We start from the raw sequence: 72,089 nt of genomic DNA, 5'->3' as shown, positions 1-72,089 counted from the left end.
TCATTTGTGCTTCATTTAGTAGATCATCCCTACTCACAGCTGTAATTGTTTCTTTAACCAATTGTGCTACATCTCCTCTCCATCCTGCCTGAAAACTCTATGTCCATGATGTTTAGCTGCCATTTTTGCCCCCCTTTATGCCAAGTTTCAGTTACAGTGGTGATATCATGTTGTCCTGCATCTATCTGTGCCCTCAGCTCATCAGCTGTATTTGCTATACTCCTTGTATTTACATATATAGCTTTTAACATTGCCATATTCCTGTGCTGTACACTTTTTAACCTGTGCTTCTCCTGTCTTTCAGAGTCACTAACTCTCTCATCTCCCATTTCCTGCTCTGAATTTGCCCTCAGGTTCCCATCCCCCTGCCAATCTAGTTTAAACCTCCTCCCGCCGCCCCCCCCCCCCCCCCCCCCCCCCCGCCCCCTGCACCCCCCCAATCCCCTGCCACTGCACTGGCAAATCTACCTGCGAGGATATTCATCCCAGTCATGTTCAGGTGCTTGTACAGGTCCCTCCTTCCCCAGAAACAGTCCCAATACCTTAGAAATCTGATGCCCTCCCTTCTACATCGTCTTTCCAGCCACTTGTTTAATCCCTCTATTCTCCTATTTCTATACTCGCTTGCACACAGGACTGAAAGTAATCCTGAGATTACTGCTTTACACGTCCTGCTTTTCAATCTCCTTCCTAGTTCCCTGAAACTTGCTTTCAGGACCTCATCTCCTTTTCTACCTAAGTCATTGGTACCAACGTGGACCACGACCTCTGGCTGATCACACTCTCCCAGAAGAATGTCCTGCAGCTGATCCATGACATCTTTGACCCTGGCACCAGGGAGGCAACCTACCATCCTGGAGTCACATCTATAGCCACAGAAACACCTGTCTATTCCCCTAGATAACGAATCCCCTCGCTACTGCTCTTCCCTTCTTCTTTCTCCCCTCCTGTACAGCTGAGCTGCTTGTGATGCCACAAACCTGGCTCTGACCACCACTCTGAAGTTGCCATCCACATAGTTCTTAGCCTCACAGATGCGCCAATGTGACTCCAGCCACTGCTCAAGCTCTGAAACTGGTGACACTTAAGGTTTTGCAGCTGGTGACACTTCCTGTACATGTAGTCTTCTAGGATGCCGGTAGTGTACACGACTTCCCACATATTACAGGAGACATATTCCACATGAGTGGGCTGTTCTGTCATTGCTTTAGTTTACTTCCTTTATATTAAATTTATTTTACTTTGGTTTACCTATACTACTTCATTTTACCTGGCCTTGTCTATTACATGTGTTTCTTACTGAAATCTAAGTAGATCCTTCTTTTAAGAAGAATGTGTTTTACAAATTTTCAGTAACTTGAAGACCAGGGTGGCAGCAGTTTCTCACCAACCAATGAACTTGTGTTCCTCCTGTGATGGCTCTCTTGGATGTTTTCAAAACTCAGCCCTCCTGTGCAACTTTTCCTAAAAAAGAATGTGATAAAAATTCCACAGCACGTTTTGACTGATTTGCGAAAATCTGATGCCCAGATTGCATAATCACAGTCATTATAAAATAGCAACTAGTATGTATGAAAGAAGGTTGAGACCCTTAATATTAGAAATATTAAGCACAACCTACAGGAGAAATCAAGTATTTATAATGAATTTTCAATAAAACATGCTCCATATGTACTGAATTTTAAAAATTTGTTCCTGGGATATGGGTGTCCCTAGCAAGGTCAGCATTTATTGCCCATCCCTAATTTCCCTTGAGAAGGTAACGGTGAGCCTCTTTCTTGAACCGCTGCGGTCTATGTGATGTGGGTACATTCGCAGTGCTGTTAGGGATAGAGTTCCAGGATTTTGACACAGCAATAGTGAAGGAATGGTGATATAGTTTCAAGTCAGAATGGTGTGTGATTGGATCAAGACATGCAGGTGGTGGTGTTCCCATGCATCTGCTGCCCTTGTTCTCCTAGATGGTAGATGTTGTGGGTTTGGAAGGTGTTGCTGAAGAAGCCTTGGCGAGTTGCTGCTGTGCATCTTGTAAATGGTACACACTGCTGTCACGATGGTGGAGAGTGCGAATGTTTACGGTGCTGGATGTGGATGTGAACAAGCAGGCTGCTTTGCCCTGAATGGCATTGAGCTTCTTGGATAATGTTGGAGTTGCCCTCACCAGGCACAATTCTCCTGTGGGCTTGGAAGAACCTGACCTCTGTACTCTTGCACCTTCCGAAATGCATACATGACCCTGTGTGGCTTTGCCCAGGTCTTTTGTCTTTTCACACAGGGGCTAGGTTCACAGTGCATTATGAGAGGCTCAATGGAGTTCATGAGGAATGTGGATGTGGAGGAGGGCTGGTCAGAAGGCCTGCTAAGTTCGCCAACACAGCAGCCTAGCTCCGAACATTTAAAGGCCTCATAAACCACCCTCACCCTGTCATCCATCTTCCATGCCACTCCATGCCCTCTCAGATCCTCTATGCCACCCCATAACATCTCAATAATGTCATGTATCCTCCATAGCCACTCAACCAGCATGCGCTATGTACAGTCCTCAGGTGCCTTGCAATAGCAATGGGAATTATTTAAAAACTATTAGAAAAAAATAAATATCGAACCCTCTCACAAAACCCTGAATTAAAACCCATTATCATTGATGCTAGAAATAAAAGCTTACTCGTGTAAAAAAATAAATCATTTAAGTGTCTATTGTGTCTTTTTTGTTTGTTTAAAAACCTATTGAATGTATATTTTGTTATTACAGCTTCTTAACTGTCAATCATTCTTGGGTCATATGCCACCTGTTGACCTGAAGCTATTCAAGATATTGAAATCCAGCCAAGCATTGAAAATAGTTCAATAACTCATAACAAAAGTTCCCAGCTTCCTTACGCATTGCCTGATACCGACCGAACAGAATGGTGTTCCATTTCCATTTCAAAGCATGGTGCCCGTCAATCAATGCATAGGAGCAGAGAATTTTTTCAACTATTAAAGCAGCTTTTTTTTAAAGAAGTCAGAGCTAACAGTTGATTTTAAATCATAGAACAAAACATGACAACGGGGACTGACAGGGCACTTTAAAAATATATTTATAATGTATTATGGCACTTGCTTCAATGGAAAAAATATGGTAATGCTCAACGACACTTACACAATGGTGGTCAATGTAAGGATCAACTTAACTTTGCAGGACAGATCCCTATGATGAATCATTGCATTAAAAACACATTAACATTACAATGCCACATCTAATAGTGACATTGAAGGTGTCAAAATATTTTACACTTAACTTTCAGAATGTTTCCAACTCCTGCTTCACTCCCCAAGGGCAAATTCTCAATCTGATCTCTGGACTTTACAACTCCCCTACCAAATCCTCTCCCACCCTACTAGATCAGGCTTTCCCGCATGGCAGCCTGTTTCTCAATCTAGTTAACCGTCAGCCAGGAAATAAATATGTTTTCATTATATTGAGGTACAACCATTAAATTAAGCTGAAGCTTTGGATTACCCATTTGTCCTGAACTACACCCCGCAATTACCCCACCAAGGAAACATGAGGGCTGTACAAATTCTGTATCCTTGGAACCGATACCATTTCTCCTTCCTAACCATTGTCTCAGGCTGAATTGGGCTGTTTGCAATCTCTGTGGCCGTTCAACCCTCAGCTGACCTTCTAATTTCATATAAATCTCCACTACAAAGTCCATCTATATCCACCTTCTTAACATCACTCCATTCCAATCCGATTTCAGGCCAACACTCACCAACACATTTGGCACCTTCAAACTTGATTATTCCAGTGCTTTCCTGGATAAAATTCATTAACTTCAACTCATCCAAAACTCTGCATCCTGCATTCCATCCCACATCATTATACTAATTATACTTGTTCTTCCAGTGTCTCAAATTTAAATTCTCATTTAAATCCTCCATCCTTATTTCTTTTAACTTCTTTAACTTTACAATTCTATCTTCCCACCACCCCTCATGCTTCCATTCCAGTCCAGCATCCTACTCTGCCTTCACCCATTAATGGAGTGTTCATCTGCCCAGGCAAGCCTTTCCAGGATTCATCTCTGAACCTAACAACTTTCTCTCCTACTTAAAATTCTCTGTAAGATTCACGTCTTTGACCAAGCATTTGTTCATTCCTTCTAAGGCTTGGTGAGACATCAAGGCGCTATTGTTATGAATGCCTTATAAGATGCTTATGTTTAAACCATCTCCTTTAGTTCAAGATAAAATGAAGAGGGGCATGTGCCTTCCTCCTAATTCTGCCTGGAGACAAGCCCATGTGACTTTTGCCTGGAGACAAACCTCATTTTACCTAATTGTTATGGAGACTTAATAAGTTTTAATTTGGGTTTCTAAATCAGATGCAAGGCTTAACACCTGAACACAAAGGAAAAGGCGGAGGCCCTACTGTTGCAGACTCAGACTCTCAGAGTCAGACCGACCAAAGGATTTAGAAGTAGCCGCTCCTCTGCCAAACAGAAGAAAAGGGCTGCTTTTGTGAACGGCTGTTACGGACGGAACCCATGTTCAAGACAAGGAGTGTGAAAAGTTAGAGACCATAATGAAACTGGAAGATTCACCTGGAGGAAGCAGGGAGAAGGGATCCTGTTAGTGCCAGAAGGGTTGGACTTTAAACATATGACTACACATCTACAGAGAATGCAGTATAATGTATAAATGCAGGATGGGGTTTTTCATTGTGTTAAGAAGTTAAAGGGGGATACCTTTTCTGTAGTTTAGGGTATTAGGTGCCTACTACGTAAGTTTCATTTCAGTTGATTTTAGTTAGTTGTTACAGTGGAGGTCTTGAAATGTGAAATCTTGTCATGCAATTCTTTGCGTAGGTCACTGGGAATTCATATCTTTTTTCAAAAAGCTATCAGCCTCTAGGAGGATCCTAACACTGTATAAATGTAAGTTATTTCTGTTAAGATAATGCACTACATAATTCAGCAATGTCAATGTTGCCGGATGCATTTTTAACAGTGAATCTGGATGTCACATGTAATACATAAAATAACAGCTAAAATATAATAAAAAAACAAAAACAGAATTACCTGGAAAAACTCAGCAGGTCTGGCAGCATCGGCGGAGAAGAAAAGAGTTGAAGTTTCGAGTCCTCATGACCCTTCGACAGTTCTGTCGAAGGGTCATGAGGACTCGAAACGTCAACTCTTTTCTTCTCCGCCGATGCTGCCAGACCTGCTGAGTTTTTCCAGGTAATTCTGTTTTTGTTTTGGATTTCCAGCATCCGCAGTTTTTTTGTTTTTAGCTAAAATATAATCCTCTTCTGACCACTTCCTTGCAAAAATTGTACAATACAAACATAAAGCTTTAAAAATGCTGTTCAAATTAACTATATAGGCTCTTTTATTAAAAAATTGTGTTACAAAAACCTTGAATGTACTATTTCCATTGGTTGCATGTGTCATTCATGGCAACAAATGGCACCTAATATTAAATCTTGTTCATCCTGCACAGATGTAAGCAGTATATCCATTCACAGTGAGTTCTAAATCTTTAATTAGAGAGTATCAAGACTCTTGCAAATGTCTTTGTGAAATAAAAATACAGTTTAAAAATGCAACAAACAGTCTATATATTCATCACAACTTTGACCACACATTTGGGTAAATAAGTTATCATCTTAAAGGCATTTAATGGATGAAAATTTGTGATGCAAAATTGATTTGGGAAATATCTATGACACTAAGTCTGCCATTCTGATTCTATGAATGCAGTAAGAAAAAATTCTATATATCTTCTGAGGTAATCTTTTCCTATATTCCTATAAATGCTTCTAAGTAGATCATCTTGGCAAATAAAACCTTTTTCTAATGCATAAAACCATTTTCCTAATCCTTCGTAACAGTTAGAAAATAAGATTTCTCCTCACTCTTTATTTAACAGCAATCAGCAACAGAACACAGTGATTTCAAAGCATAGCTTCATGTGGTTATTAAAATGCCATAGGGACAATTCAACCCACAAAACCAACTGCCATCTTTGTACAGTCCACATACTGCTGTGAGCTTAAATTTTACTTTAATTCTCAAGCTGCTTTTTTATCATTATGCTTAGATATATATATATATATATATAAAAACCCAGGATTTTATATTCTCCACACTTAGATTGGTATTGAATAAGTACTGTTTTTATTCCTTGCTCAGATTGTTTAGCACCTTTGCATTTTATTGCAAAATGTATCAATGCACCATGCACAAATTACAATTACCAGAAGAGGGGATTATACTGATACACAATCCAGCAAAGCTAGTTGCATTATCAGTCTCTCAAGTATGAAAAGCATCATAGTGAAGTACAGGCGTAATCCATAGAATAGTGAAAGCCAGCTTCTATCAATGTCCCTCTTAACATTCACAAAAATCTTTATATCACAGTACCAATACTGCTCATTTTCCTGTATTTTTAAATGAACAATGTGGCCCAATACAAGATAGATTGCCCATTTGTATCTATACATATGGGACAACATTGTATTTCTGGTACGGATAAAATAATGCAATGTTTCTAATGATACAGCAATATATTTAAAAATTATTTGAATGGTAATTCATGTAGATCTGAAAAATTGACCATGTCCTCCAGAGGGCAAGTGATACAGTACTCTGAAGTGCAATATGCAGTGTTTCAGAGCTGAAAGGTCATTATTTCAAATCACTTTCCTGAAACAAAATCTAGAAAATTTGACAATGATGTCATTAATGCCCTATTAACAATAGTTTTGAACGACAAATATTGTTCCCTTCTTAGGACTGAATTCTAAAACTCAAAGCTCTTGAAAGGAGGCAAGAGATAGAGGACCTTGTAGGAGGTATAAAAGATACTAAGCAGAATAGAAAGGGTCAGTCATAACTGGACGATATTGGGAAGTATAAACTAGTTAAAAAACTGCAGAACAATATAAGAAAACACTCCTTCACATAAAGAATGATTAACACTTATTATTGATTCAACGGGCAATTTATGGAGAAAAGATTGTGGCATCATTCAACATATTATAGTTGGGAAATGGAATAAAGGTTTCTATAGAAGGATGACCTCCTACACATATGTATATATCAGCGTGACTGACCTCGAAAGCATTTCCAGTATTTCCTCAATATATTTCAGGCACTCTCTTCAACAAAGCAATGTATTGCTTTGATTATTTAAAACACCATTTTTATTTCACTAAAACTGAATTAAGATTTATTTTCAAGTTTTTGAAAGCTAGCATTAGCGGTGACAGATATTTATTATCTTTTTGTAGACACAACTAATATGTTCAATTAAAATAAACTGTAAACGACCAGCAAGGGGTTTTAGTCTGCTTACTACTCCCTCTAATTTAGAACGAAACTATAGTGTTTTAACTGTCATATAGCCAATAGGTGCTTAAACCACATTTATGGAGCAGATCGGATTTAGGAAAAGACTGCCAAAGCAAACTGATGGATCATGTCACAGCTAGTGTAAGAACTGCACTGGTCTGAATATATTAGGCAGTCCTCGTGTCCCTGAGGGGACCTCAATGTTGTGTTTGCCTTTGTGGCATTCTGGATTGCTGACCTGAGGCCTGACCCAATGATGCGAAGCTGTGTGCCAGTTTGGCTACATCATTACACCATTAACCTGAGAGGTGAAATTAGTGCATCTAATGCACAGAATTATTGTGTATGTGTTAAGCCAGTCCTCACGCATTTTACTGTAAGTGGTGGTTAAGTTTGTTCCCAAATTTTCCTTCTTTCTTACACATGGGAGCTTCAACTGACCAAACCCAATAATGCCATAGAAATGATAGGATAGCTCTTGTGCATCCGTGCCCACCCATCATTCCCTATGCAGCTACCCAAATCATTTTGTGTGTAAAACTACTGTATAAAGATGTAAAACTATGCAAGATCTCTTAAAAGCCATGTGAAGAATATATGCTTCAACTACACAAATAGGTAGGCCAGGGTACAATCATTACCTTTGTGTATAGTTACTTTTTGCTTGTTTGGCTTTATAGTGGTTCGTTTCATAAGATTTATTTTTTTAAAAATTGGGTCTCTGAACAATGTTTTGAACATCAAATCATTAAATGCAGCTGAAGGTGGTGACATCTTTAAGAAAGCATGCAGTCATTTTATAAAGTTGTTTTAAAGTTAAACCTTGAAGTTTCATTGAAATCATTAGAAAAGTGACATTATTTCATAATACCTTTAACTCCTGCAGAGATTTTAAATGGTCTCTGCTTCCATTTCAGATGTTGAAATTATAGATCTTTATGGCATACAAGACGTTTATAAACATTATAGTCTGAAAACACAACCTACACTTTGTGTCTTAATTATTTTCTGAGATAATAGTGTCGTCACATTTCAGGTTTTTGATGATTTAAACTTATATATTAACTAAAATTTGTCTATGTTAAGATATTGCTCTTAAATTAATCACATTCCCACAACAAACAGCTTCTGGGAATGCAGAGTAGATTCAGACAAGGCATCTGTCCATAGTTATACTTTTTGAATAAAACATCAGCTTGACACAGTGCGTATTTGTTAAAAAGATTTCAGTGTCCGGGAATGACTTTCTTCAAAGGAGCTTAACAAGATACCTGTCTGGAGACAAGAGATAGGAAAGTTTAACTGGCAGCTTCACTAACCTATTGCTGAACAGTGAGAAGCTGCCTTTCACTTACAGACCAGATTACTGAGGTCACCAGGGAGGAGGGAGGAAGAGAAAAATGAATTTTGAAAGTTTAGTATCACTTAGTTTTAGATAAATTTCTAGTCAGCAAAGTATATTTAGCCCATCCATCGGGAGATAGGGGATTGCGTGCTCTGTTATGAAGAATGTTTAAAAGTAATTAAATGCATGGTTTTCATTGTTCACTTCGCTCAAAGATGTGTAAAATAAATTATCTGGTTGGTTTGTAATTGGTATCATTTCATTAGTTTGTATCAGCACGATCTTCAGGAGGATAGAAATAATCTAGTGTCATGTGTGAAATCACAATATTGAATTCACATAAAGGGGCTTTAGTGTTATGGTCTGCCGAGTCATACATCAGGTGACTAAATATTGAGCAATAATGGTAAACTTCTTAGTGATGGGAATGCAGGGTGTTTCTGGAGTAGTGACTCTTGCCACTGAGGCAGAAGGTTGTGGTTTCAAGTCCCACTCCAACACAATGATCAAAGTTGACACTTCAGTGCAGCATTGTTTGCTCAAAATTCTGTGTTTGTGTATCACATACATGTGCAACTCAACAGAAGAAATGCAAGACATACCCTTTCAAAAATTGGGATTTGTGTTAATGAACTTGCAAGATGTTTCCTCTATTCACAAGACACGAGGGTTCAGCAAACTCAACCAAAATATTTGTTACGTATTCACATTCACCAGCACTAAGAAAAATTACAAGTCTGTATTGGTGAAATAATCCTGCTTAAGCTAATTGTCATTAAAAATCCTAGTCAATAAAAAATAATTTTGCTTTTTTCAACTATTCAGGAAATTGTCCTAAATTTAGACAATTTCCCTTCTCCAATTTCACTGCTCATTTTCACCTTGGCACAGAGCTCTTCCTATGATACAGTTCCACAACGCCTTATTCAAATGGTTTGTTATTCACTTGAATCTTGATAGAGAGCCCACAGAGTATTCAGCCCTACTACTGGTACATAATAGCAGAATTTGATGCTTTCCTCATAAGTGCCACACTTGCACATTTCCAGAAGGGGACACTAGATGGTGGTAGGGAGTGTGAATCCAAACTATGAGCTAGAGTTGCCTCACATTATGTTGCATCATTTACTGAGCATGGCTTGTGACGCCAGCTGCTTCCTGCATGGGACACATGGTTTGAGGGCAGAGGGGCACACACACGTCAGATAGCTTGATCCCACACTATCCTGACATCACAGCCAAACTGGCTGATGGGATGCTAGAATTCAAAACTTATTTTATGGAGGGTCAGCCACAAATTTGTGCATCACTCACCAAAGGTCAGGTAGCAGCTGTAAGATAGAACTTGTACCTGTACAAATTAAAGGACCACTCCACAAGTTGCAGCTGAGGTGGTTTCCAGTAACTTTTCCTTACACATAGTTGATGGTAGCTGTCTATTGGGATCCTGGAGTTTTATGCCACTTTAGGACAGTCGCTAAGGATGACAGATGACTATCCTGATGAAGGGTCACCAACCTGAAATGTTAACTGCTTCTTTCCACAGATGCTGCTCGATTTGCTGAGTATTTGCAGCTTTTTCTGTTTTTAATTATGACAGATGACTACCTGATGCAGGGATGGGCAGTTCTATAATTATCCCCTGGTCTGGAACAGCATCAGGGAATTGAATGGAGCAGGTAGTGAGGGCAAGCTCTATGGGTGGGGTTGGGGTTGGTATGCAGGAGGGAGACATCCCAGATTCAGTGTAGCTGGGGGAATGTCACACAATGGATTGTGGGGTTCTGCTTCAACTTGAAATACCCCATCCTGCTGTGGAACAGCCAATTATCACCCTCATCCATTTCATATTCCATAATCATAACATACCCTTGCCCAACATTCAGCAATCAAGCTACCGTAAAAATCTTCACAAAACATGGTCATGCAATATCACATCCAATTATGTAAACAGCAATGTAATTTTCACTTATGTATTCCCTGAGGGCCTGACTTGTCCTTACCTGTCCTAACATTCCTATGGTATTATCTACATGGCTACAGGATTGCTGGTGGAAGGCTGCCAACTTTCACTGCAGGAGCCTGCAGCACGTCCCCAAGCAGCTCTGGGCCTTGAGGGTCTGGTTTCAGTCTGCACCACCTGACCATGAGACACACCGTAAGAAATCAAGGGCAGGGCTGGTGTTGCAGTTTCACTCCCGCCATTGCCATCATCCTGAGATAGGGCAGCAGGCATGCTGTCCGTGGGGCCAAGTAATCTGCTGGAGCAGAGATTGCTGGAATACAGAGCGCCTGCATGCTTAAGTGCCAACATTCGCACCTATGATGGCAGCAGTCTGTACTTGTGTGGTAGCAACCATGGATCTCATGACCTCAGTCTGAGCTTTCAATGCAGCACTGATGCGTCATGAGTATTTGCCTGTGCAGCAGTGGAAGCTGAGACAGCAGCCACCATCATGGGTCAGTGTGGCAATATTGTCATGCAGTTGGCCATCATTTCCACACTGGAAAGCATAGGTTTTAGGCTCTGCAGGATGCTCTCTACCACATTGTAGCTGGACTCCTCCATGCCCCTAGACAGTGATAGGTGGCATTTAACCCATCTACCTATGCCTCAAAAATCAGTGTTTCATCATCAGCATCCTGTTGTATGCCGCTCCATCAAAATCCTCATCTGAGGTCCCTGCAGTTGAACCTGTATATGACCTTACCCTCAGGGAAGCTGGATCCAAGTTACCTTTCCCTGGCCTGACTGCAGTGTACTTATGCTCAGTGAATTACCATGTGCTAATCCCATTTCTCTAATACCCTCTAGGCTCCTCACAGTGCCATTATCTGAGTTAGTGGCTACTAGTGTATGGTCAAGTTACAGTCATCCTCATCACCTTCATGGGGTTGGTCTTCCTCTTGCCTCTGCTCTGCAGAACATCCTATTGAATGTTGGAATTAATGCTTTTAATGTTATCAATGGCAAACTGAGCCTGGCGCACACAATATCTATGAAAACAAATATCCAAAATTATAAGCTGTCCAACCTAAATCCAGGTAATAACGATGGTTTGGCACGGCGGAATGCCCCATCGACTCTTGATGGTGAGAAGGTGAGATTGTCTAGGTGGCAGCTCTGGTATCTGAAATCATACAAGCAGAAGGGGAGGGTTGGGATGAGGGAGGTGGATAGGAGCAGTAGGGAGGAAAGCAGTTGTATGGTGACATCATCTTCAGCTTTCACTTGAAGGGGGAGTTGAAAAGGCTATAAAGCTGTCACTTGCCATCTTCTTAGCTAGCCACTGCTGCTCCAGATTGTGTGGGCTGCATTGCCGCTGGCCTTATGATGTGTAGCAGAAACCCCTTCAGAGGCCTCTACGCCAGTGGAAGCCTCTACATTTCCCCATGTTCTGCCCCTCTCCATTTTTATGGGTAATTTTCTCCTGCAAGATGTTGCATTGCAAAATGTTTGGTTATGTGCCTGCTGTCATTGAATAGCTGGAAGTACAAGTTGGCAGGAAGATGTACATGTGATACCAGCATTGGTGGATGTGTATATAAGGTCACGTGTGAACATTTGGCATGAGCCCAGAGTGCCAGGGAGTGCTGCTGAGTGCATGATGGGGGTTTGGTGCATAGAGCTAAAAGGTTGCTAGTGTGGTGAGCCTGTGATGTACTGATAGAATGCACAGCCATGCATGTGAGCTTACTGCAATTTTCTGAGCAGTACTGCCTCGTTCATGGCACCTGACTATCAGCATTATCCTCACAGGCGATGTGCTCCCATTCCCTCCTCTGGCTGTGCGCCTTGAGGGCTTCCTTCCACCCCGTGGAAACACTACATTGCCTCCTGGATGCTGTGGTAGCGACTAGAGGCTCCAGCATGGCATTACTGAACTCAGGTGCCTCTCCTGTGCCTGATGTGTTATCTTGAAATGTTCAGAAATGATGTTGAGTCAGCATGACTTCAGGTGTAAAGTGTTCCTTGAATCAGAATGAGCCTTTAAGAAAAGCAGACTGCCTGGAGCACATGATCAGCAAACACCTGTATGATAGATTTGAGATCAGCTGAAGGAGCAAAGCAGCAGCGAGGCCTACACCACAATCATAGAAATGAGGTGGGTACACTAAATTGCTTAATACGTATTTTGATTTTAATGGTAGCAGGTAGGTCATGAATTGCATCCCCTGCACCTAAAAAACAAGGCATGTGAATTCCTAGCTCCATGCCCTTTCCCTAACACAGGGGCACTAAGGCTAACTGGAAGCTCAAACCATTGGTTTGTCTGAAATTAGGTCATTTAGTAGACAAACCTGGAACCTGTTGGTCTGGTTATCCCACAATGAGTTTGGAGTCATTCAAAAGGCTAAGATATAAATTTTTATCAATGGCATACTCAAAACCAAAAGTATTCATGTCTATTATATGACCTGAACAAGAAACATTATTTTCAAAATGTAGAGAACTTAAGTTATTGATAAAAATTAATATGACACAATGCAACCATTGCAGATAGAAGAGCTGCAAACTGAAGCACTTTCTACTTGAGTTCTTAAGCTGTGCAAGAACACAAAGTTGGAACTCTAAGAACAAATGAAAACCAATATTTTATGCAAGAGATCTTTAAAAAATAGCGAGGTCACTTGTTATATTTTTAGCAATAGCACACAAAATGAAAGCATTATTCTTAATACCACAAATACCTCAATCTACATAGAAGAACTAGACCAGTGAATAATTGTGTGGCTTTGTCTGAAAACAAATAGCATACAGACAGGAACACAAATAAAGAATACAAACAAAGCAAAAAGAAAGTCAATAAACAAGATTTGCTGCATTTAGTTGAAGGCTACACAATTAAAAGAACAATAGTAATGTTCTGCTCAGTTGTTACAGATCTGCAAAATTCCCAGTACACACAATCAGAACCGTTTGATCCAAATTTCGATTCTTCCAGCTTTGTGCCCGTTATTGCAGTTGTTCCTTCAATGTTTACTTTCAACAATTATTCAAAGTCAAAAAATTGTGCTTGAACTGCAAGTCACATCTATATTGGACTTTTTTAAAAAATATATAAAAAATGACCATACGACTAGGTTTTTAAATCTTGACTTAAAATAATCCCTGATGAGTGCCCTTGATGGCCTACTGGGTTAATACACCACCTGAAATGGTATGTAGCACGAGGTACGAGGTACAAGATTCAATCCCCAGTATGTGCTGAGTTGACTGATTTCGTTGGGGCAATAATAAAAGTTCTATAGCTGGTTTTAAAGTTCAGGGAGGATTCCCATGCCTGATCACTACTCAGAGGTGGCTGCTAAAAGCGTTAATAGCCTGTCACAAACTATCAAGGCTCACTCACAAAGACTAACATTTGTCTAATGTACTGAGGGCTGTCAGCTCATCTGTAATCAATCACAAAACATCAGTGCCTTCAGGAAATGAGGGCATAGCAGAAATCCCGAGTTTGCTAAGATTATCCTATCCAAGGTGCTCACATATCTCTTCATTCATTATTGCCTAATTAGAACTTGCTAAATGTTCAATAACATTTTAAATAAAACACTAGTGCTGTAATAAATAATCAATTTCAGTGTGAATATTCATGATTTTATGCTAGAATTTAAAAATTAAAAAGAAAAAATATGTTGTGGAATAGCTCAGCAACAGAAAAGCCTTAGTGAGCCTTTACTCATTTACAACAAGTTATGGGGCATGTGTCCTAGGCCATAAGAAAAGAAACAATTTCTCTATGTGGTTCATTTCAATTCCAGTTTTTGTAAAGAAGTCATTTAAAAAAGAAATCAGTTTTCATCTTAACAGTCATCCTCTGAGTTAGAAGGGGGGAAAAAATCTAGTTCTGAAACAGTAGCTTAAACATCAGCTGAATGTAATGGACGTGGAACTATAGGTTCTATAATTCTGCAACCATAAGTTATTAACTTAAACATTTTGTAAACATTCACATTAATACATTAAATTTGGCTAAGTTCATACAAAACAAATAATGTTCTTCATCAGCCCAAACCTGCAATTCTTAAAGTCAGGATCGGTCCTACTAATATCTAGTTTGTTGCTCTACATAGCCATCCACACCTAATCTTGCCTTCACACACATAAATCAGCATAATGATCCAAAAGAAAACCAGGATAAAAGTTAATTCATGACAATTATGAACACTTTTTTGCTTTTACATTGCAACAATTAGTTAGGAAACTCTACTGGGTTTTAATAGATTTCAAGTTTGGCAACTTTTCAAGCAACATCTTGTGGGAGACACCAATACTGGCAACAATTCCATCTTCATTCAGCTCAGTATCAGTATAATCAATAGATCTTCCTTCGAGAGTAGTCATTTGACCACCAAGTGCTTCCAAAAGGGCATTGCCAGCGCAGATATCCCACTTCTTGATATTAGTTACATGAAGGTACACATCAGCATGGTCAGGCTGCTTATCATCAGGTATATTTAGCAAAGACAGCACTTTATAACCTAAAAAAAACAAAATTTTGTTAAAACTTTATATGAACTCAAGTTCAAGATGTAATAAAAAGGACACAGTTCTCAATGACTAAGAGTTTGCTCCATTTTTTTCAGGCGAAGGTTTTGAACATTTGCCCAGTATGCTTGATCTTAGCTATATCAGCATTTGCACTGCTTTTACGTTACAATTAATTAGCATTACACAAAATGCTATTGAAAAGCCACCAGTAACCCTCTCAAAGCAAGTAAAATGAATAGGATGTTGAGTGCTCAAGCAGTAATGCACATGAAATGTAGGCCTAAACCTTCCAATCTCTGGATTGTCAGAGATGAAATGTACGTTGGAAGATGCACGTCGGGACCCTGCGGAAGTGCTAATGCTAGCTACACATGTGAATTACCCAGGAAGCTTAAACTTCTAACGTGCTGACTTCCTGTTTCCCAGTACCCTCCACGGATATTTCCCACCCTGAGCTTAGGGTGGATGCTTGGGCCAGATGTGCGGGACTTACCTGTATATTTATCTTGGAAACGTTGGATAGTTTAATACCTTGTCTAACTCGGCGGTCAGCCAAGGTAACTCAATTGAGCACCACAGCCGACTCCCCCTCAACCAGGCCCAACTATCCACCCACCCCCATCCCCACCACCCTGCGGCCAGACCTGATCGTCCTCCACCTCATCCGCTCACAGTTACTGAAAATCTTTTAAAACTTACCTGAATAAGGCAGCTATTATCGTGATAAGGGGGCAGGTGCTGTCTCCTTGCTCCAACTCTCCTGTACTCACTGGACTTATTTAGAGAGCCTGCGCTGATCGATTTCTGCTTCAGCTAAGATCACAATCTATGGCTGAAAACAGGTAGTATTATGGAGTCAGAGAAAACTTTGCAGGCAGCTGACTGGAAGGTCTAGGCCGTAGTGCTCATACCGGACTGTCAGCTAACAACATGTGTTTGATATCAACATGTCTAATCAGATTTGTAACGCCAACAAAGGATTTGTACATTCTCTCTCTCTCGCTCTTTGGGCAATGCAACTACAAGAACAAAATCACTCATCTCCTGTTGTTTGCATTACTAACTTTTCACTAAATTAATTATCACTGGTCTTCTCTTGAATTAATACAAGAGAAATTTTTAGTAATAATTTAAGTACCAAAAGCTTTTAATGAATTACAATAAACTGAAAAAAGACTAAAAATGATTCTTATTTTTCAACCAATCTTACCAGCCCCTCCAGCTTCTTTAATGTCACTATCATTTCCAAATGCCTTTTGGGCAAATGCTTTTGCTGTGCCTGTATGTGACCGGGAAATTATAATTTTTGGTTTCTTCTCATTGTATGATTTACGCATGCTCACATTTGATCCTCCATGTACCATTCCCCAGGCTGTCAGACAAAGAAAGAGTTAACATTAAGACAAGCAGGAAATTCCATAATTTATTTTGTAAAATAATGTATTCTTAATATTCAGAAATTGTACACACTGCATACACTTGTGTAAAAGTTGACTCCATTACTTTTTGCCTTAAAAAACTGATTTTTCATATGCCTTGTGTAAAAGTCAAAGCTAGCTTTTCAGGGATCAAACTGCATTATCAATTTACTCCTACTGGTAATTTAAAGTATATGCGGGAGCCTTTAGATTTTCCCTCTGCCAATACTAGTAGCAATCTCTCAGCCAATCAACAAGACTAAGGTGTACCACATGATCTATCGCTATGCCTTTGAGAAAGACTGACAATCACGCAGCTCAATTTGAAATGAAAGCTGTAGAAATCGCTGAGAAGACTAAATAATTTGCAGCAATGAGTGTTTAATGTTTCCAAGAAAATAATTAAAATATGGTGGATAGCACAAAATTAAAGCTGATGGTCATATTCAAGCACAAAGAAATTCCAGAAAGGCATTGTTGTCCACACTCATGAGAAAGATGGGATGGATGGAGATGTTTGGAAGAAATCAAAGGAATTTGAAATTTGAGACCAGGAGGACTAAACAAAAAAAAAGTTTGCTCACCTGGGATATGTTCAATCCCACCTTGCCGATGATGTGGTCCGTGATGCAAGATCAACGAACAACAACATGGCATTAATTCCTGGCAGTCTTATAAATAAACTTTTGAAGGACAGTATCCAAAAGGTTTGGAACAATTGGATGTTGGAACGTGGAAAAAACGTTAACTAACGGGTGGAAATATGCAAGCACCCTCAGTACCAACATTGTATCAATGGATCATAGATGCATGAAATAAACTTGATCCCAATATTGTCAAAAAATCATTTATAGACTGTGGAATACCACGTGCATTCAATGCTACAGAGGACAATTACTTGTGGAACGGTGATGCCAAAGTTAGCGGTAGTACCAATGATGATGATTTTGAAGACTAGGAAGATCCATATAATATTATATAACCAGCTGTAGGGACGAATTGTTTGGTGATTCAGATGGTGATCAATGACTTGAAGGATGTTGTAGATAATTCATCATGGTACATGTTTTGTTGTGTTGGATGAAATGTATACAGTTTGCAATGATACAAAATAAATAAATGAGAATTAATATGAATTCTTCAGTGTTGTTGGTGTTCACTTTATTTAATTGTGACTGTTTTTTTTAGGCCCAAATCAAGCACCCATGTAGATCCCTCAAAAATTATTTGTGTAAAAGCAGACCCCATGACCTTTGGCCTAAAAATCAGGTCTCAAAAATTCGACTTTTATATGTGCATGTATGCTATATGCCCACTTCCTGGACATTTTACTAAGTTGCTGGAATGTTTAAAATCTTTAATTTACCCAGAGTCCAGAGTTCTGACTATGTTTATAATCCAGTAATTGTACCTACACTTTTAAAAATACAATAGGGAAAAATAAAAATGGAAAAATTGAAAAAAGCATACAGTAAATTGAGTACAGAATGATTTTTCAGATATAAATGCTTTCCATACCTGTAAAATCAGCAAATGGCTTATGGATTACTCCAATCACTGGTTTTCCATTCACAGCAACACACACCATAGTGGTGACATAGTGTAAAAGTTTTTCTGCACAAAGACAAAAAAAGAAGATAATTTTCCCTAGATTTTTCTTTAGTGCCGCACAATGCATTTCATTTTGAATTCCAATTTGTTCTACAGTTGCCAGAAATTGCATGTTAATTTTCCACTTCCTTTTAAAGACAACACTGGAAATGTTCAATATTAGGTCTCAAAAAAAAGCCATTTCACAGTTTAGAAATGCAGCACAGGATTCCACAAAAATCTGACGAAGTTCAATTGAGTTTCATGAGAACGGGAGCTCATACCTACATAAATATTTTCTGTGTAAAGCAACCAAGTTTCTTTCTGAGCCTTACAGACAAATTCATACTTGGTTTTCTCAGTCCTATAAGAATTTTACTTGGATTGTTATAACATTGAAAGCAGTGGTAGTGTCTTACTTATTCAAGTAGACTGAATGTCTAGTTAATGAATTTAGCAAGGTGGATGTTTGCATCAGGATTCCACTTGATTATGAACTGCTGTAAAGCCGGTGATAGATGTACTGTTTCTGTCAGGCACTGGAACCCAAAACGTTAGCAAAATTGACCTGAAATGTTAACTCTATTTCTCTCTCCACAGATATTGGCTGAGCTACTGAGTATTTCCAGCGTCTTTTGTTTTTATTTCAGATTTCCAGCATCTGCAGTATTTTGCTCTGACATTCTGCAGAACAAAAGCTGCTGTGATGTTTTAAAAAGAAGTCCAATTTCAGAAATTATACTTTTAACGTATACTGGATACAGTGTTATTCATTATACAGTAATATGTAGAAATTAGTGGTTCCTACCTTCTTTCCACATCTGGCATACTATTTTAGTTTTGATTTTGCTAGTGGTGTGCATTGCATTGTAAACTGGTAGATAATTAATTCCCACATAATTAAGTCTGAGATAATAATCCACATATAGACTGGAAAATTCAGGTGGGCAAATGTAGCCTTGGTGAGGAGTTCATAGAACGTTCCCAGAATAGTTTCTTGGAACAGCATGTTCTGCGGCTAACCAGAGAACAGGCTATAGTAGACCAAATATTGTGCAATTAATTAATGGTCGCATAGTGAAGGCGCCCCTAGGTAGCAGCGACCATAATATGCTCGAATTTTACATTCAGTTTGAGGGAGAGAGGAGTGGGTCTCAGACAATGTTTTTAAATGTAAATAAAGGCGATTATGAGGGCATGAAAGCAGAGCTGGCTAAAGTGAATTGGCAAATTAGGTTAAGGGATGGGTCAATAGAGACGCAGTGGCAAACATTTAAGGTGATATTTCAGAATACACATAGATAGATTCCAAAGAGTAAGAAAAATTCCAAGGGACTGACACACCATTTGCGATTAACTAGAAAAGTTAAAGACAGTATTGTTAGGGGGAATACAGTAAAAATTTATTGAAAGGGAATTACTTAGAATCTCCAGGCAGCCAGTGCCATCAAGTACATTAACAGTTAAGGGTTATCAGATGAAGCTTGCACACCCTTAGGGCCTGCAATCATCAGAAAGGCCTTGGGAGCCAGACTGGAGATGGGGGATGAAAACAAGATAGATTAAGTGTGCTCTTCAACAGGTAAGGAAAGGACAGATAGTCCAAGCTTTGATAGGGGGAGAAGGCTCTGCCGGGTGAAGGGGGAGTGTATGTACCTGAAACCAAAGATATCTGTTTAATGTAAACCTATATGCTGACAAGATTGGAATCTGAACAATGTTCTTGTATGTGATCAGTGATGTATAAATAAGCTGTATACTTGTAATTTGGTCGAGTGCTACCTCAAGCTGCTTTGAGGTGATTCTCTCCTTGCAATTGCTCAAATAAATGATCGTACCTGTACGTGGGCCTCCTGTGGTTTGTTTGTCAAAAATACCACAAAAATTGGCGTATTCGGCAGGATACTCGGATCGGATCCTCGGGATGGCTCTGCAAAGTGGGTGAGTGTACTTTATTTATCACCCGTGGTTAGTGCAGTAAGCCTACCCGAGAACGGTCCGGTTGAGTATCAAAAGAATTGGGAGACGACTCAGGACAGGAGGCGGAGCCACGGTAGCGGGCTAGCGGTGCCGAAGCCGCGCAGGGAGACCGGACCACTACCAAGAGAGGAGGTGGAGCTGCGCTGGCAGGCTACAGTTTGAAATAGAACCATAGTTGAAGCCGTGCAGGGGCCAGACCCCTGGGGAAAACAAGTAGACTGCAAGTAACTGAGATGTCAGAGCCACGCGAACTAACTACGCAGAGACAGATGGAATAGAAGAATAGAATGCTGTCAGGAAAACAAGAAAGTGCTATGGAACTCAGCTGGGGAGTGGCGGACTCCAACACAAGGTTCGTAGCAGAACAACAGTCAAAATTAATCAAGAAAGTGCAGAAGTATGGGTGGAATCCACAGGGAACCCCCAAAAAGCAAAAACAATGGTTGGTAGAGCAGAAGAAGGATAAGGAAAAGAAGTGGGTGATGGTTATTGTTACCTTGTATTTACAATCGTGTAGATGGATTAATACTAAGGTCCACTTAAAAAGAATCGAACACCGATTCTTCTGTACAGTGTGGCTTGCAGTGGCGGAGTTAGACCCAGATCAATGGAAGCAACGTGGGCAATGGGGCATCCTGTGTTGGCAAGTGGCCAGAGTCTGGGCACAACATAAACATGATTGCGGTAGGGTTAACATAACCCCCACACATATCCCATGGCTAGAACACCCTGCAAGGAAACAATACCCCTTTAAATTGGAAGCACAGAATGCAGTGTGGGATATCATACAGAGTTTAGAGCAGAACGGGATAGTTAGGAGGACAATCCACCACCAACTCCCCCATTTGGCCTGTTTAGAAACCGGATGAGTCGTATCGACTGACAATTGACTATACAGCTTTAAATGAAGTGAAACCTAGGGAACACCCAATAGTAGTGGGTCCTGCCACCAAATTCAACAACTTAGGATTGGGCAACGCAATCTTTTTGGTCCTAGATGCTGCAAATGGATTTTGGGCTATACCGTTGGATGAGAATCCCAGAATTAATTTGCTTTCACGATAGGACACCGACAGTGCGCCTGGACCCGCTTGCCGCGAGGTTTCCACAATAGTCCAGCCATTTTTCATTAGGTAATGTGCGATGCGATGAACCATGCAGAGCTGGATGAGGGCAGTGTAGTGATCCAATATGTATCATCTTTTAATTGCCTCAAAAATGGCTAAGAGACACATGGGGGCGCTGTTACATATCTAAAAGTTATTAGAAGCAGCCGGATTTAAAGTAAGTGTAAAGAAAGCCCAGCTGGGAAAGCAGGTGGTGCAGTACTTGGGTTATATGAAATCACAAGGGGAACGAGAGATTCCCCATAGCCAGAAGGAAGCTATAGAAAGAATGCCAAGACCCGTAGAGTGCGAGGGGTTAGGCAAATCTTGGGACTGTCTAATTACTGTAGGGCCTTTGTGGAGGATTTCGCGAAGCTTGCTGCACCCATACAGGAATTAATCAAAAGGGGGAAAGCATCGCAGGATTGCACAGAATAGGGTGGGAAACAAGAAGTAGCTTATACTGCGCTGAAGCGGGCGCTCACCCAAGCACCAGCCCTAGGGTTGCCCTGCATGGGCGAAGTGGTTCATCTCTATACCATAATGAGGGAGGGTTTTGCAGTGCGGTGCTGACCCAAGAGCAGGGGGATCGGATGAGACCCGTGGGGTATTTTTCAACAAAACAGTCACCTGTAGCTGGTGGGATGCCTTGGTGCGTAGCAGCAACTGACTGTGCATCTTGGGCCATGAAAGCCTGTGAACCTACGGTAATGACTGGGGACCTGGTACTGCACACAAAACACATTATAGTGGAATTACACAACACAGGAAAATTGAGAACAGTCTTGGAAAATAGACAAGCAGCTTGGGAAGCTATGTTACTCCTGAGAGATAAATTGGTTGTAATAGTTCACGATTTAGGAACTAACCCAGCAGGGGGGTTTACTGTTAGAAGGGAAGGAACATGTTATTGAACTTGAACATGATTGTTCCCAGAAGATAGATGAGGAGAATCCGAAAGCACTGAGGGAAAATGAGTTAGAAGATGCAGACCTGTCCCTGTTTGCAGATAGTTCCTGTATGTATGTGGATGGGATCCCATGTACTGGATGAGCTGTGATGGATGGAGAAGGATGGATCTTGGGCAGGGGAAAGTTGACAGGTAACTTATCAGCTCAAGTAGCGGAGTTAGTGGGATTGAAAGAAGCTCTGCATATAGCAAAAAGAACAGATATTTATATAAACAGCAGGTACGCCTTTGGGGTAGCACATGATCATATGGTTGCCTGGAGCCGCAAGGTTAATGTCACATCGGGAGGAAATCAAGTGCAGCACGAAGCGATAGACAGAGACCTGATAGAAGCCGCAACCCTACTATTAGAGGCAGCCGTAATAAAAGTCAAAGCCCATCAGAAGGTAGTGGACCCCATCGAGTTGGGCAACCAACATGCAGAAGAAGCGGCTAAAAAGGCAGCAGCCACCAGCCCAGAGTATCTGATGGCAGTAATGTGAACATAGTGGATTTGCACTGAGATACTTAGAAAGAGGAGAAAGGACAGTGGGAGGAGCAGGGTGCAATTGAAGGCACAGATGGAGTTTGGCGGGAGGAAGGGAAGGTAGTAGCACCCCAGTGTATCCAACAGAGTCTTATGTAGATATACCATGGGAACTCTCACCATGGAAGGGAAGCTACGTTAGGACGGATAGGCAGGTGCTGGTGGTGGTGAGGAATGGGAAGAGGTGTAGCCAAATATGGCTAGCAGTGATTAATATGCGTACAACATAATCCGGGTAGGCCCATCAAAATTTGTATGTCGCACCAACCTCGGCCGAGGGGTCCCTGGGAACAGATACAAATATACTTTACAGGACCCCTCCCACCGAGCCGAGGGAAAAACTGCTGCCTGGTTATTATCGATCAATTCACGAGATGGGTAGAGGCTTTTCCCACGCAGGGCCATTCAGCCACAACTGTGGCCCGGATATGTTAGAGGAAGTAATTCCATGCTGGGGAATACCCTTACAGATGGATTCAGATCATGGTACGCATTTTATGGGGCGCATACTCAAAGAAATATATAGGTGGCTGGGAATCAAACAGAAGTTCCATGTCCCCTATCACCCACAGAGCTCAGGCATGGCTGAACAAATGAACAGTATCCTGAAGCGAGCATTGGCAAAGGCCATCCAGGATACAGGAAGGGACTGGGCAGATTTGTTACCCAGTATTCTGATGGGACTTCAGGCAACACCTAACAGAATAACGGGATTAACTCCATAGGAGTTGATGACGGGAAGAGCGATGAGATTACCAAGGGATGTCATAACTGGCAGTGAGGAAGTGGGACCGATGAGGGAGAGATTGAAGCAATTTGTTCGGGAGCTGTGCAGGCAGCTTCGCAGGCTAAGGCAGGAGGCTAACTATCAGCAGATCACACGGGACTTAGACGTGGAAGTTAGGTCAGAACAAGCTGAAGTGCCTGGCATAGGGGAGGTGATGGTTAAAGCTGCTCCCGAAAAACCTGGGTTGGCACCCAAGTGGGTGGGACCGTATGAGGTAATCATGACCAGTGATACATGCGCATGCGTGGACTTTAGGGGAAAGGGGTGCTGGAAGCACTGGTCACAACTGAAGCATTTTATTAACTGATTCTATCCACAGAACTAATCTCAACTAGGGCGGGTAATCTGCTCAAGTTCACAGAATGTTAATTACGATGTCGGCGTTCGTGGGCATGGCAGTACTGGCAACAAGGTTGGGGTTAATCACAGCTCAGCCTGCACTGCAGGAGAGACTTTGGTACAGCACAGACAGGGCCGAATGTGGCACACAGCATGGAATGCTCGATGTAACAGTAGAAGAACAAGTGATTTTGAATTGTAGCAAGGGCTTGCTTTAGATCGGGCGAGGAAGTGTCAGGGATATGACATGCACAGGCAGTTGGTGGGGGCTGTTCAGGAAAGCTAGCTACCCTGCTTGAAGGTCATGAGGTGACCATCAATAAGCTGATCGGGATAGGGAAAAATATTTCAGATGAAGCAAGCAGAAATGATGTTTGCAGCACATATGGATCCTGGGCACTGGAACAAGCCTGAGAGAATTTAAGACAGATTAATGGAGGGGTAGTTCCTTTATGGGTAACTAATGAACATTTATTTAATCTTTCACGACAAAAGGATCATGACTTGACTGGTTGCCAGCTCAGAGATTCAACACATGTATATAGAATGAATGTTGAACATATAGTGAATAATAATACGCTAATAGGCATGGTCTTAGTGATACCTGTTATATCTATGTCAACACCCGGCAGAACATTACATAGAATAGAAAATATTCGGGTGATACAGTGGGATTATTATATTAGGTACCATGACATTCCGCCATATGCAGTAGACAGAAGGGAATGTAGTTAGCACCACATTGGAAGGGTCTGGCATAGAAGCCACAGCAGTAGTATGCGCACATCCAATATATGAGATGGAAGAAGCAAGGTGCGGATTTAAAGCAGCAGCAAATTGTACAACGGAGACTATATGGGCTGCAAAAGAACCGACCCATGTTGCGTATATAGGGAATGGGAGATATTTTATTACCACACGGCAGCAAAAGATCCAGTATGGGAGCAACCGGATGTGCTCCATCCACAATCAGTGTGTCCGCAGGTGCCGGCAAGGGTGCGGAAGGTGGAACTGGTTGAAATATACAAGAGAGGAGCGGCTACTATTCAGGTCATGGAAAGCCTTAAGGATAACCTAACACAGTACTTGAACCAGTTCTCCTAAGAAATTCCCTCATTACCAGAGCACCTAAACGCAATTCAGAATCAGGCTCAGCAGGGATCAGTGCTGGGACCTCAACTGTTTACAATTTCTATAAATGACTTGAAGGGATGGATGGGATGGTTGCCAAATTTACTGATGACACAAAGATAGGTAGAAAAGTAATTTGTGAAGCGGACATAAGGAGGCTACAAATAGATATAGATAGGTTAAGTGAGTTGGCAAAGATCTGACAAATGGGGTAAAAATGTGGGAAAATGTGAAACTGTCCATTTTGGCAGGAAGAATAAAAGGTGTATTATCTAAATGGTGAGAGATTGCAGAGCTGTGAGATGCAGAGGGATCTGGATGTCTTAGTGCATGAATCGCAAAAGGCTAGTGTGCAGGTACAGCAAGTAATTAGGAAAGCAAATAGAATGTTATCATTTATTGCAAGGGGAATTGAATACAAAAGTAGGGAGGTGAAGTTGCAGTTACACAGAGCACTAGTGAGACCACATCTGGAGGACTTTATACAGTATTGGTTACCTTATTTAAGGAAGGACGTAAATACATTGGAAGCAGTTCAGAGAAGGTTTACCAGGCTCATACCTGGAATGGGCTTGGTTATCTTATGATGAAAAGTTGGACAGGCTAGGCTTGTATCTGCTAGAGTTAAGAGTAAGAGGTGACTTGATTGAGACATATAAGACCCTGAGGGGACGTGACAGGGTGACTGTGGAGAAGATGTTTACTCTCGTCGGAATCTAGAACTGGGGTCACTTTAAAAATAAGGGGTCGCCCATTTAAAACGGAGATAAGGCAAAAATTTCTCTCTCAGAGGGCTGTGAATGTTTGGAACTCTCTTCCTGAAAAGGCAGTGGAAGCAGAGACTTTGAATTTTTTTAAGACAGAGGTGGATAGATTCTCAGTAAGCAAAGGGGTGATAGGTTATCAGGGGTAGGCGGGATGCAGATTTGAGGTTACTATCAGATCAATCATTATTAAATGGCGGAGCACGCTCAAGGGGTCGACTGGCCTACTATTTGTTGGTATGTACGTTCATATGACACATAACATGATTAGATGCAAAGGTGCATCAGAACTATTTCAATGCCTGATATGGTTTCTGCATATTATTGGTGCAAATAATTAATTTCAATGTCTGTCTTTATCATTGTTTTCAGCATGTCAGTGCTGGACTCATGTTTACAGATGGTATCACTAAGATGTATCTGCATATCGAGTAGTATTTGCATATCAAGTAGTAAGTAATCAATGATAAGCCTTGATAAATGGTGGAGATGACTTTGAAGGGGGAAACGTATTATTACAGGCAGTGTGCTTGCTGTTTTGGAGCAGGCAGAGGTGCAAGCATTGCAGGGTAATACTGTCAAAGTCAAACAGGGAACAGGTAATGTAAAAGAATGATGTGATCAACCATTTTGAAAGCTGAAGAGAGCTGGAAGAAGACCAGGAAAGATATGTACCAAGATCAGTTATATAGAACACATTAATTTGATTATTCTGGTGAAAGTCAAATTACAATATTCAAATACCAGAACTATGTAACCAGGAACCAAATGGATGCTTGAATCAATCTTAATGTTATTACTGATTAGTTATTGTGATGAACTGACCACATTTTACCAAAAGGATTTTCTGCAGCAAGGACCTGCCATAGCAACTCTCACTTCCTCCCTCAGATGAACACCTGCTCACTGGCCCAAAATGTTGTATTTCTGTGGGAGACTCAACTCACCTCCCCCTCACAAAATGGTGATATAGACCGTACAGATTAACAAGCAACCTGTTTTCCCATTCACCCTGGAAATGAGCACCTCAGGTGAAAATGTCAACTTCATACTGATAAAGGAGGAATAATGGGAGAACTGATTATAATTTTCAATGTTTATGCCCACAATGTTAACTGCCCCACAACACCATTCCTCCCATTCACACAATGAAGGCCACACTGATGAAGGGAGATCTAAATGTATCCTCCAACCCCAGATTTTCAATAGATGATATGAGCTGCCTAGAAAAAAACAACCATAAACATTAAAGGACGGCTGCCTTTAAAATCTTGGGATTCCACTCTATTGATATAAGTGCAGCAAAGAGGAACCCTTGCACAAGGCTGGAGATTCCATTCCAAACTCCAGGAACTGGATTATTTACATTGCCTGAGCTTGCAAGGGATCAACAATGAAGGGTGATCCAAAGCAGAATTCTCCACAGGTCCTAAGGTTTGTTTTAATATACTGTCTATCCCATATTGGAGCCACTGTAACTAGAGAAGGCAATCAGTCTTCTCCAGGGTGAATTGTCTTACTGGAGTTAGGATTGGGACATTTAAAAAGGTTCAGAGGGACTTACACTATGTCTCCACTGATTTCTGCTGGAGTACTTAGGATATAGAGAAAGGAATTTTCCAGGAAAGATCTGCTCATGCATACTCTGACCAAATTTTCAAGCTTTGGTTAAAATGTAGCAGAGTCAAGAACTGGCCTATTTCCTGATCTCATCTGACCCCACTCCTGTTGAGCATAACTGATACTTACGCCCTCGTCATTCACAGGAATTTCAGGTCAATGTAACATCTACACCTGTTGAACACCTGGAGAATCAGAGAATCTCAGAATTTTAACGGCACAGGAGGCCATTCGGCCCATTGTGTCAACACCGGCTGTCCAAATGAGCATTATGCCCTAGTGCGAACGCCCTAGCTTTTGCCTTTTGCATAGTCATAGCTGACAATGGTCCCTATTTAGCAGCTCTTTGCTTGAGGTAGGTGTGATTATTTCCAAAGGATAGTCCGTTCTAAAATACCTTTTTTCAGATTGAATCACTTTTCATTCATGGACAAAAGAACTGAACTCCACAGGTGAGGTGAGAGTGATTGCCCTTGGCATCAAGGCAGCATTTGACTGAGTGTGGCATCAAAGAGACCTAGCAAAACTGGAGTCAATGGGAATCAGGGGAAAGATTCTCTGCTGGCTGGAGTCATATCCAGCACCAAGGAAGATGGATGAGGTTTTTGGGGGGTCAATCATCTTAGTTCCAGGACATAATGCAGGAGTTCCTCTGGGTAGCGTACTAGGCCCAAACATCTTCAACTGCTTCATCAGTGACCCTCCCTCCATAAGGTCAGAAGTGGGGATGTTCACTGATGATTGCACAATGCTCAGTGCCATTCGTGACGACTCAGAAACTAAAGCAGTCCATGTCCTGGAGAACATTCAGGCTCAGGCTGATAAGTGGCAAGTAACATTCACGCCACACAAGTGGCAGGCAATGACCATCTCCAACAAGAGAGAATCCAACTATCTCCCCTTAACATTTAATGGTGTTACCATCGCTGAACTCTCCACTATCAACATCCTGGGGGTTGCCATGGACCAGAAACTGAACTGGACTAGCTATATAAATACTGTGGCTACAAAAAGGTCAGATGCTGGGAATTCTGCAGTGAGTAGCTCACCTCCTGACTCCCCAAAGCCTGTCTGTCATATACAAGGCGCAAGTCTAGGGTGCGGTGGAATACTTGCCACTTGCCTGGATGAGTGCAACTCCAACAACACTCAAGAAGCTTGACGCTATCCAGGACAAAGTAGCCTGCTTAACTGGCATCCCATCCGCCATCTTCAACATTCACTCCCTCCTCCACAGTGACAGCAGTGTGTACCATCTATAAGAAATACTATAGCAACTCACCAAAGCTCCTACGACAGCATCTTCCAAACTCGTCACCTCTACCACCTAGAAGGTCAAGGGCAGCAGATGCATGGGAACACCACCACCTGCAAGTTCTTCTCCAAGCTGCACACTATCCTGACTTGGAAATATATCACTGTTCCATCAGTGTCACTGGGTCAAAATCCTGGAACTCCCTTCCTAACAGTACTGTGGGTGTACCTACACCACATGGACTGCAGCAGTTCAAGAAGGCAACAGCTTACCACCACCTCAAGGGCAATTAGGGATGGGCAATAAATGCTGGCCTACTCAGCAATGCCCATATCTCAAGAATGACTAAATAAAGCTGTGCATCTTTCCCACTGCATATATTATTGCTTTCTTCTCTGCCAAGTAGCACAGCCAACTCTGAAAGGTCTAGTGCAAAAGAAAACAACTCCAGGCCCATCGTAGAAAACAGTCAACCAGAAAGCAGCTAAACAGCCTAGTCAGCAGCAGGTGAATACCTCTGACACAGAACAGTATTCACTAGAATGAGCAGGATCATGAGCCAGGAAAACCTCAAGTATACGTCTGCAAAAACAAGCACACAAGTAAAAAGCACAGGGTATGTGAACCTCTGAACTCGCTGAGACTAACAGGCATTTTAGCCTAACTGTACATCTCACTGAATAGGAAATACCATACCATTAGCTTTCCTGCCCAAAACTCTCATAAATGACAAAGTCATTGGACTCCCCAGTCTCTGCCAAGCAGTATTATATTTCTCTAGTTGACACTCATCTTTGTTAAATTATTTAATCACATTGAAGTAACAAGCTTCTTCTTTCAAGACAAAGTAACTTAAATTTATATAGCACCTTTAGTGTAATAAAATTTCCTAAGGTGCTTGCAGCTGCCATAGTGATACTCAAAAGACACAATGGCCACATTATCTGCTCATCTTGGATTCTATCCCTGTTCAGGATGGACTATAAAATGCCAGCAAGGGCAAAGTCACCAAGCTGGAAGTGGCACCCCAGACATAGCTCACGACACCCAAACAAGGTTCATATAGTGCTACCTCTCAGGAGACAACATTAGACGCTCAAAGCATGTATTGTAGTACTATAACTGCAACATAACACCCTTACCCAGCACTCTCACTAGACATAGAAGGCATTGAATGAGTGGAGTGGTTAATCTTGTGAATTACATTTAGATGAATGGGCTTCAGTGTTGCAGTCAGAAGATGATGAAAATTCTATACTAGAGCCCCATGTCTGCTAGATGCAAATGCCTCCAGGTCTCCAGTGTTCTTCTTTAACCAGAAAATAGTTCCAGATCTTTCTCATGCCCCATTCTCTCAGCTTTAGCTATAAAATCTCAGTTAGCAAGCATCAGAGCAAATCAGAGTTGAGACTAGAGAAAAAAACAAAACATTACTGCATGCAATTACATCCTACTCTATGAAATTAACCCCACCATGTCCCTCCCTGACATCTTCTGAAAAATGTTTGCTGAATTAAAATGTGATTCCCTTCCCAAGTGCTTAACAAAAGATCATGGAGTTCAGCCATGAAACAAGCTTAACTGCTTTTCAACAGAGGGCATGTCCCTCATACCGACTAGGCCTTCATACATCAGCAAGTCCCACTCCTTCACATGGTCAAAGTCAGGCTTCTAATACCTAAGAACAATTGTAACCTTTCTTCACAACACCGCATCACCCTCACCTCTCTAAAACCCTCGCCAATCCCTGCAAATGCGCTCCCCTATAAAAAGAACCTACCCCACCTCATGTTGGTAGCAGACATGGACAGATAGCATAAACTACTCATATTTCTCCAGGAGTGCATAACCACAATAAAAATGAATGTCTCCTCTAACCATTTCAGGTGCTACCACTGTAGGGACCCAACCTTGCAATTCTGAAACCAGGACTGGATCATCTTATAGGCAGGCAAGATACATAAAAATGTCAGTTCCCTAAATTAGAAAGGGAGCTCAGTTTTTTCATCTAATTGCTGGGCTAGGAGGCCAGGGTCTCTTAGGTAACCCTACTGCTGCCCAAAGCACCACAGAAAATATAAATAAAGGCCCAAAAAGGGCCAATCAAAATAATGGTGGACTGAAAGGAGATCTGCATCTCCTTGGAAATCCCTCAAATCCTTTGATCTTCATTGGATGTCATAGGAGCTGAATGTGAGATGGGCCAGTGAGGGAAAAATCTCACTCAAGCGAAAAGCAATTTAGGGGACATCTGAGAGCATGAGATTGTCACAAACCAATCATAGGAAGGACAGGACTGCCAAATAGGATTTGACAGGCCTCAGTCTGATGGTAGAGTATCACAGGAAAACAGTACACAGCAATCAGTCAGTCGAATTTGAAAGAATCTTCTCCTGGCTAGCCCACCTCCATTCAAGTGCCTGCTTCAGTTCCAGTCATCATTTTCCCCACATTTCAGTATTATCCCAATTAAAAAACAAAATTCCTGACTCCAAGCACCACTCTTCTGCCTCGAACGCTTCAGAAGTTAAGTGGTTGTTCACCAGTAAAGATGACAAATGCTTCATAGTAAAAGATCATGATTACAGCAGGAACTAAATACATGATAGACAAGCTGGGATAGCAAATTACAAGCAGCACATCTTGGTCCAATACTGGACTAGTTTAGCAAGCTGCCAAGAACACAGGCAAAAATATGCTTTATTTTACATTCTGTTCAAGGCACTAAGTGGCAGAGCACAATCTTCAACATTAATTCTGTTTTTTCTTCCTTTCCCCTAAGCTTTCTTTCATTTTAAATAACTCCATTCTCCAATGATTTCTGTGCTCTTCTTTGCAAGTCCATTCTATGCTATTTACTTTGTTAGGAACTAGAGATAACTTAAGTTATATTTGTATTTGGGGCCATTAGGAATGAAGTTTAATATGTGTTTCTGCATTGGTGTGCTAAGAACAGGGGAAACTTAAGTTTTTGTTTCACTTTAAGAGATGTCTGTATTTTAATTAGGTTTTACAACTCTTGAAGGGAAGGTAAAACAAACAAGGTAGAAAAAAAAACTGCGCTGTCGTTTAGCAACAGGAAGCCCACGTAGAACTGAAAGCAGCTCGAGCGCAGTTGGTCAGTGTGCTCTGAAGTTGAAAGGAGTTGCCAGCAGAAGCAGTACAGGAGAGAGACAGATAGCAGGTCCCAAACTAAAGGTGAAACCAGCTGCCAGGAGAAGCTGGACAGGAGGGAGCTTCAGGAAGCAGGTTTCCCCACAGAACAGAAGAAGAGGGGTCCCGAGAAGATCTTCTAGTGAAAGGAAGGGCAGGCACCTGGAAAAGGTCCTGGTAAGTGAAGTTAAAAATAAGGGGCAGAGCGAAAGGCTCCAAGTTTAAACGGAGAAGCTGCAAGGCGCAGAGTTAAAGCAAAATAGACTTGTGAGAAGCCAGAAGATCCAAGGAGACAGCTGAAGGTCTGTAACTCTTTACTATGGGCATGTGAAACAATGGTGTTCTGTTGGCACGGCTGAGCATATGAGAGAGAGTGTGGGAAAGGAAGTTTAAATGCACATGACGATCCAGGGGAGAAGAACATCGGAAGGAGAGTTCGAAACCCTGGAGATGGACCCTTCTAGAAGGCGTCTGAGAGAAAACGGCAGTTTGGAAGAAGATTCCAAAGCGAGTTCTTTGAGAGTGGAGAGTGGAAACTCACATATGAAAGACAGAGTTTGAGTGGCTCACAGTGTGACAAGCATCTGGGGGAGTTGAGAGTTCAATTGCAACTGTTTGGGGTGGCAGCTGTCACTTGGCTCCAGAGCGTGCTGTGCCTGACCGCAGGTTACCTATTGGTTTACATGGGCCGTGTGCTTACTATGAACATTAGAGTATAAGATAGCTTTTTTTAAACTTGTGCTATCCTTACAAATCTATATATATATCTATAAAAAGGTATAGTAGCGGGTGAAGGAGTATTGTAATATAGGTCATCTTTTCCTGTTTAATAAATGTTTTATTCTTTTGTTACATATCCACCAGCTGACTCCTGTGACTCCAGTAGCCACTCTCCACATAGCTAAACAAAAAAAAATAGAAGTTAGGAACTATCAAACCAGATTTCACTTGGGGTCTCGCTTGCCCAATAGTAACATCAGCTGGGGTCATAACAACATCCCCTACTCTTGTTTAAAAACCTCATTCTGCTTAATGAGACACGCTGTTTTAAAGTATTTTGAGAACTGTTCTTTTAAAGATTCTTTTCAGCTTGGTAAAAGTTTTAAAATATCATGTCCTCCAACTCCCATGGGAGATCTATAATTAAGAATCTTGCATAAAACAACCAGTACCTGTCCACAAACTTTACCTCCTGCTGTCACAATTTCTGGAAAAAAATTACAGTGTAAAATCTGTACAATTTACAATGGAATTTTTTTAAACATGCAAACTGTTGTCTGTAGCTGAACACCCTGGCCACCAGATGGTGTGGAGGCTCAAGTTTCCTAATGGTCACCTGGCATTTCCATGGCCGTTCGTCTGATCATCTACTGTAACATCAAAGGACCCACAGCACTATCATCTTTATAGTGGTATATATCAATAAGTTGCTGCTTATCTTAGCATAGTAACCAACTGTAAAAACATAATAACTTAAGAAATAGGAACAGGAGTAGACCATTCAGCCTCTTGAGCCTGCTCCGCCTTTCAATAAGATCATGGCTGATGATCTTGTGTTTCGATTTCCACATGCCCATCTAACTCTGATAACCCTTGATTCCCTTGCCCAAGAAGAATCTATCTACCTCTGCCTTAAAATTATTCAATCACACCCCCTCCACCACCTTCTGAGAGAGAATTCCAAAGTCGTACAACCCTCAGAAAAGATTTCTCCTCATCTGTGTCCTAAAAGGGTGACCCCTAATTTCAAAACAGTGGCCCCTAGTTCTGGACTCACCCACAAGAGGAAACACCCTTTTGACGCCCACCTTGTCAAGGCCGTTCAGGATCTTGTATGCTTCAAACAAATCACCCTTCACTCTACTAAACTCCAGTGAAAACAAGCCCAGTCTGTCCAACCTTTCTTCATAAGACAACCCACTCATTCCAGCTATCAATCTAGTAAACCTCCTTTGAACCACCTCCAATGGATTTACATCCATCCATAAATAAGACTAACACTGCACACACTATGCGAGATGTGGTCTCACCAATGCCCTTTATAACTGAAGCACAACATCCTTACTTTTATGTTCAATCCCTCTCATAATAAAGGACAGCATTCCATCAGCCTTCTTAATTACTTGCTGTATCTGTATACTAACTTTCTGTGACTCGTACTAGAACACCTAGATCACGCTGCACCTCAGAATTATGCAGACATTCTCCATTTAAGTAATACTCTGCTTTTTTGTTCTTCCAGCCAAAGTGAACAACTTCACATTTTTCAACATTAAACTACATTTGCCAGATCTTTGCCCACTCACTCAACCTAGCTATATCCACCTGCAAGCTCCCCATGTCCTCTTCACAACATACTTTCCTACCTATCTTTGTCTCATCTCCAAATTTAGCTACCATGTCTTCACTCCTCTCATCCAAGTCATTGATGTAAAAAGTTGAGGCCCCAGTACAGACCCCTATGGGCCTCCACTCGTCACATCCTACCAATCAGAAAGAGGCAAATATGTTATCCACTACACCCATGCGTTTTTATTTTCCATTATAATCTTTGATTTGGCACCTTATCAAATGCCTTCTGGAAATCTAAGTGCACTATGTCCACAGGCTCCCATTTATCCACTGCTGAAATGTTTACTTCTTCAAAAAAAACTCCAATAAATTGGGGAAACCATGCTGACTCTTCCCTTTTGCCCTGAGCTCTAAGTCCTCAGCTACAATGGTCGATAACTTCCTTTCTCCTGTTCACCTCCTGATTTGCAGCTATTACTGGAATGTTTTTTTATATCCTCTACAGTAAACACAGAAGCAAAATTTTTATTTGTTCCTTATTATCTACTGTTAACTCCCCACTGTCACTCTTTAGAGGACCAACACTCACTTTTCTTACTCTTTTCCTTTTCAAATATCTATAGAAACTCTTGTTATCCATTTTTACATTTCTAGCTAGCTTCCTCTTATACTCTAATTTCTTTCTCCTGATTAGCCTTTTAGTCATTCTCTGCCATTCTTTATATTCTGTCCAATCATCAGTCCTGCCACTCATCTTTGTGGAAATGTATGCTTTTTCCTTAAGTTTGATGCTTTCCCCAACATCTTTAGTTAACCACAAATAATAGGTCCTCCCCTTAGAATTTTTCTTTATAGTAGGAATGTACTTATTCTGAATACTCTGAAATATCCCCTTAAATGTCTGCCACTGCTTCGCTATTGATCTATCCTCTAGCCTAGTTTCCCAGTTCACTTCAGCCAGCTCAGCTTTTATCCTCACACAGCTGCTCTTATTTAAGTTTAAGATACTAGTCTTAAACCCGCTCTCCTCCCTTTCAAACTGGATGTAAAATTCAATCATATTGTGGTCGCTACTACCTTGGGATGCCTTTACTCTGAGGTCATTAATTAATCCTGTCACATTACACAATACCAAGTCCATATAACCCATGATTATTGCTGTCCCTTTATCACAAGCACACAATATTTTCTCTTGAATACTTTGTCCTATACTGTGGCTGCTGTTAGGGGGCCTCTAGATCACTCCCACTAATTACATTTTCCCCCTACTATTTCTCACCTCCACCCAAACCGATTCTACATCCTGATCTCCTGAACCAAGGTCATCTCTAACTACTGTACCAATGCCCTCTTTGATTAACAGTGCTACCCCTCCACCTTTACCTAGTTTCCTATTCTTCTTGAATGTCATATACCCTTCAATATTAAGGACTCAATCTTTGTCATCTTACAGGTACATCTCCGTAATTGCTATCAGATCATATTTATTTACTTCAATGTGGGCCATCAATTCATTTACTTTAGATAAAAACAAAAAAACTGCGGATGCTGGAAATCCAAAACAAAAACAGAATTACCTGGAAAAACTCAGCAGGTCTGGCAGCATCGGCGGAGAAGAAAAGAGTTGACGTTTCGAGTCCTCATGACCCTTCGACAGAACTTGAGTTCGAGTCCAAGAAAGAGTTGAAATATAAGCTGGTTTAAGGTGTGTGTGGGGGCGGAGAGATAGAGAGAGAGAGAGGTTGGGGGGGGGGGTGTGGTTGTAGGGACAAACAAGCAGTGATAGAAGCAGATCATCAAAAGATGTCAACGACAATAGTACAATAGGACACATAGGTGTTAAAGTTAAAGTTGGTGATATTATCTAAACGAATGTTCTAATTAAGAATGGATGGTAGGGCACTCAAGGTATAGCTTTAGTGGGGTTTTTTTTATATATAATGGAAATAGGTGGGAAAAGGAAAATCTTTATAATTTATTGGAAAAAAAAAAGGAAGGGGGAAACAGAAAGGGGGTGGGGATGGGAGAGGGAGCTCACGACCTAAAGTTGTTGAATTCAATATTCAGTCCGGAAGGCTGTAAAGTCCCTAGTCGGAAGATGAGGTGTTGTTCCTCCAGTTTACGTTGGGCTTCACTGGAACAATGCAGCAAGCCAAGGACAGACATGTGGGCAAGAGAGCAGGGTGGAGTGTTAAAATGGCAAGCGACAGGGAGGTTTGGTCTGTCCGCAAGAATGACCCAAACCTCCCTGTCGCTTGCCATTTTAACACTCCACCCTGCTCTCTTGCCCACATGTCTGTCCTTGGCTTGCTGCATTGTTCCAGTGAAGCCCAACGTAAACTGGAGGAACAACACCTCATCTTCCGACTAGGGACTTTACAGCCTTCCGGACTGAATATTGAATTCAACAACTTTAGGTCGTGAGCTCCCTCTCCCATCCCCACCCCCTTTCTGTTTCCCCCTTCCTTTTTTTTTCCAATAAATTATAAAGATTTTCCTTTTCCCACCTATTTCCATTATATAAAAAAAACCCCACTAAAGCTATACCTTGAGTGCCCTACCATCCATTCTTAATTAGCACATTCGTTTAGATAATATCACCAACTTTAACTTTAACACCTATGTGTTCTATTGTACTATTGTCGTTGACATCTTTTGATGATCTGCTTCTATCACTGCTTGTTTGTCCCTACAACCACACCCCCCCCCACCTCTCTCTCTCTCTATCTCTCCGCCCCCCACACACACACCTTAAACCAGCTTATATTTCAACTCTTTCTTGGACTCGAACTCAAGTTCTGTCGAAGGGTCATGAGGACTCGAAACGTCAACTCTTTTCTTCTCCGCCGATGCTGCCAATTCATTTACTTTGTTGTGAATACTACGTGCATTCAGATAGAGCGCCTTCAGTTTTGTCTTTTTGTTACCTTTGTAACATCTAGTCTTGATGGTCGATGTATTCTTAGATATTTTTCTCCCTGTCCCTTCCTGCCATTCTCTGGCCCTCATTTCTCATATTACTATTCTGCTCTCCTGTCTTGACTCTACACCTTGAATTTCTACCTCAACCCAAGCTTGATCCCTCACCCCTCTTGTTGAGTTCACAGCCCTTTCTACTTCCCTAATTATGCAATTTGCAAGGACACTTGTCCCAGCATGGTTCAGGTGTAAACCATCCCAATGGTTCAGCCCCCAGTTTCCGCAGTATTGATGCCAGTGCCCCACAAACCAGAACCCACTTTTCCTACACCAGTCTTTGAGCCACACATTCATTTCTCTAACCTTATTTGCCCAATGCCAATTTGCATGCGGTTTGGGTAATAATCCAGAGATTATTACCTTTGAGGTTCTGCTTCTTAATTTGGTATGCAGCTCCTCATAATGACTTTACAGAACTTCTTTCCTAGTTCTACCTATGTCATTGGTGCCTATGTGGACCACAACAACTGGTTCCTCCCCCTCCCACTGCAATTTCCTCTCCAGCCCTGTGCAGATGTCCTGAGCCCTGGGACCGGGCAGGCAAGTCGTCTGGACTCTTGCTCTTTGCTGCAGAGAACAATGCCAACCCCTTCACTATACTATCCCCTACTTCCGCTACATTCCTTTTTACTCCCCCACCTCAGCTTGAACGGCTTCCTGTACCACAGTGCCACAGCCAGCCAGCTCACCCACCTTGCAAACTTCACTTTCATGCACACGGGTTGTGAGTACCTCAAACCTGTTTGACAATTGCAAAGTCTGAGGCTCTTCCACTACTGTCTGCTCAGTGTTTGCATTTCGGCTTCCAGATCAATAATCCTGATCCGGGATCTTCAAGTCACTTACACTTCCTGCAGACGTGTTTTTCATGGATCGCCTTGGTATCCGAAAGCTCCCAACATTCTGACGTATATGTTATTTAGTTAATTTACTTTAATTACTTTCTTCCTATGTATGCTACAATTTACTGGTTTTTATTGAATGCTAGTACCACTGACAACTAAAGGTTATATGCTTCTTAACTACAAGGCATGTGTTTTAGATGTGTGTTTAAATTACTTTATTTTAATTGCTTTATCTTTATTATTTGATTTTAATTTTAAAGTTTTCAAATTTTGGTTTATTACTTTAAAGTTTTAGTTCCTTTTATTTACAGATCTACCTTAACTTGCCCATTTCTTCCCACCTCTTGCAGGATCCAAATACAGACAGAAAATCCACCCCAGGCCCATTTTCCCACCTGACAGTAGCAATCTGTAGTCTGAAATATGACTTAGCAGCTCATGACACTATCAAGATCACAGCACACCTAATGTCCTACATTTCAAAATATTACCTTCCCCAACACAAACCCAATTTCTCCCATCTTAAAAGACAGAAGGACAACCAAAGGGTGACATGATATAAGCAGATAGGTAGAGACCAGAAGGGAAGAAAAACAGACAGAAGGGCAGGTGGAGGGGGAAGAGTAAGAATCCCACACACAAAGAGAAATAAGCCCTGAAAGAAACACAACATGAGGACAATAGAGAAGGGAATAAACAGAATGTATCATCAAGATTCACCATGAGTAACGTCAGAGGCAATTCACTGGTTAAGAAAATAAACATAGAACCTAAATAACACTTCAATCATATGATTTTCGTACATATGGTCCAGAATACTAAAGGGAAATGTAAATAATTCTAATCAATAAATGCTACTTTATTAGTGTACATTATTGATTTTAATTCCCAGGCACACAAAATTCATTAATATATATTGTACCTGTATACTCCTGGGTGGCATCAAGCGGATCAATCCAGACCGTTATGCTGTCAGAAGAGACTTCTTCACTTGTGGATGCCTTGTCCAGGATTTCCTTTGGAATTGCATGATCCCATGAAGCAATCTCTGGTGTGGCACCAATATTCCGTTCTTCAGAGAATACCTAATGCAAATGTCACAGTAACTTCCATAAATTGATTTGTCGGTCAACTTCAAAAGCCTTGCAATGTGTGCTATTCCATTAAAGCATTTAACAAAGTAAAACCTGGTATTAATCACTTTTCACATCTATGGCACTTCACTTCATGTCACATTATACAAATGCAGGATATATATTATTAAAAGGTAAACAAGGTTCCCCTTTGGCTGAATGGATAAATGCATCATCTGACGTGATGTTGAACTACACAGTAGGAAGATGGAGATTCAATCTTTGCACTGTGATGAGCTAGCTTATCGCACTCGACATAGTAACAAAGAACACTACAGGTATTCTGGGCTAGTTGGAAGAGAGTTAGAGAAATCTGCCATTAATACTCTGAAGCAAAAAAAAACCTGTGTTCAATAGTAACCAGCCATACACTGTAACAGCATAAGAGATGAAAGGCTTCCAGATCACGTGCTCCAAAAACTATAGAAGGTTCAGGACACAAGTGCAGTGTTTAAGAGAAGTACATGACCATTGTCAGGGGCAGCAGAGGGAGGCAAAACACATAGGTGCAGGGTCGGCTGAGCAACTTGAATTGTTAGATAGGTGAATAGTATTGGGCTAGTGTGAGATAGGCAGTGACAGCAACAGAGTGTGGTGGTCCTGAGCAATGTAATAGCACAGTGGACACTACCAGAGAGTGAAAAACAAATAGACCACAAGAATCGGATTGCAGGAATAAAGAGATTTTGTTGTCAAAGGAATAAATGTATTTTTTTCACAGTCTTGACCCAAAAAGGCATGCTGTTTTCCCTTGCTGTCAAAGTGAAGGAAATAATGGAAAGGGCGTAAAAAGTCTGAAAATCGAGTGGGAGCATCTAAAAATGGTAGTTTACACTGGAACCAATGAAATACATAAAAAATATACTTGAGGTCTTGCAGAGGACATTTATGGAGTTCAAAACTAGATTGAAAAAAAAACAGCTCAAGGAAGGTAATCTCTATATTTCTGCCTTTGTTACATGTTGTTTGGGTTAAGGGGTTTAAGGCGGCCCCAATGCATAGTTTCAGGGCTGTTGTAGAAGAAGGGTTTACATTCTTAGGACATTAGGTAAACAGAACAGTGGGGCTTATACTAATAGAACAGAGGGTTAGAGAGGGCAAGCAGATTAAAGTGCCAAAATACAATAAATCTTATAAACCTCATAATTGTAACAACATACTTAGGAGAAAATTAGATGAATAATTCAAGCAGAGAAAACTACCCAGGGCAATGGTGAGAAAGCTTGGCAATACAATTGGTATTAGAAGACTTAAAGTGCCACACTGAATCATAGCCCTGAAAATCAGGTGTGTTGATGTCAGGTGAGATGTTAAAACTTTATAAAATCTCAAAGCTGACCCGAGCCCTGAGTTTAATAGAGAGGGGACAAGGAGCAAGCAACCAAACCCCTCCCAGGAAGGATATAATGTAATGTTTTACTAAGATTAGCAACCTCAGATATAGGACAGCTTCAGGGAGAATCTAAGTACTTTTACAGCTTTGCTTGTGAGTCAAGGGGAGCCGGAGTACTACCCTGACCACTTCAAGCCCCAGGCACCCCATAATCAGATGCCCAGAGCTAGGGATTGCAATTACAGACAGACACACAGACAGACACACAGACAGACACACAGACAGACACACAGACAGACACACAGACAGACACACAGACAGACACACAGACAGACACACACACAAGCAACTGCAGACTTCTAGGGTGGAACTTACAGGAAAAAACTATGCACATTCACTCCACAGGGCTGCCAAGTTCCCACAGCGAGACTCCACTACAACCAATGTATCACCTCCATCCCCGCAGATGCAACCCTTTCCCATCAAGATCGGGGTCAATGGCTTCCTTCTATAAACACCTGACACTACATTTAGATATTGATCAAGGAGAGGGTCTTGGCACTTGCTCAAGTAAAGAGTCATAGAAGTTTACAGCACAGAAAAAGGCCCTTCAGCCCATCAAGTCTGCACCAGTCAAACAAGTATCTAACTATTCTAATCCCATTTTCCAGCACTAGGCCCATAGCCTTGTATGCCGTGGCATCGCAAGTGCACATCCAAATACTTCTTAAATGTTATGAGGATTTCTGCATCTACCAGCCTTTCAAGCAGGAAGTTCCAGATTCCCACCACCCTCTGGGTGAAACAATTCTACCTCACATCCCCTCTAAATTTCCTGCCCCTTACCTTAGATCTATGCCCCCTGGTTACTGATCCCCTGCATCAAGGGGAAAAATTCCTTCCTGTGTACCATATCTATGCCCCTCATAATTTTATACACCTCAATCATGCCCCCCGCTGAATTTCCTCTGCTCCATGGAAAATAACCCCAGTCTATCCAATCTCTCCTCATAACTAAAACTCTCCAGCCCAGACAACACCCTGGTAAATCTCCTCTGCACTCTCTCTAGCACAATCACACCCTTCCTATAATGTGGATTCCAGAACTACACACAACATTCTAGCTGTGGCCTAACCAGCGTTTTATACAGTTCCAACATAGCCTCTCTGCTCTTATATTCTATGCTTCTGGAAGATTGTTATTACCTACAGAATTGTACACTAGCATAAACTAACACCTTCAGGAGGAGATGAGAAAACTTTCAGCGAGAAAGGAAAATACTAAAAGTGAGTAATTCCACATTCACAAATTCAACCGTAAAAATCAAATCAGGAGGGCACAAGGTTGCACAGTGTTGGAGAGGAAAATCTAAACTGGGAGTGTAAGCATTACTCTGGTCCATATTTTGCAACATGACTACTTTACTGAGATGGACAGCAACTTTAGGAGTCCATATAGGTTCACCAGACTGATTCCTGGGATAGCAGGATTATCGTGTGAGGAGAGATTGGGCCAACTAGCATTCACTGAAGCTTAGAAGAAAGAGAGGGGATCTCATTGAAACAAATAAAATTCTGTCAGGGTTGGGCAGACTGGATACAGGGGAACAGGTTTCCTCTGGCTGGGGGGGGCGGTCAAGGAAAAGGGGTTATAATCTGAGGAAATGGATTAGACCATTACGACTGAGATGAAAAGAAACTTTCTTCACTCAGAGGGTGGTGAACCTATGGAATTCTCTACCATAGAAGGCTGTGGAGGCCAAGTCACTGAATATATTTAAGGAAATAGATAGATTTCTAGACTTTATAGGCATCAAGGGGTGTGGTCAGAGAACGGGAGTATGACTTTAAGATAGAGGATCATCCAAGAACATATTGAACGGCGGAACAGTCTACAAGTCAAGTGACCTGCTCCTGCTTCTATTATTCTATGTTTCTACGTATAAGGGCAGAATTACCTTGAAATCCAAAAGTTGCGATTAGTGATTTTATGTTCCTCCAGGGATGCGCTGCTGAGGGGTCCCCAGAGTACAATCCCAAGTCATCAGTAAATCAATGAAAACTTCCACTTTTACGCTGTTAGAGTCAATGAAAAATCTCTGGAAAAAATGATGTGGTTTAATTGTGTACTAAGTTCATAATTATTGCTGAACAACCTCACTGGTCCTGAAAAGCTGATTTTATTTTTGTGGAATGTCAATTTCTATGATAAAAATTACCACAGTTTTAAATATGTAAATGTTTTCAAAGCTTATGATACTTTAGTTCCTATCTTAAACCAATCATAACCATTTAATTTCACCATCTGAAAATTTAAATGAAAAAAGTGAAGGATAATCAGTGCTTTGAACTTCTTGTGTCACTGCTGACCACTACATTCAACCCAATAGGTCAAAAAATGAGAGAAAAAAAGGCCAGCAGCACATATGGGCAGGGCGGTGACAGTTACCCAACTAGGAGTTTTGAACAAGAATGCACGTAACAAATAGAATAAAACAAATAAGTTTAATTCACAAATTCAGCTTAAAATGAGGAAATTGTGAGTAAGAAAAATTAGATAGCATTCTTTCGGTGAGGTTGTATAGCTGTGTGGGGAAATCTACCAGAGAAAGCCAAAACATACAGCAAAAAGGAGTTCCAGACAACTGGAAACATTGCTGAAGAAAGAAGAAATTAAAGGATTTGAGGAGAGGGTACTCACGTGCAATTAATTACTAAAAAAAAAGCTTTAACGTAATAGCCTTTACAAATTAGTTTACTTTTTAAGTCAGATAAAGATATTTGAGAATCCATCAAAAGGCAACACTGTATTGTACTGGATACCGTGGTCCCCGAGAAGGTGCAGAATAGGGCCTACAGGAAATATCTGGTCTTGGGAATCTCAGTTCCACAGAAAACTTAAGAAAGCTAATTTTATTCTTGTGAGAGGTGAAGGGATATTTACCTGTTGTAATAAAAAAATTCAAAAGTGTGAATGTTTTAGGTGAAGTTAGTCCAAACAACCCGTTTAAGGTGCTGAACATCTCAAAAATAGGAAGGTATCACTCAAAAATTAGGAAATTAGAAGTAAACTGAATTCAGAGACAATGCCCTCCTACAGAGGAAAAGCTTGGCTCAGCTGGCAGCACTCTAGCCACTGGATCAAATAATGGGCAGAATTCTAAGGACGTCAGGCAGGTGTAGCGGGCAGGCCCGGGGGCGGCTGGGAAACGGTCTGCCACCTGTGATCGGCCCCCGACCGCGATTTCACGCTAGATGGCCAATTACTGGCCGGCCAGCCAGCGTAAAACGTGCGCTGCAGTGGGGAGGGGAGGAGTGTGAGCGCAGAAGTCTGCGCATGCGCAGGGCAGCGCTTACTGAAGGCTCCCTGAAGGCAGATAGCTGAACAATTTTTAAATTAAAAATAAAGATTTTTAAAATCTGAAAAAAGGCCCGACTTGGGGCTCACCCACAATAACATCAGCAGAATACAAATTCTGCCCCAAAATTTATATTTATTTTTTATTTACCTCATCCCACCCACAGATGTGGTTTGCTAAAAAAATCAAAGGCCAGCTGGCTGATTCACCCGTCCGCCAACTGTATGGTTGGATGGACAGCAAAAATAGGTTTAAATTAATCGATTAAGGGCCTTAATAGGCCTCCGTCGGCTGGCGTGCGTCCGCCAGCTGAAATATCACAAGTGTGCAGTGATGTCGGGACGCTCGTCCGACGTCATCACGCACTATTTTATGCCCAATTGGCTCCAGGGTACACTCGCCCACCTGCAGGATGCAAAATCCTGCCCCGTGGGTTTGAAGGCCCAACACAGGATTTGAACACAAAGCCAAGGTGACAGCCCAGTGTAATACTGAGGTACTATTATCTCCTGGAGTGAGCTAATTCCATCAGCATACGCTCATTACTAAGCCAATGAGGTCTGTGTATCTCAGCCTCATTCATTGGATGTATCACAGCTGTACATCCAAAGATATTCTGTACAATGAACAGGTCACTGGGTCATGACATGCTGGATATCCATTCCTCTGCTACAAGGACATCTGCAAGTGAGATACTAAGATGATGGACTTTGACAGAGGCAACTGGAAGATAGTCGCCGATGCCGACGAGACAGTGACTTCTGGAGATCGAATATCTGCAAGTGCACTGGAGGTGAGGTTTCTACAACTCATACAATGGAGTAGGCGAGAAAAGAATCCACGCCAAAGTCTTTTAAAAAGAGGGTAAAGGTAACCTAAAAAGCAAAGCACTGGAGGTTCAATGAGTACCAAAAGGAAGAACATAATGTAAAGAAACACTGCCACCTCCAAGTTCCCTCCAGCTTAACGCCATTCTGTTTTGGACATACAACGTCATTCTTTCAACTCTACTGGGTCAAAATCTTTGGAATTAAGAATGCAATTGGAAGCAAATAGTAATCAGACATGATCAAATATTGTTGAGGCAGAGGGAGAAAACAAAGTGAACCAGTCCTTGTTGGCAGAGAACCAGAGGATGCTGATTTAGGTGACATGAGGAAAAACTTATTAGTGCAGTAAGCAGTTGGATTCTGGAATATACGGCCCAAGTGTATGCTGGAGGCGGATGCCAATTGTGGCTTTCAAAAGAGAATTCAATAATTACCTCAATAGCAAATAATTGCAGGCCGGGGAGGAAAAGGCAGGGGAATGGGAGTAGGCAAGTGGGTCTTGCAGAGAGTTGGCATGGGCAAGAAAGGCCAAATAGCCTCCTTCTGCACTGTAACCAATGATTCTATGCAAGTGCTATTTTTCACAATCTGAAGATCTTTCTGGGGGCAGATTAATCTTAGAATTTTTATTTCATAGGTAACATTCTAATTTATATTTGGAACAAACATACTGAGCCAATTTATATTTGGGAATTACAATATCTTGCAGCAAAGCAGTGGAAGGAGACAGGACACTTTTGTCAACATAGAGTAGATACAAGTAATATAAAATACCAAACTAATTTAGTTCCAAAAATCAGTATACGAGAAAAGGGATGATTCGTTTTATCCTGGAATTAATTTCCATAAAAGGTGCCTGGATTGAAGAATTGACTTGAGGCATTTGGGGTTATGAGAGGTGCTGAGTAGTTAGATCCTAGTCAGTATTTTCTTAACTTCTTGTTAGTTTTCTGCGGGAGTCTCAACTTGTTATTGATGCTGCAGATGATTGTTCCTTTGATCATGACTGATTTGAGGGTTGTCTTGTCAGACACTTAAACAGTATGTTTATAAGAATTCTTCAGTGATCTGCAGTTGTTGCATAGGGGCCAAACAGGTGCTTTAAACTGCATGGGTATTTGGGACTTATCCCAAAAATGCAGTGACTATCTACCAAGGGACAAAGGACTGCTACTCTGATTCATCTAAAAACCTGTTACATTCCAAGAAACTCAGATGCATTCATTTGTTTTCAGTCATGAAGAACACACTATTTGAAAATGGGGAAGATGGACACCTTTTGTACCTTCTGCTGCATTCCCTTTGTTTTTGCAAATTAATTATAAGTAGAAACAGTGGACACTCTTAAACACAGACAATGATTAAATATTAAGCAGTTTTATTTCTGATGTATTCAGTATTATGATTTTGGTTTCTTACTTTCTGGCATGAAAAGAGGTTACAGCTACATGCTTACTATATGTTGACTGAAGTGTCCTGGGCCATTAACTCATAGCTAATTGCCCAGCTTATTTTGATACATAGTATCAGAATGTAGTTGTTGCTATTATGTCTAGCCACATACTGGAGAGAAGGACAAAACGTTAAAGTTCAAATATAAGTCTCCTATGGGTTTTTTTGGTATACATGTTTTACAATGATATTTGAAGTTTAAGAGATATATTTCAATTTCACGTGCCCCCATTATAAGTATTTCTTGATCTATCTTGTTCAAATTGGATACTCCATCTAAAGCAATCAGAGAAAGGTATAGATGGCAGAAAGACTGATCAGAATACAATGAGCCACCATATAAACATTAATATTCATGGACTTGAGCCTGGTCCAGATCACATTGCAGTTTAGCACAATAAGGAGGGATAGCTGCTGTATATCTATAGTATGCAAATTTCCATTTAACTGTCCATTTACTGATTGGCAGCCTGAGCTACAAACTAGTGCAGTTTTGTATTACTGCCTCTAAAGTTGAGCAAGCTTACGTGAGGACACATGACATAGTCAATAAACTGAAATACAGTAACAAGGATTTGCTGTTTGATACCTGAGCTTGTAAGGCACCCTCTGAGTCATAGCGTACAAAGAAATAATCTCAGCCAATGAATTTAAGAAAATTATCTACAGTAAAACTAGCACAAAGCACCAATATTAATCGTGATCAATAATAATTTATACACCTGGGTTATTGTACCTTAGTGGCAGAAAGTAAAAACCACCCCACTTCTGTTCAGAAACTGGTGTCAATCCATTTAAAATTTCTAAAGAGTCCTGGAAAGGCCATACCAAAACAGTATAAGGAAACTTCTAAAACTGGAAATATAGGTACTGACCCCTACATACCAAAGATGGTTTTGAAAACTAAAGTTTAAAAGGAAACTAAAAAGTCAGGATTGACTCAGTGGTAGCATGCTCACCTCCGACTCAGAGGTCGTAGGTTCTGGTTACGCTCCAGTTATTTAAGTACATAATATCCATACACTACTGAGGGAGTGTCAGGGGGATATTAAAGATCCTACAGCATTGTTCAAAGAAAAGCAGGTAAGTTATTGTTGTGTTCTGGAGATATTTATCCCTCAATCAACATTCAATCAACACAGAATCATCTGTTCAGGGTCTCTCTTATTGCTATTTGCGGAAATTTGCTGTGTGGGAATTGGTTATTATACTTCATACATTACAACAGTGGCTACACCATTCAATTGGCTACAAAGCACTTTGGAGCTCTGATGTTGTAAAAACTGTTATACAAATACAAGCTGTAACTTTTCTTTACGTTTAGATGACAGAAATTAAGCAGGATGTACTTTTCATATTTGCTTTTTAACTTTGGGTTTTAAAAAATCCCCAAATGGCAAAGGATTATAATCCAGTCTAATAGCTTAAATTTTAAAAACTAAGACTTAACTTGGGCTAACCTAATACATTAGGCCACATTTATGTTCAATATTGGCAGAAACAATTCTCAGGAAAAGAAAATCTACCCCCCAATTCACTCTGCAGGTTGAACCCAAACTTCAATTTACAGTAACAAACTTTAGCATGTGGTGAAAACACTCACTTCCACCTTTATTAAAAGAATAACATGCAAACAAATAGCACCTTACCTCTTCTGGATATTTCAGAGCACATTACACTTCAAAATTAATGAATTTGAGATTACTGCAATACAAAGAAAATTCAGCAGAAAATCTGCACAGAGAAAAGCCTTAAACTTAGCAAACGAGATGAACGATCAGTTACACTGTTTTAAGTGAACTGGATGAGGAATGAACATTGACCAGGGTACTCTCCGAATGGTGCCACAGGATCAATTGCGTTTATCTGAGCATCTTATCTGGGAGCAGAAGCAAGACCAGTGGGGATAAATGGAGTAGAGACAAAGGAGGGCTGAGACCAGCAACAAGAGCCAAGTGAGACCAGAGGCGCTAAACATAACAGTAGCAGATGGGGCCCCAGACCCAAGAACAGGAGCGAGACCGGCCGAGATAAACAGAGAACATAGCTGGGAAGAAACAGAGTGAATTCAAGGAAAAGAAAAAAACAAAGTTGACTTCACTGGAAAGCAGGTAACTGATTGGTTGGTTTATATTCCCTCCCCACCCCCCCCCCCCACCCCCACACCCCACCCCCACCCCCACCACCCCCCACCCCCACCCACCCCACCCCCACCCCCCCCCCCAACTAAACTGGCCATTGGTATTGGTTTAAACTAAGAGCCAGAATTTCTAAATTTCAACCGGGGTAAGTATAAGAAGTAAGTCAATTAATAATAAGATTAGCACAAAACTGAACTAGACGCATTCATTAAACTTAATATTTTAAACAAGGTACTGGCTAGATTCAAAATTTTTTTTTAAGATCACGGATGGACAGCTGAGACCTGCAGCCTGCAAGTCCTGTACTATTTGGGAACTTCAAGACACTTCATGCTTAGGACGTATCTCCAGATGCCTGAGCTTGAGCTCAGGGTTTCAAAGTTTGAAGGGCAGTGGAGCATCAGGGATTCTGAGAGTTTACTGGATCATATGTTCCAGAAAGTGACCATTCTACAGGGAGTATGTTCAGGACAGTAGGTGGTGACCATTTGGAAGAGTAGGGAGTGCAGAAGCCTTCAGGGTGTGTGCTATTCTCAAATCAGTACTCAGCTTTGGAGACTGCTGGGAATGAAAAGACCTTAAAAAGGAATGCCCATGACACCAATGGGCAATGGACTGCACAGTAAAGAACATAAAAGCATAGAAATGCAGTCATCTTAGAAGATTCCATAGTCGAGGGAACAGACAGGTATTTCTGTAACCACATGATGTGCTGCCTCCCTGGTGCCAGAGCATCACGGAGAAGGTGCAGTGTATTCTGCAGTGGGAGGGAGTAAGCCAGAAGATGCGGTCCACGTCAGTACCAACAATATAGAGGGCAGGTATTGAAGTCCTATGGTTCAACTTTTAATCTCCTCCCCAGCTCCTGAAAAGCTAAGACCTCAAAGGTAATAACCTCTATATTATTCCCAGAGCCGCACGCTGGCAAGAGTGGAAACAGACAGATGGGGGGGATCAATGCATGGCTTAAGGCATAATGCAGGAGGGAGGGCTTGAGACCAATTCTGGGGGAGGGACAGCATTCAAAAGGGCCAGGTTGGTCCTAGTCCTGCGGAGATACAATGTTCACATGGGGAGGTTCACTAGTGTGGCTGGTGGGGTTAAATTAAATTTGCAGGGCAATGGGCACCAACGTAAAGAAGTTGAAAAGAAGAATAAGGTGCACAGGAGTGAGTGTGTTTGGTAGTGATGCAGAAGTAAGTAGCACCACATTAGATAGGAGCTAACGGTAAAGGATTACAAGATATAGAGACAGGTTTAGAATGCATGGATGTAAAATCAGTGTGGTGAATAAGGTTTTTTAGCTGCGAGCACAAATAGCCAAGTTGGAATATGATGTAGTAGCAATAATGGAAATGTGGTTTAAAACTGGTGAGGACCGGGTACTTATATTCACGGATACAAGTACTGTACTGAGAAAAGACAGGGAAGAAAAATGAGAGGTCAGGTGGCAGTGCTGATTAGAGAAAAGGCTGCAATGTTGGAAAGAGAGATTGTCCTCGAGGGGGTAGAGTTTAGAAGCAAGAAAGATATGATCACGCTATGGGCCTCTAAACACAGAGATGGGGGAGCAAATCTGCAGAGAAATCATAGAGATACATAAGAACTATAGAGTAGTGGATATAGGGTGACTTTGCCCAAATATCAATTGGCATAGTATTACTATAAAGGGTAAGGATGGGGAAGAATTTTGAAAATATGTTCTCGGTCCGATTAGGAAGGAGGCATTGCTGGATCTGGTGCTGGAGAGTGAAGTGGGCCAAGTGGACCAGGTTTGTGTGCGGAAATATTTGGGAATGAATGATCACTGTCATAATGTTTAGATTAGTAATGGAGAACAGCAAGGAGCAATCAGAAATAGAATTTCTAAATTGGAAGACAGCCAACTTTAATGGGATGACAGGGGATCTAGCCAGAGTTAAACCGGAACCAAAGACTGACAAGAAAAATGGTAATGGAACCATGGGCAATCTTTGAGGGGATGTTTCATACAGGCTAGGTACATTCCAAGGGCGAAACGTGGGGGAACCAAAGCTTTGGGCTCCTTGGAGGATGTGAAAGATAGAAATTACGGTTAAACAAAAAAAAACTAGGGTGTATGATGCATGTAGGGTAAATTGTTCAAGCAAGAACATGATCACATAAGCTGAGAGGGGAAGTGAAGAGAAAAATAAGGCTGCAAAGAGAGAATATGAGAATAGAATAGTAGTTAACATAAAAGGGAATCCAAAAATCTTCTACCAGCATGTAAATAGTAAGCGGGTAACAGGAGAGAAAGAGGGTAATATATGCTTAGAGGTGGAGGGCAAGGCTAGAATACTTTATGAGAACTTGGTATTGTTATTTACTAAGGAAGAAAGTGCTGACAAAATATTGGCAGAAGCAGAAATGATGGGTGAAAATTTAGAAGCAGAAAGTACTGGAAAGGCTGGTTATGCTTACAGTTGATAAGCTACCTGATCCAGACAACTTGCATCTCAGGTTGCAAGGGAAGTTACGGTGAAGGGAGCAAAAGGGCTTGCCATAACATTTCAATCTTTCCTAGGTACAGGGGAGATGGCAAATGTGACATCTTATTCAAAAATGGGTGGAAGGTCATTACGAATAACTACAGGCCAGGTTATCAGTGGTGGGTAAGGATTTAGAAGCAATAAGCAAGGAAAAAATTTACAGGCATTTGGAGAGGTTCGAGTTAATTAAGAAGAGCCAGCACAGATTTGTACAGTGTAAAACAGGTAATTTTTTTAACTAATCTAACTTGGTGGATAAGGGGAATGTGGTGGATGTTGTCTATATGGATTTTAAAAAAACATTTGACAAAGTACTACATAAAGGCTGGTTGATAAAATTGAAACATGTAGAATAGGAGGGCCAGTGTCAGCTTGGAAAGAAATTGGCTTCAGGACAGAAAACAGGGAATCAGGCTGCAGGATGGTGAACAGTGATGTTCCTCAAGGTTCAGTGTTGGGCCACTAAGATATTCAAAATTTGCCAATGATACTAAACTTGGAGGTGACAAACAGTGAGGATGAAAACAATCGAAGCAACACAACACTGATAGGCCAACAGACTGGGCAGCCAAAACACTGCAAAGTGAGAGTTGATGTATTTTGGCAGAAGGAATAGGGAGAGGCAATACAGACTAAATGGCACAGTTCTAGAGTATGCAGGGGCAGAGGGGCCTGGGGTTCATGTACATAGATCTTTGAAGGCAGCAGCACATATTGAGAGAGTAGTTAGCAGAGCATATTGGATCTTGGGCTTCATAAGTAGTGGAATTCAGTACAGAAACAGGGAAGTTATGCTGAACAAAGCTCTGGTTAGCACACCACTCAAGTATTGCATCCAGTTTGGTCACCACACTTTAGGAAGAATGTGAGGGTCCTTGAGAGAGTGCAGAGGAGATTTACCAGAATGGTTCCAGGGATGGGGAATTTTAGCTACAAGATTAGGTTGGAGGAGCTGGGGTTATTCTTCTTGGAGCAGAGGAGGCCAAGGGAAGATATAATAGTTGTACATGATTATGACAGGTTTAAATAAGGTGGACAAAGACAAGCTATTCTCACTAGCTGATGGTACAAGAGCTGGGGGACATAGATTTACAGTTTTGTGGAAGAAACGTAGGATGATGTGAGGAAGAACTTTTATGACGCTATGACTCTAAAACAATACACCTCCGACAATCAAATGGGAGATAGATGGACATGGTCAGTCATGGACGTGGCCTAGAATGTGATATATAAGCCAAAAATCAGACATGCCATACAAAAATGGCCAATATTAATTTAAACTAATTTTAAAGCATTCCTAACAAGCCACCTCTTCTGAATTATCTAACTCGTTATTGTCGACGCTATTTTAAACAAGAAACGTATGTTGTCTAAAAAAATCAGAGCTACAGAACTTTAAAAGACAACCTCTTCAAAACACATCCATGATTAGTTGTTGCAATTAGTACCAACAACAGCTTAAGTGTTTTAAGTTGTTCCCACTATAATTACTCACCTCCTCAAGGAAGCAGAATACTCATTGTTTACTTTAACGGAGAAAAGCGCTATAAACCAAAATGCAGTACACTGCCGAATGAATGAAACGCTGAGTGCACCCCCTTTCCCCCAACCCCCAGGTTTTGCTTGTTTTTCTCTGCCGCATTGCCTTTCGTGATCGGTGCTCCCGAGCTCACCTGTATGGTTGGAAATGTATTTTTAATTAAATAATACATCATCTGATGCGACAGCAAGTCTCCGGTGGTGAGCATCTCATCTGCCCCTTCCTTAGTTTTTCCTTTGCTTTTCCCGTTGAGTTCTCCCCCTTCCATCACTCGCTTCACCTCTTCCCCTCCCCGCATGGCGGCTTCCACCGATAACGCCAGCAGTTCTCTCAGGTCGACCCTGTCGGTCCCAGGCAGTTTTCTGAAGATGGCGATCCTACCGGCCAGAAAGCCCGAATAGAAATGGTAGAGGACTCCGACAGCAAGCAAGGCAAATACGGCCACGCCGAGCGGAGACAGTCGGATGCCCATGGGAGCCATGGCCGCGCAAAGCCCGGTCGCTGCTCCCAGCTGTTGCTGATTGACGTGGCTCGAGGCAGGAAATCCCCGGGCTCAGATTCTAATCCCAGAGCTCGAGCTCCCCGAAGAGTCGTCCTCCGATTGTTGACCGCGCCCGCACCTTCCCACAATTGTTACACATCAAGTATCAATAAGTAACCCCCCCTGCTACAATTCACCACTGCAGTTCGCACTCACGTCTTCGATAGGTCACAGGGTAAAGGTAACGGAACTGTTTCTGGGTCAGTTGCAAATTCGGTTCACACTGGAATAGCAAATGTGTTTCACAACTGTGGAAAATCATCGGCCCTCCATGTGTTTAAATGGGTTTTAGTCTGACTTTTGGCCATTAAATGTTTGGTGTGTGTGTGGTTCCTTTGGGGACTGCGGTAGATGGTATTGCAATACTGAAGCCAATTTATTAAGCAAGAGGAATGTTGTCATATTTTTGTGCTAAAATGTGAATTATTTTTACAAAAGTAAAGTACTGCGAATGCTGGAAATCTGAAATAAAGACAGAAAACTGCATATACTCACCAGATCAGGCAGCCTCTGCGGAGACCGTTTCAGATCTGTTATCTTTCATCAGAATTCGTTCCAACTGAGCAGTTCCAGCATTTTCTGTTTTATTATCCTTAATGAACCTTTATATATCTGTTAGCCCCCAACCCCGTTCCTCATCCCTTTATTGGAAGTTTAGAAGTATTTTTCCCAGATATAGAAACATATAAAGTAGGAGTAGGCCATTCAGCCCTTCGAGTCTGCTGGGCCATTCATTAAGATAATGGCTGATCATCCAACTCAATAGCCTACTCCTGCTTTCCTCCCCATATCCTTTGATCTCTTTTGCCCCAAGAGCTATATCTAACTCATTCTTGAAAATACAATGCTTTGGCCTCAACTACTTTCTGTGGTAATGAATTCCACAGGCTCACCGCTCTCTGGGTGAAGAAATTTATTCTCATCCCAGTCCTAAATGGTCTACTCCGTATCCTCAGACTCTGGCCCCTGGTTCTGAACTTCTCCACCATCGGGAACATCCTTCCTGCATCAACTCTGTCTAGTCCTGCTAGAATTTTAGAGGTTCCAATGAGATTCCCCCCTCATTCTTCTGAACTCGAGCGAATATAATCTTAACCAACTCAATCTGTCCTCATATGTCAGTCTCGATTCCCAGAAATCAATTAGGTAAACCTTCGCTGCACTCCTTGTGTAGCAAGAGCATCCTTCCTCAGATAAGGAGACCAAAACTGCACACAATATTCCAGGTGTGGTCACACCAAGGCCCTGTACGATTGCCTCAAGACATCTCTTTCCTGCACTTGAATTCTTTGGCTATGAAGGTCAACATACCATTTGTCTTCTTTACCACCTGCTGCACCTGCGTGCTTACCTTCAGCGACTGTACAAGAACACCCAAGTCTCGTTGCACATTCCCCTCTCTCAATTTATAGCCATTCCGATGATAACCTGCCTTCCTGTTTTTGCCACTGAAGTGGATAACCTCACATTTATCCACATTATACTGCATCTGCCATGCATTTGCCCACTCACTCAGCTTGTCCAAATCACACTGAAACATCTCTGCATCCTCCCCACAGCTCATCCAGCTTTGTGTCATCTGCAAATTTGGAGACTTTACATTTAGTTCCCTCATCTAAATCATTAATATATATTGTGAATAATTGGGGCCCCAGCACCAATTCCTGCAGTACCCCACTAGTCACTGCCTGCCATTTGGAAAAAGACCTGTTTATTCCTACTCTTTGTTCCCTGTCTGCCAGCCAGTTTTCTATCCATCTTAATACACTATCCCCAATCCCATGCACTTTAATTTTACACACCAATCTCTCATGTGGGACTTTGTCGAAGCCTTCTGAAAGTCCAAATAAACCACATTCACTGGCTCCTCCTCATCAACTTTACTAGTTACATCCACGAAAAATTCCAGTAGATTTGGCAAGCATGATTTCCTTTCATAAATCCATGCTGACTCTATCCAATTCTGCCACTGTTTTCCACGTGCTCAGCTACTAAATCTTTTATCATGGTCTCTAGAATTTTCCCCACTACCGACATCAGGCTGACTGGCCTATAATTCCCTGTTTTCACTCTACCTGCCTTTTTAAATAGTGGGGTTACATTAGCTATCCTCCAATCTGTAGGAACTGTTCCAGAGTCTATAGAATCTTGGAAGGTGACCACCAATGCATCCACTATTTCTAGGCCCACTTCCTTAAGTACTCTGGGATGTAGATTATCAGGCCCTGGGGATTTATTCGCCTTCAATCCCATCAATTTCCCTAACACCATTTCGCTACTAATACTCATTTCTTTCAGTTCCTCCCTCTCACTAAACCCTGTGTTCCCCAACATTTCTGGTATGTTATTTGAGTCTTCCTTTGTGGAGACAGAACCAAAGTATGTATTTAGTTGGTCAGCCATTTCTTTGTTTCCCATTATAAATTCCCCTGTTTCTGACTGTAAGGGACCTACATTTATCTTCACCAATCTTTTTCTCGTCACATACCTATAGAAACTTTTACAGTCAGTTTTTATGTTCCCCACAAGCTTAGTCTCGTACTCTATTTTCCCCTTCTTAATCAATCCTTTGGTCCTCTTTTACTGAATTGTAAACTGCTCCCAATCCTCAGGCCTGTTGCTTTTTCTGGCCAATTTGTATGCCTCTTCCTGGCATCTAATACTATCTCTAATTTCCCTTGTAAGCCATGGTTTGACCACCTTTCCTGTTTTACTTTTGCACCAGACAAGAATAAACAATTGTGCCGTTCACCCATATTTTCCCCTTCTTAATAAATAATAAATTTTAACTATTCGATCTCTTATAGGGTTGCACAACGGAAGAGAATTGCACTAGTTTAAAATCTCTCATCCATATCTACACTTTTTAACAATCCCATTCTTTATATCAACAGAGATTATCCATCTATTATGATGGTGAGTAAACAAACAATAAGAAAATAAAATGTATAACTTTTATCACAGTAAATCATTTGTTGCACCAGATATAATTTCATCAGAAATGCGCTACCCAGACAAAGTACTAGATATGATACCAGTTATTTGCCATGACTGATGTTTGTACCTCTTGCAGGCCACAATAAAGCATTCGCACATCTCCGTTCATCCTGTAAATCAGAAACTTGATTTCCTTGATTTCATCAGCCTTTACTTAAAATAAAATGCAAGATGTCATATCAAATACAAAATAAAATACACAACCTAAAAAGGAATTGAAATTCACAGTTAAACACAGTGGCTTCTATATATGTGGAAAATTGAAAATATCAGATCTCCTTGGCCTGGATTTTGCGGTCAAAAGCCGAACAAATACTGTTAGACATTCATTCCACTTACACTTGCTTATGCTAAGTGGAATAGATTTAGAACAGGTGTAGCAGCTCAAAGCTGGCTGTCCTTGAGGCACTGTGGGCTATCAGCAGCAGAACTGTATTCTACCGCTATCTGTAATCTCCTTGACTTGATGTACATAGTTTTAAGATATTCTTAATGCATTTTAATTCGCACAATGGCTAGGTAGTACTTTTTAATCAGCAGGCTCACTGATTTTATCACAGCCTTGGTCCAAACATGGACAAAAGAACTGAATTCCAGCAGTGAGATGTGAGTGATTGATCTTGACACCAAGACAGCATTTGACTGAGTGTGGCACAAAGGAGCATTAGTAAACTTGAAGACAATGCGAACCAGGGAAAAGCTCATCACTGACTGGAAAAATAGACTTGCATTTATACAGGCCTTTCACACCCTCAGGTCATTCCAAAATGCTTTCTGAAGTGTAGTTATCATTTTAATTCGGAAACAGAGCAGCCAGTTTGCACACACAAACAGCACTATGATGATGACCATACCTGCCCGTCGCAGGACTAGAAATTCCTGCCCAAAGTCCGTCAAATTTTCCGTCCCACCCACAATAATTCCCGCCACTGGACTGGAAAATCCTAGCCTTGATTGAGTGATAAACATTGGCCAACACACTGGACATAACTCCCCTGCTGTTCTTCAAAATACTTTCATGGGATCTTTTACATCTACCTTAAAGTGCAAATAGAGCCTTGGTTTAACGTCTCATTTGAAAAACAGTACCTCCGACAGTACTGCCTTAGAGCGTCAGCCTAGATTTCACAACAGTACTTAAGAGCACTACCAATTAGCCATGGACGACTAAGTCATCTTTGGAATGAAGGAAGATGGCTGTTGGAGGCAATCCTCTTAGCCCCAGGACATCACTACAGGAGTTCCTGAGGGCAGTGTCCAAGGTACAATTATATTCAGCTGCTTTATTAAGCACCTTCCATCCATCTTAAGGTCTGAAGTGGAGATGTTCACCAATGATTGAACAGTGTTTAGTTCCATGCTCAGTTGCTCAGCTAATGAATCAGTCTGGGCCCAATTACAACATGGCCAAGACCACATCAAGCTCAGAATGATAGGTGACAAATAACATGCACACCACACCATGCCAGGCAATGACCATCTCCAAGAGTGTAACCATCTCCCCTTGACATTAAATAGCATTGCTATCATTGAATCCTCCACTATCAGCATTCTGGGGGCCACTACTGATCAGAGACTTAACTGGGCCAGTCACACATATACTGTGGATACAAGAGCAGGCCAAAGCTGAGTATGCTGCACCTCCTAACTCCTCAAAGTCTGTCCACTAGCTACAACTCAGCAGGGTGATGGAATACTCTCCACTTGCCTGGATAAGTACTCAAGAAGCTCAACACCCTCTATAATAAAGCAAACCACTTGAGAGGCAGCCCACACATCACTTTAAATATTCACTCCATCACCAACACAATATAGCTGCAGGGCACGCCACCTACAAGATGCACTTTAGCAATGTACCAAGGCTTTGATCAAATCTCCCAAACCCATGACTTCTGCCACCTAGAATGTGAGGGATGGCAGGTGCATGTGAACAACAAAGGGCACAAAATTCTTGAACTGCATTGAAGACAACTTTTCTAGCATATAACAAGCCCCACGACAGGGGGGATGCAATTCTGGATTTAGTCTTCAGAAATGAAGCCGGCCACGTGGATGAAGCAGCAGTGGGGGACCATTTTGGAGATAATGACCATAATGCTGTTAGATTTAGCATCATTATGGAAAAAGACAAAGATGGAACAGGAGTAAAAGTTCCAAATTAGGGGAAGACATACTTTACAAAGCTGAGAGGTGAACTGGCAAAAGTGTCCTGGATACAGCTACTAAAAAGGAAAACAGTGTCAAATCAGTGGGAGGTATTCAAAAACGAGATTCTATGGGCACAGTGTAGCCCTGTCCCTACAAAGAAAAAGGGTGGTACTGCCAAATCGAGAGCCCTCTTATTATTCAGAAGCATGCAGGGTAAGATAAAGCAAAAAAAGAAATCTTAAGACAGTCAGAAAAAGAATACTCTAGAAAGCCTGGAGGAGCGTAGAAAGTAAAGGGGTGAAGTAAAAAAGGAAACTAGGAAAGCAAAGAGAGGATAAATAGTTGTTTGGTAGTCCAGAGCTTGAGTGTCGCTGAAAAAAGAGACATGTCTAAGCTTTTTGTCTTGCACTCATCAGGACACTTAGCAAAAATACCAATATAATGGGAAAACAACAATTTATACTGTAGGTGAAGAGAACGCTGATTGCTGGCAAGTGGCATAGCCAGTGATGGTGAATGACAGTTAACTGCCAAGCATTGTTTGAAATTTAAGCCAGGCAGCTTGACCCTGATTGGTCAAGACATTGACCTGAGGAATGAGTCAGCGAATGGCTGTCACTTATTTTGTTTTGCTGAAATAGGCACAATGTGTGTACATGTTCTTTCTGTCTGCAAAGAACAGGGCCCTGTGTATTAATATATGTAGCTTCCAGAAGTCGCAATGCACTGCACCGTGAGCCCGACTGACAATCTTAAATTGGTTGTCAGCGTAATTCTTAGCACACTGAGGATTATTTAGCAAATGTTGTCCAATCACGGAATCACACCTAACGTCGGACACTGTGCTTTGAGTTTTGGTTGGGTAAGGTCTGTACCCTGCCCACTGCAAACAGCAGCTGGATCTGCTGCCTTTGGGATGTACAGCCTACATACATAGCATCACACTGGCACTGAAATTCACATACCACGTTACTCATTTGCGTGATAGGCAGAATGTCTTTTTGGCTTGATGGCAGCATCCTGTTAGTGGTGAATACCACTCGTGTTGCTACTGCATAGTAGCAGCATGAAACAGCTAGCTTCACCTCTTGCTCAAATTTTTGAGATATCTTGCCCATCCAGGGTAACCTGAGGTAGACTGGGCACTTTTCAGGGCCGAATGTGATAGCCTTAGGCCTGTTCGAGATTTTGCAAGATATACGGCGTGAAATGATCTGACCGGGGCAGCCATTATCCTGTAGGATGCCTTTGATGCACCCTATTTCAGCATCAAGCTTCCTTCGTGAGAAAATGGCTCGGGCCCTATTCACAAGTTTGCCGATGAGACCAATCTTATAGCGTGTGGAACTGTAAGAATCCCAATGCATGTATTGAGCACTGAAGGTATGCTTGTGGTAGACCGTGGTAGAAAACCCCCTGGCAGATTTCTCAACTAGTAAGTCGAGGAAGGGGACTTCATTTCACTGCTGTATTTCAAAGGTAAGTTTCATTGCAAGATGGAGCCCACTAAGACATGTAAGGGAATTGTTACACACAGCTGCAGATTTAAAGAGCAAACGTATCATCCACACATCGGAAATATGCAAGGGGTAGAAGGATAGATGGCATTCCATCCAAGAGAAATGTGTCTTGGATGGATTGATGAGTATAGTGCAGTGGATGTTATCTGCATAGATTTTAGTAAGGCATTTGACAAGGTCCCACATGACAGACAAGTCAAAAAAGTGAAATCCCATGGGATACAGAGGAAGGTGATGAGTTGCATCCAAAATTGGCTCAGTGACAGGAAACAAAAGATAATGGTGGATGGATGTTTTTTTGAATGGAAAGTGGTTTCCAGTGGTGTTCCACAGTGCTCAGTGTTGGGGCCCCTGCTGTTTGTTGTATATGTTAATGATTTGGATTTAAATGTGGGAGGCAATATCAGGAAAATTGCAGATAACACAAAATTTGGCCAGATAGTTGTTAGTGAAGAGAATAGCTTTTGTCTTCAGAATGATATCAATGGTTTGGTTGAGCGGGCAGAAAAGTGGCAAATGAAATTCAATCCATAAACGTGAGGTAATGCATTTGGGGAGGGTAAACAAAAGAAAGGAATTCTCAATAAACGGGAGGTTGTTAAAAGGGGTTGAGGAAGTGAGAGACCTTGGAGTATATGTCCACAGGCCCCTGAAGGTGGCAGGATAAGGTGGTAAAGAAAGCATATGGAATGCTTTCCTTTATTGGACAAGACACTGAATACAAAAGCAAGAATGTAATGATGGAAATGTATAAAATGCTGTTTAAGCCACAGCTGGAATTATATGTACAGTCTTGGTCACCACATTACAAGAAGGATATAATTGCTCTGGAAAGACTACAGAGGAGATTTGCAAGAATGTTTCCAGGGCTTGAACAATTGCAGCTATGAGGAAAGATTGAATAGGCTAGTGTTGCTTTCCTTAGAATAGAGGAGGCTGAGGGGTGACCTAATTGTGGTACACAAAATTGTGGTACACAAAAGACCTGTTTCCCTATTTGAGAGACCAAGAGGCATAGAAGGATTAGAGGGGACGTGAAGAAAAACATCTTCACCCAGAGGATGTCAGGAATTCACTGCTTAAATTGGTGGTTAAGGCTGAAAAGGTCAACTCATTTAAAAGGTACCTGGACGTGCAAGGCTATGGACAGGTGCTGGAAAGTGGGATTAAAATGAGCAACTAGTTTATTTTCCTCTTTTTTGAATGGAGGAACAGAGTTAACCTTTCATCAGGAGTAGGATAATTTAGAGATGTAACAGGTTTTACAGGAAGTATAGAGGCTTGGAAAGGGATGAAGGGGAACTATAAAAGGCAAGATTCATGGTGGAAAGTCAGAGTAATTAAAGGCCAAAAGTGTTGATGATGCAAGGCAAAAGAGAGTGGTTAAGGGGCAAGTAAAGAAACAAAGGATGTGTCTAGAGTCGGTGTAAATGGAAAAATCTTAACAGCTACCATCCAAAGACAAAAGAAAAACAAAATTAAGAAAGAAGAAGGAAATAGAAGTCACAATCTGACATTGTTGAACTCAATGTTGAATCTGGAAGGTTGTAAAGTGCTAATCGAAATATGAGATCAGCCTCCTCCTGAGGTTTCCAGCATCAGAGATGCCAATCTTCAGCCAATGCTATTCACTCCATGTGATATCAAGAAATAGCTGAAGGGACTAGATATAGCAAAAGCTATGGGCCCTGACAATATTCCGGCAATAGTACTGAAGACTCGTGCTCCAGAACTTGCTGTGCCCCTAGCCAAGCTGTTCCAATACAGCTACAACACTGGCATCTACCTGGCAATGTGGAAAATTGCCCACATATATCCTGTCCACAAAAAAAACAAGACCAATCCTACCCGACTAATTACCGCCCCATCAGTCTACTCTCAATTATCAGCAAAATGATGGAAAGTATCATTAACAGTGCTATCCAGTGGCACTTACTTAGCAATAACCTGCTCACTGAGCCTCTATTTGGGTTCCATCAGGGCCACTCAGCTCCAAACCTCATTACTGCCATGGCCCAAACATAGACAAAAGAGCTTTGTGTGACCGAGAAGTTGGTAAAGCTGAGTTATTTAAGAAATCCCAGAGGGGAACTTTTAACAATCATCATTGCCTATATTCCTAAGTGGTATGTTTGAGATGGAACCCTAAATTTGAGAATCAGACCGCCAGTTCTCGAGTGATTTTATATTAAAATAGATGAAACATTTTATTAAGTCACAAGACATTAAACACAGATACATGGCTACAAAGTACTACTATCATAACCTTTAACAAATTCCCAAGCTAATCTCCATTAAGGCATCATCAACCCATAGAGTTAACCAAACACTAGGCAAAGCATTTTCACCTTACGAATTTAAAATGAGGTTCTTTTCATTTTGGTTCCTGTGTGGGCAGCTGGAGGCTTACAGCTGCCCTTGATTTTATATTGCCTCTGCTTTACACACACAAAACTGCTGAAGCTATACCTAGCACAGCCCATTGAGTGTAAATTCTCGTTGCATCACCAGCCTCTTTGAACTCCACTTTTTAACAATAAAACTCCTTTCATAGTACCAATTTCATTAGTAATATAAATATATTGCTTGGTGTCTGCTAGCTAGGTGGTAGTTTTCACCCCACTTCTTGAATGCTGTATTCAAAAAATGCAAATACACTCTATCTCTTACACATCAAAACTAGTACACATCACCAAGACTGGCTGTCTTTAATACAATTAAGCCACACCCACAAACTAAGCCTCTTTTTAAAGAAAAATATTTTCCGATGATATTTACATTAATAGCTTCATGGCAGAGCTGAACTCAAGAGGGTGGGGTGAAAGTGACTGCCCTTGACACAAGGGAGTATTTGACTGAGTGTGGCATCAAGGATCCCGAGCAAAGCTGAAGTCAACAGGAATCGGGGGAAACCTCTGGCTGGAGTCATACCTAGCACAAAGGAGGATGGTTATCGTTGTTGGAAGTCAATCATCTCAGTCCAAGGATATCGCTGCAGGAGTTCTTCAGGGTAGTGTTCTCGGCTCAACCATCTTCAGCTGCTTCATCAATGACCTTCCCTTATTCACAAGGTCAGAAATGGGGATGTACATGGATGATTGCACAATGTTCAGTACCATTTGCGACTACTCAGATACTGAATCAGTCCATGTATGCAGCAAGAGCTGGACAATATTCAGGCTTGGCCTGATGAATGGCAAGTAACCTTCATGCCAAACACATGCCAGGCAATGACCATTTCCAACAAGAGAGAATCTAATCATCTCCCCTTGACATTCAATGGCTTTACTATCACTTATCTTGTAGGCTTGTATTCCCTGGAGTTTAAAAAAGTAAGAGGCAACTTGGTTGAAATGTGTAAGATCCTTAGTGATCTTGACAGGGTAGATGTGGAGAGGATGTTTCCTCTTGTGGGAGCATCTAGAACTAGGAGTCACTGTTGAAAAATAAGGGATCACCCATTTAAGACATAGATGTGGAGAATTTTTTCTCCCAGTGGGTAGTGAATCTTTGATACTCTCTTCCTCAAAAGGCAGTGGAAGTAGAGTCTTTGAATATTTTTAAAGCAGAGCTGGATAGATTCTTGATAAGCAAGGGGCTGAAAGGTTATCGAGGGTAGCTGGGAATGTGGAGTTGAGGTTACAATCAGTTCAGCCATGATCTTATTGAATGGTGGAGCAGGCGCAAGGGGCCAAAAGGCCTACTCCTGCTCCTAATGCACATGTTCATACTACCAACATCTTTGGGGATGCCATTGACTAGAAACGGAACTGGACCAGCTATATAAATACTGTGGCTACAAGAGCAGGTCAGAGGCTGGGAATTCTGTGAAGAGTAAATCGCCTCTTGACCCCCCCAAAAGCCTGTCCACTATCTACAATGCATGAGTCAGGAGTATGATGGAATATTCTCCACTTGCCTGGATGAATGCAGCACCAACAACACCCAAGAAGTTTGACACCATCCAGGACAAAGCAGGCTGCTTGATTGGCACCCCATCCACCACCTTCAACATTCACTCCCTCCACTGCCAATGCACAGTGGCAGCAGTGTGTACCATCTACAAGATGCACTGTAGCAACTCGCCAAGGTTCTTTCGACAGCACCTTCCAAACCCGCAATCTCTACCACCTAGATGGACAAGGGCAGCAGATGCATGGAAAAGCCACCATCTGCAAGTTCCCCTCCAAGTCACACACCATCCTAACTTGTAACTATATTGCCGTTCCTTCACTGTCACTGGGTCAAAATCCTGGAACTCCTTTCCTAACAGCACTGTGTGTGTTCCTGCAACACATGGACTACAGCAGTTCAATAAAGCAGCACATCACCACATTCTCAAGAGTAATTAGGGATGGGCAATGAAAATGCTGGCCTAGCCAGTGATGCCCACATTCCATGAATGAATGAAAAAAGTGATGCTATTCTTCCAGTTTATGTTGAGCTTCATTGGAACATTACAGGAATTTTAGGACAGAGAGGTCAGAGTGGGAGCAAGATGGAGAATTAAAATAGCAGGTGACTGGAAGCTTGAGTTACACCTGTGGACTGAACAGAGGTTTCCCGCAAAGCAGTCACCCAGTCTGCATTCGGTCTCTCCAGTGTAGATGACACCACATCGTGAACACAGAATACAGTATATTGAATTGAAAGAGGCACAAGTAAATCACATATTTACCTGGAAGAAGTGGGCCTTGGCTGGTGAAAAGAGATCATTTGCACTTCCTGTGATTGAATGGAAAAGTGCTGTTTGAATGGGACAGGATGTTTGGGTGATTGAGGAGTGGAGCAGGATTTTGGGGAGGATACAGTCCATTTGGAATGCTGGTACAGGAGGGGAGGGGTAGATCGGTTTGGTAATGGCATTATGCTGAAGTTGGCAGAAATGGCAGAGGATGATCCATTGAATATGAAGGCTGGTGGATTGGAAGGTAAGGACACTGGCAAACCCACCCTGGTTCTGGGAAGGTGGGGAAGAGGTGACAACAGAAATGCATAAATGAAATAGACATGGTTGAAGGCCCTGTCTATCACAGTGGGAGTGTGGGGGGGCGGGGGGGGGGTGGGGTGGTTTGTGGGGGGGTGGTGGGGGGTGGCGTAATTCTCATTGAAGTAAAGGGGAGACATATTGGAAGTGTTAGTATGGAAAATTGCATCTTTTGAATAGGCATGACAGGACAGAGAAATTGGGAGAATGGAATAGACTTCTTACAAGAAGTGAGGTGTGAGGAATGTAGTCAAGGTAGCTGTGGGAGTCTGTGGGCCTATAGTAAATATTGGTTGATAGCCTATGCCCAGAAATGGAAACAGAGAAATCGAGGAAGGAGAGATGGATCATGTTTAGGTGAGAGCAGGTGGGAATTGTAATAAAAGTTAATGAAATGTTTCATTTCAGGGTTGATACAGGAAATGACACCCATGCAGTCATCAATGAACCGGAAAACAAGGTGAAGTGAAGGAGGAGACCTGAATAGAACTAGAACATAAAATTTCCAGATATCCCATGGAACTACAGGTATAGTTAGGACCCATAGAAACACCTTTTATTTGGAGGGAGTTAGAGGAGTTAAAAATATGTGATAACATATTAATGCAGGCAATGGATTTGATGGTTGACGGGGACAGGTTGGGACTCTATTGAAGGAATAGGTGGAGAGCCTAAAGACTGTGCTAGTGGTGTTGGAGGTGTTGAGGTATTGGATGCCCATGATGAAAATAAGACAATTTGATCCAAGAAATTGGAAATTGTTAAAGTGACAGAGAGCATTGGAAGAGTCACTGATGAAGGTGGGAAGAGATTGGATAAAGGGGGGGGGGGAATAGAGTTGAGAAAGAAAGAAATCAGTTCAGTGGGGCAGGAACAGACTGAAACAATAGGTCTACTATGGCAGTCCTGCTTGTGGATCTTGAGAAGGAAGCAGAAGCGTGCTGTTCATGGTAGGGAGACCATGAAGGTCATGGGGGGAGCATCTCTGGAGGAGATGAGCTCAGTGCCAGTCTTGATGCTAGGTGGTGGAGTTATGACCCAATGGGAGGTAGAAGGAAGTATCACAGAGTTGGCATTTGGCCTCCACTACGTAGTGGTCGGAACGCTAGAAAACAACACCACTTCTGTAAGGTGGTTCAATTACAATGTTAAGATTGGACCTAAGAGAATGGGGTGCTGCAAGATCAGAGGAAGAGTGGTTAGAGTGAGTGAGGGGAGCAGAGAAATTGTGACCATGGCATTAACAGTCTCAATGACAGGACTGAGGTCTTCAAGTGAAGACTTTAATAAAGACACTAAACTACACTTCAGATACATTTAATCATGTTTTTACGAAATATGCAATTCTAAAAATGTTTCTTTTGGTTAAACCTTTATTTCAGCCATTAGAATTTTCAGTTACTTAAGGGAAAATTGGCGGATGAAAAAAATTAAAACAGATTGACAAAATTGTGGAATTAGATTTCACAACCTGATAGCCAGATTTTCCAATTGATGTATTTTCATTACCTCTTCCAGTATAAACATGAACATGTATAGTTTATGATAGAACAAAATTGACAAGAAATACATGCAAACAAAGGTTTTTGTTATTATTTAATTTGTTCATCTTCTACGGTGTTTGGCACATGGATTCAAAAACAAATGTAGTCTTCAGGTAAGGCTCCATTATTGGTTGGGGATAACTGGGGCATAGGTTAAGGAGAACTGCAAGAAGGTGGGAAAAGATTGGGAGGGGGGCGTGGTGAGGGAGCGAGGTGGAGAAATTTGGTATGAGGGAAGAAGACATGTAAAGGAAGAGGAGGGGAAAGGAAAAGCAGAGATGGAGGATGAAAAAGAGAGAGTGAGGGAAGAGGAATGCACGAAAGCAAGCCCTGTGCACTATATGTAAAGAAATATGCATCTCCATACAAAAATAATAGACTTTCTCCTCTTAAAAAAATTCAAAATGATTTTCTTAAACACTTAAAAGCAAACAGAACTGGGCCAATGTAAACAGGGAAAGGGGTTGTCAAATATTGACCAGAGAAGCTGCATCAGGAGCCAGAGCCAGTGTGTGTTAGGCAGGAACAACCACACGAAAGGCCAGAGCAGGAATTAGATGCTTTTAAATATATGTCTTACATATATTTAAAATGCTGAGCAGTGTCACTTTTAATAACTTTAAAAAAACCATGGAATTGGCCTTCAACAACTAAGTGGGCTACACCACATATGTTTTGAAGGGAGTGTAGTCAGCGGTTGTGTATCTTTTTCAAAATGGAGCAGAAGTTTTTTAAATGGCCACTCATCACAAATGTTAAAAAAAGGAACCAATCAAGTCTTACATTTTTAACAACTGAACAGAACGAGTGAATATCTGTTCAGGAGCAGACACATTGTGGGCCAGAATCACAGTTGGAATTACCACATTGGGAACTGAGGACATCAGGCACAGCTAGTAGGATTGGACGAATGGGCAAACTAGCTGCAGCAGCCTGGTACTTTAAGTAATATTGTACATTATAAACACCACCATGGGGCATTGTAACATATTTTTATATGTTGAAGTAAATAATAAGTTTACAAAAAACAGCCTAGAAGGCCCATGAGTGGGTTAAGAAAGGCCAGTAGGAGAAGACAAAAGAACAATTTAAATTTTAAATTTTAGAAGGAAGCAAGAAGCTGGGAGGAATCAAGAAAGAAAGAACCCCTGCAAAGTATTGCAAAAGATTTACAATACTGAAAAAGGTCATTCCACTCAATAAGTCCAGGCTGGTGTGTATACTCCACATGAGCCTCCTCCCACATCTCTTCATCTAATTCCATCAGCATATCCTTTTATTTCCTTTCTTCCTCGTGTGCTTATCAAGCTTCCTCTTTAATGCATCTATGCTATTTGCCTCCGCTACTCCTTTGGGTAGAGAGTTTCACATACTCACCACTTTCTGAGTAAATAATTTTCTCCTGAATTCACTATTGGATCTGTAATGACTATCTTTTATTTAAGGACCATAGTCTGGTCATCTTCATAAGTAGAAACAACTTCTATGCTTACCCTATCAAAGAATTTCACCCTCAGTCATCTGTTTTCTAGAGAAAAGAACGCCAGCCTGCTCAGTCTTTCCTGATAAGTATGATTTCTCAGTTCTGGTACCATTCCAGTCCACTCTGGCTGTTTACATTGCCCAGTCTTCTTTTATATGTTGAAAAAATCATTCAAATAAGGTGATTTTTTTCCAATATTTTCTGGGTCAACACTTCTGTGTAAAAAAAAACCCAAGTATCCATGATTGTCCAAGATGTACTTCTTCAAGCACTGCTTTCCACTCATACTGGCAGATTGAGGATGTGACTAGCAGAATATACGAGATATTTCAGAATACACAGAATAGATACATTCGGATGAGAAAAAAATTCTAAGTTAACCACCTTCTGTGATTAACTAGAAAAGTTAAAGATAGTATCAAACTTAAAGAAAAAGCATATAATTGTGCAAAGATATGTGAAAGGCCATAAGATTGGATGGAATAGAAGGAACAGCAAAGGATGACAAAAAGATTAATAAGGCATTAAAAATTAGAGTACAAGAAAAAGCGAGCTAGAAATAGAGATAGTAAGAGTTTCTATAGATATTTAAATAAGAAAAGAGTTAACAAATTGAGCGTTAGTCCTATAGAAAGTGAGTCTGGGGAATTAATAATGGAAAATAAGAAAATGGCAGATTAATTGAACAGATATTTTGCATCGGTCTTCAGTATAGAGGATACATGTAACATTCCAGAAATAGTTGTAAATCAGGAAATGGAAGGGAGGGAGAGGTCAGGAAAATTACAAACACCAGGGAAGTGGTATTGGGGAAATTGTTGAAGCTATCCACTGACAAATCCCGGGTCCTGATGGACGTCATCCTCGGGTCTTAAAAGAAGTGGCTAGTGAGATAGTTGATGCGTTAGTTTTAATTTTCCAAAATTCCCTAGATTTGGGGAAGGTTCCATGAGATTGGAGAATAGCAAATATAATCCTTTATTCTAAAAGGGAGGGAGACAGAAAGCAGGAAACTTCAGGCTAGTTAGTTTAACATATGTCATAGGGAAAATGTTAGAAGGTATTATTAAAGATTTTATAGAAGGGCACTTAGAAAAATTCAAGGCAATCAGCAGAGTCAACATGGTTTTGAGAAAGGGAAATCATGTTTAACCAATTTACTGGAGTTCTTTGAGGAAGTAACATGCACTGTGGATAAAGGGGAACCGGTGGATGTACTGTACCTAGATTTTCAGAAGGCATTTGATCAAGTGCCACATCAAAGGTTATTGCAGCAAATAAAAGCTCATGGCATAGAGGGTAATATGTTGGCATGGATAGAAGATTGGCTAGCTAACAGGAAACATAAATGGGTATTTTTCTGGTTGGCAGGATTGTGCCACAGGGATCAGTGCTGCGGCCCCAACTATTTACAATTTATGTAAATGACTTGGATGAAGGAATGGTTGCTAAATTTGCTGATGACACAAAGATAGGTAGGAAAGTAAGTTGTGAAGAGGACGTAAGGAGGCTACAAAGAGATATAGTGAATGGGCAAAGATGTGGCAAATGGAATATGATGTGGGAAAATGTGAAATTGTCCATTTTGGCAGGAAGAACAAAAAAGAAGCTTGTTATCTAAATGGTAAACAGATTGTAAAGCTCTGAGATTCAGAGGGATCTGGGTGTTCTAGTGCACAAATCATAAAAGTCTAGTATGCAGGTACAGCATGTAATTAGGAAAGCAAATAAAATGTTATAATTTATTGCGAGGGGAATAGAATACGAAAGTAGTCAGTTTATGCTTCAGTTGTGCAAGGCACTGGTGAGACCACATCTGGAGTACTGTGTACACCTTGTTTAAGGAAGGATGTAAATGCATCAGAAGCAGTTCAGAGAAGGTTTACTAGACTAATACCAGGATTGGGAGGGTTGTCTTAAGAGGAAAGGTTGAACAGGCCAGGCATGTATCCACTAAAGTTTAGAAGAGTAAGAAGCAACCTGATTGAAACTTATAAGATCCTGAGGGGTCTTGACAGGGTGGATGTGGACAGGTTGTTTCTGCTTGTGGGAGAATCTAAAACTAGGGACCACTGTTTAAAAATAGGGGATTGCTCATTTAAAACAAAGATGGGGAGAATGTTTTTCTCTCAGAGGCTCGTGATTCTTTGGAACTCTCTTCCTCAAAAGGCAGTGAAGCGGAGTCTTTGAATAATTTTAACGCAGAGCTAGATAGATCCTTGATAAGCAAGGGGTGAAAGGTTATTCGGGATAGTAGGGAATGTGGAGTTGAGGTTACAACCAGATCAGCCATGATCTTATTGAATGGTGGAGCAGGCTCAAGGGGCCGAGTGGCCTACTCCTGCTCCTAATCTGCATGTTTGTATGTTCGTATGTAGGGGGAACTAATTGATGCAGTGTATTTCAATTTTTAGAAGGCTTTTGATAAGGTCCTACACAAGAGGTTAGTAAGCCAAATTAGAACACATGGGATTGGGGGTAATATACTAGCGTGGACTGAGAGTAGAATCTTCTGCTCAGGACTAAATCCCATGGCAAGGGGCGGGAAGTTAGAGGGACTCTTGCCACAGAACGCAGTGGGTAAACCGGCCCAATTACACAACGTTGAGCTAATTTATTATGCAGCCGCAAGATTTATGTCAAATCTCATGGTGGGGCAGGTAGGAAGTTGGCCACCATGCTGTCATGTCCAGATGCCATATTTAAAAGGCACTCAGACAGGCCTTCATTAATGGCACCACAATCCTGGAAGATGGATGAGCAGGAGAAGGCAGCAACATCCGCTCCACGTTTCAACAATGCCTCCCTGAGCATCTCCTCGAGGCTGTGCAGGAAAGACGGGACTGCTTTCCCAGGGATGGCTACAGGAGGCCATCTCAGCTGATCACACTGACCTGGGAGATGGTCACTAGGGTGGTCAGCGCCCGTGGGGTTCAGAGGAGGACTGCCCTGTAGTGCAAGAAACAGTTCAATGCTCTCATCCTCTCCATTAGGGTAAGTGAACCTTCTACTGATTGGTCTTACATTTACGTTAGCCTATTTCCCTTGTATATCTCTCAACTGCTAGGAGGGTGAAGAGAATATAGCACTGTATAGCCTGTTACTTCTCCTCTGCACTTTCATTTTCTCCCTCTGACATTAGGGTGTGGATACATGCTAGTCTGATTCACTGGATAATGTTGAAGGAAAGGAACATTTTCAACTTTACTTTCCCTTATTCAAGAAGGCATAATACTCCAAACCCATATCACCAGTCATTTTGTGATTCTGTCATTGGATGTGAGCAGCACTGTCTAGACCAACATTTTAATTGCTAATCCTTCAATGCATTGAGAAGGTGGTGGAGTGATGCCTTCTTGAACCATTCACTCCACGTGCTGTGCTTTTAGAGAGAAAACTGCAGGATTCTCACCCAGCCACAATCAAGGGACAGCCATGGGGTGTAGAGTAGAGGGCAACTCGCAGGGGCTGCACCAGCTGCCCTTGCCCATTTAGCAGGTAGAGCTCATGGGTGTGGAAAATAATAACAAAGGAGCCTTGGTGAGTTGCTGCAATGTGTCTTGTTCATGGTACACACTCCTGCCACTCAGCATCGATGCTAGAGGGACTGAATGTTGAAGGTGGTGAATGGGGTGCCAATTAAATTTCCTTCCTTAAATAAGGAGACCAAGTACACAACATCCACAGGTTTCCCTTTATCCACATTGCTTGTTAGTCCGCAAAGAACTCTAATAAATTAGTCAAATATGATTTCCCATTCACAAAACCATGTTGACTCTGCCTGTTTGCACTGAGATTTTCTAAATATCCTGCTTTAACGTCCTTAATAATAGAGTCATAGAAGTCTACAGCACAGAAAAGAGTCCTTCGGCCCATAGCCTTGAACGCCATGGCATCGCAAGTGCACATCCAAATACTTCTTGAATGTTATGAGGGTTTCTGCCTCTACCACCCTTTCAAGCTGTGAGTTCCAGATTCCCTCCACCCTCTGGGTAAAAAATTGTTCCTCACATCCTCTCTAAACCTCTTGCCCCTTACCTTAAATCTATGCCCCCAGGTTATTGACCTCTCCACCAAGGGGAAAAGTTCCTTCCTGTCTACCCTATCTATGCCTCTCTATAATTTTATAATAAATTCCAGCATTTTCCCTGTGACAGATGTTAAACTAACTGGCATGTAGTTTCTTGCTTTCTGTATCCCTGCTTTCTTGAATAGAGGAGTTACATTTGCTAATTTCCAATCTGATGGGACCTTTCCAGAATCTAGGAAATTTTGGAAAATTAAAATCAATGTATCTACTTTCTCAGCAGTTATTCCTTTTAAGACTCTAGGATGAAGTCCATCAGGACCTGGGACATGTCTGCTTTTTGTTCTAATACTTTTCTGAATGCCCTTTCCCTGGTGATTGTAATTGTTTAAAGTTCCTTTCTCCCTTTCACCCCTTGATACACACTTATTTCTGGGACGCTGTTGTCTCCCCTACAGTGAAGACAGATGCAAAATACCTGTTCAATTCATTCACCATTTCCTTATTTTCCATTAATAATTCTGCAGACTCACTCTGTAGAGGACCAACATTCACTTTACTTCTCTTTTCCTTTTTAAATACCTGTGGAAACTCTTACTATA

General features: G+C 41.4%; 1 protein-coding gene across 1 annotated transcript; it reads right to left on the bottom strand.

The window, feature by feature from the left end:
* Positions 1–13,041: 13,041 nt before the first annotated feature.
* Positions 13,042–52,952, bottom strand: bpnt2 (3'(2'), 5'-bisphosphate nucleotidase 2). The gene is made up of 5 exons (XM_041190465.1): positions 52,374–52,952; positions 38,865–39,027; positions 18,124–18,219; positions 16,398–16,559; positions 13,042–15,177 (listed from the first exon to the last, which is right to left on the bottom strand). The coding sequence occupies exons 1-5, from the start codon at positions 52,719–52,721 to the stop codon at positions 14,903–14,905; spliced, it is 1,044 nt and encodes a 347-aa protein (XP_041046399.1). The 5' UTR covers positions 52,722–52,952; the 3' UTR covers positions 13,042–14,902.
* Between the last annotated feature and the right edge of the window lie 19,137 nt (positions 52,953–72,089).

This window comes from Carcharodon carcharias, chromosome 6 (assembly GCF_017639515.1).
Source record: "Carcharodon carcharias isolate sCarCar2 chromosome 6, sCarCar2.pri, whole genome shotgun sequence".
NCBI classification, from domain to species: domain Eukaryota; kingdom Metazoa; phylum Chordata; class Chondrichthyes; order Lamniformes; family Lamnidae; genus Carcharodon; species Carcharodon carcharias.
The sequence above is the reverse complement of the archived record's forward strand: the minus strand, read 5'-3'. Positions and strand labels throughout refer to the sequence as shown.

Coding starts and splice junctions, on each gene's coding strand:
- bpnt2 (XM_041190465.1), bottom strand. CDS start 52,721: ATGGCTCCCATGGGCATCCGACTGTCTCCGCTCGGCGTGGCCGTATTT. Junction 18,220..38,864: donor TGCCACCCAGGAGTATACAG/GTACAATATATA, acceptor GTCTTTGTGCAG/AAAAACTTTTACACTATGTC. Junction 16,560..18,123: donor GCCATTTGCTGATTTTACAG/GTATGGAAAGCA, acceptor TTTGTCTGACAG/CCTGGGGAATGGTACATGGA.